This window comes from Camelus ferus, chromosome 15, assembly GCF_009834535.1.
Source record: "Camelus ferus isolate YT-003-E chromosome 15, BCGSAC_Cfer_1.0, whole genome shotgun sequence".
Classification (NCBI taxonomy): domain Eukaryota; kingdom Metazoa; phylum Chordata; class Mammalia; order Artiodactyla; family Camelidae; genus Camelus; species Camelus ferus.
This window is the reverse complement of record NC_045710.1, coordinates 54238427-54303457: the sequence shown is the minus strand read 5'-3', so window position 1 is coordinate 54303457 and position 65031 is coordinate 54238427. Positions and strand designations below refer to the sequence as shown.

At 41.0% G+C, this 65031-nt stretch overlaps 2 protein-coding genes, 1 non-coding gene and 3 pseudogenes across 3 annotated transcripts; 2 read left to right on the top strand and 4 right to left on the bottom strand.

Annotated features, from left to right (window-relative positions):
• The first annotated feature begins 5604 nt into the window (after positions 1 to 5604).
• On the top strand, positions 5605 to 6416 carry LOC116669040 (putative N-acetyltransferase 8B). Its single transcript, XM_032497869.1, is given in 3 exon segments — positions 5605 to 5949; positions 5951 to 6096; positions 6098 to 6416. Coding segments are annotated over 3 exon segments (702 nt in total). The 5' UTR covers positions 5605 to 5670; the 3' UTR covers positions 6375 to 6416.
• Positions 6417 to 13683: 7267 nt separating this feature from the next.
• Positions 13684 to 16237, bottom strand: LOC102518254. The gene is made up of 5 exons (XR_004326027.1): positions 16219 to 16237; positions 15212 to 15426; positions 14907 to 15125; positions 14525 to 14748; positions 13684 to 14130 (listed from the first exon to the last, which is right to left on the bottom strand). It is a non-coding gene; the product is annotated as an uncharacterized protein C2orf81 homolog (transcript).
• An 8273-nt stretch (positions 16238 to 24510) lies between these two features.
• LOC102518497 lies at positions 24511 to 25273 on the bottom strand (annotated as a pseudogene).
• Positions 25274 to 27257: 1984 nt separating this feature from the next.
• Positions 27258 to 28272, top strand: LOC102518738 (annotated as a pseudogene).
• A 10416-nt stretch (positions 28273 to 38688) lies between these two features.
• Positions 38689 to 40794, bottom strand: LOC102519225 (elongation factor 1-alpha 1-like). The gene is given in 4 exon segments (XM_032496912.1): positions 38689 to 39721; positions 39724 to 39783; positions 39786 to 40124; positions 40785 to 40794. Coding segments are annotated over 4 exon segments (1398 nt in total). The 3' UTR covers positions 38689 to 38732.
• An 18148-nt stretch (positions 40795 to 58942) lies between these two features.
• LOC116668829 lies at positions 58943 to 60526 on the bottom strand (annotated as a pseudogene).
• Between the last annotated feature and the right edge of the window lie 4505 nt (positions 60527 to 65031).

Here is a 65031-nt window from a genome sequence, read left to right as displayed (position 1 = left end):
ATAAATGGGACCTAATTAAACTTAAGATTTGCACAGCAAAGGAAACCATAAAAACAGACAGACAACCTATGGAATGGGAAAAAATATTTACAAATGATGCAACTGACAAGGGCTTAATTTCCAGAATATACAAACAATTCATACAACTTAAAAAAACAAACAACCCAATCAAAAAATGGGCAGGAGACCTAAACAAGCAATTCTCCCATGAAGACATATAAATGGCCAACGGGCACATGAAAAAACGTTCAATATAACTAATTAACAGAGAAATGCAAATCAAAACTACGATGAGGTATCACCTCACACCAGTCAGAATGGCCATTGCTAAAAGTCCACAAACGATAAATGCTGGAGAGGATGTGGAGAAAAGGGAGCCCTCCTGCACTGCTGGGAAGGTAGGTGGTGCAGCTGTTATGGAAAACAGTAAACAATCTTATGGTTCCCAGGGAAGGAGGGTGGGAAGGGATAAATTTGGGAGTTTCAGGTTTACAAATGTTAGCCGCTATATATAAAAATAGGTTTTAAAAAATGTTTTCTGCTGTATAGCACAGGGAACTATGTTCAGTATCTTCTAATAAACTTTAATGAGAAAAAATGAAAAACAAATGTGTGTGTAAATTCATGACTGGGACATTGTGCTGTACACCAGGAATTGACACATGTAAGTGACAGTACTTCAATTAAAAAAAAAGTATGAGATTCCTCAACAGACTAAAAAGAGACTTACCATATGACCCAGCAATCCCATTCCTGGGCATGTATCCTGAGGGAACTCCAGTATGAAAAGATAGGTCCCCTAGGCTGGCTTTGGCCCTGGACCTGCCAGGACAGTCTGCGCTGCTCAACACCTGGGTCAGGTTCCTGTCACCTCTCCCATCTCGCTTCAGCCCTCTGAGCAATAATGTGCCTGGTTCCCCTCTACCCACCCACACCTTCATAATTAGTCCCTTTAATGAGCTATATCTATAAAATCAGCTCGAGTTACCCTAATTTGAGAGTTGGGACCCAATACCTGTCTCCCTTTCTCAGAGAATGTGTTAAAAGGTTCAGTTGGACTAGAAAGATTTCTGTAGAGCTGGAATCATTGTCCTAGGATTTCTGAACATCTTGCCAAGGATGACCTGTCAGTCCGCTTTCCTTCCCCTTGAAAGTAATTTTCTTATTTCCCCTCACTCATCTCCTTTAAGTTATGAGTTCTCCGTGGAAGCCCAGGGCGCTGACCTGAGGCTGGCTATAGGGAGCCCTGATGAGAGGTCAGGGGAGATGTTCTGTCCAGGACATTTTCCTCCTCTTTCTGAGATTTCCAAACCACAGTGCCACCTGACTGCGTTCCATCTCACTGGCCCCTCTCTGGGCTGGGCTGGTCCACCAGACAAGTTCTTCATATACCGAAGCCTGGGGTTTCACTGACATGCTGCTCTCAAGTCCACAACTCTGGGAATAGCAGTGATGCCAACAGTGTAATTACCTATTACAACAGGTTCCTATGGGCAACAGAAAAATAAATCTGCCAGGGTGCTTGTAACTGTTGGTGTCTAATCTAATTAACTTTAATAAGTTAGCTGATAATTATGATATGTTGGCAAGCAAGTAACTAATAGCAATATAAGTGCTTAATGAGAAGTGCAAAGGCTTCAAAAGAGGGAACAGATACAAGATCCATCTGGTTGGGAGGGGTCAGAGATCTTGATGGAGAAGGTAGCATTCAGTTGGATCTTGAAGAAAGAACAGAGCCTTAGGCACATATTGGAATTTGGCCAACTTCTGATCACTGACCACCAACGACAGGGGCGTGATGAGGCTTGGAGGTGAATCTTGCCTCCCACCAGGGAAAGCTGGTTCTCCTGGCATCCAGTGCTTTACACGGATCCATAACTCACCACACTTGTCAGACACCTGCTTGTCGGGGTCAGCGTGTGGCACGGAAAAAGCAAAATGTTGAAGCCTTGGAGTCAGAGCTGCCAAGGCTTCGGTCACCCTGCCATGTGCTATAGGGCCTTGGGTGGGCTAGCTCAGGTCTGTGGGCCTCAGTAAAACAGAAACATCAGTATCAACCTTAGTGCTTAGCTTGTTATAAACATCAAATAGCACAGCATAGGAAAAGCCCTTTCTCACAGTGTCAGGCATCTAACTTCTCGGTGACTAACAGCTGTCTCTTCTTCCATGTGCACCAGGCATAGCGCTCAGGTCACACCCGTATCTGCTGAGGCAGATAATAAAACAAGACTCACTGCTGGTGCGAAAGTACAGTTTGGCAGTTCCTCAGACTGTTAGAGTGACCACGTGATCCAGCAATTCCACTCCTAGGTCTATGCTGAAAGAACTGAAAACAGGTATTGAAACACTTGTACAGAATGTTCATAGCAGCACTATTCACAACAGCCGAAAGGTGGAAACAACTCAAACGTCCAGTGAATGAACGGATAAACAAATGTGGTCTATCCATACAATAGAATATTATGCAGCCATAAAAAGCAATGAAATACTTGGCCAACAAGCACACGAAAAGATGCTCAACATCACTAATTGTTAGAGAAATGCAAATCAAAACTACAGTGAGGTGTCACCTCACACCAGTCAGAATGGCCATCATTCAAAAGTCCACAGATAAATGCTGGAGAGGGTGTGGAGTGATGGAAATGTTAGCTGTCTTGATTGTGGTGGTGGCTTCATGGGTGTACACATCTATCAAACTTCATCAAACTGTACCTCTGAAATACGTGTGGTTTACTGTGCAGGAATCATACCACAATAAAGGTGTTACAGGAACGCAGTACTGACACATGGCAGAACATGGGTGAACCTTGAAAATGGAAGTGAATGAAGCTGAAAGTAAAAGCTCCCATGCTGCATGGCTCCATTTAAACGAAACAACCAGAACAAGGCAGTGCACAGAGACAGAAGGCAGGCTGCCCGGGGCTCAGGGGAGGGGGAAATAGGGACTGCCTGCCTGCTGCCTAAGGGGCGATGAAAATGCTTTATATAGATAGAAGTGGTGGTTACACAACATTGTGAATGTACTAAATGCCACTGAATTGTACACATGCAAATAGTTAATTAAAAATAAAATAATAGAATAAAATGACACACCTGCCTTAGCTGTAGGAGCGCCCAATCTTACTGGGGTCTCTTTAGACTCAAGAGCTGGCTGAGGCAGAGGCAGGTAGACCCCCAAGCCTCAGGTTCATCATCTGAAAGCAGCGCCACGAGCCTGGGCTGAGACTCCCAGACTTCACCTCTTACACAGAATCGCCCACAGATCCTCCATCCGGAGAGACCGCTGCTGACGTCTGGTCTAACCATTCAGACCTTCTCTCTGCATACTGCTGGGTATAAATTACTTTTGTTATGTTTTTCCAAAAAATGAATGAAAACATACTATTTCATAACATTTCACAGCTTGGTGCTCTCTTTTGACAATTGTTTTTCCATGTCAGTAAATCCTTGTCATCCACTGTTCAAGGCTATGAGCAAAGCTGAAAGGCCTGAAGGTAAACCCAGGCCATGGGTGTTGAGGGAGCCACAGAAGCCGGGTGAGAATACAGGAAAGAGAGGGCAGGGACAGATCACAGACCTCTGGCCCCTTGGTTTGACCATTTGGTTTCTGACTGGTTAATATTAGAGACTCATTAAGAATACTCGACTGCATTTTGGAGTCCTAGTTTTGCTTATCATTGAAATATTTAAAGAAAATGTTAAAAGTGTACTGAAAAGGATGTAACACACCCATGGCTTAGCACCCGGGCTGGTAAGCCTTTGTGGCCTTGCTGGGTGCCAAAGATCTGGAGCTTCAGCAGCCTTCAGCCACCAGCCCTGGATTCCAGCTGCCAGGATGACACCTCTGGGGCCGTCATGATCTTTCTCTCCTAGCCTGGTCTCTCCCCAGTGTCCTCCTAGACGCTCCTGCCAGAAACCTGGCTGCCATTGCTGACCCGTCCTCCATCCTTGGAGCGTCACTAACTCCTGCCATTTCCGCCCCTAAAATGTACCTCCAAGCAGGCCAGGTCACACCCAAGCCACTGACTTCTCTCCTAACTCCTGCTGGCCTACATGGCTCTTTGTGAACACAGAACAAGGCAACCCTCCTTCACACAGACACAACCTATCGGACGCACAGTTCAGGGGGCAGCAATGCCTTTGAGCAAGTAAGAAAAAGGTGACTTTTTCTTTGGCCAGACTCAGCTCTGTGCCAGAGCTCGTGGTCTGGTGAGCAGAGCAGGCTTGATTCTAGTCCCCACTTGCCCTCCTTGCCAAGGTGTTCTTGCGCAGTGAGCAACCTGCGTATCTGTACCTAGAGGCCCTTCTTTTGCCTGGATTGCTGCACTAGCCTCTGGGGGGCGGGGGCTATATGCTTCCATTTCCGCCTCCTCCAAACCAGTCTCCATGTGCAGGGAGAGTAACACACATGAACCACACACATGCACCCCCGTCTCTGGTTACGGTTCTCCTCAGCTAAAAGCACAGCAGTGGCCTCCTGCTGCTCCTGGAAAAGACTCCAAACTCCTTAACCTGATGATAGGCCCTGCACGGGCAGGCCCCTGCCGTCCCCGCCCTGCTGTGAAGGACCTTGTGTGCTGAGCCAGCGGACTTGGACTCCGGCCTGTGATGATAGAGCACAGGGGGAGAGGAGCATTCCCTAGGTCCACAGCAGCGGTGTGGAGGGGCCGAGGTGGACAGCAGAGCGCACCAAGGTGCCAGGTGAGCTGCCATGGCGGGGGAGTGTCGGCCGTCCACAAGCGTGAGGACCCATGAGCGGTCCCAGACCCTGCGGCCCTCACTCCAGGCTAATCCCCCAGTGATCAGAGAATGGAGAACTGGCTGCCTGGGCTATCACAGCCTGGCTCCTTCATCCTGGGGTTTACGATTAACGAACGTGCAGAGTCAGCCAGTGGGGTGGCCCTCCAGGCCCTGATCCCCAGAAGTGGAGCGGGCTCTGCACACTCTCTCTTGGATGCCAGTCAGAGGCTGAGGACAGAGGTGAGGCTGAGGCTGCCCTGGACACTCAAGGCTCTTGTGCAGGTGAGAGGACGCGGGTGGAAGGACAGTGCTCTGAGTGCGGCCTGGAGCTCCAGACCCTCCTCTGGCTCTCAAGGCTGGGCCATGTTTGGTGTTTGGCTCTTATGCCACCTCAACAGCCTAAAAATTTGCCATCAAGGGGGAAGGAGCCTTTGCTGAAACTTGTGTTTGGAAACACAGGAGTCTTGCAGTGTGCGGTCCCTGGGAGAGGGACCAAAGGGTGGGGGACAGGCTTGGCTGCAGCATGCTGCCACCCCCATGTGTGGAGAAGCTGAGAGGAGAGCGAGCAAAAAGGGAGAGAGGGGAGGGGAGGAGGCCTTACAGCCAGAGCTTATACATGTCATTTTATTAAATCCTCACAAGTTCAGAAGGTGGGTCTCGGAGGGATTATGTAACACACCCAAGGTTGCGCACGGAGCCGGCATCAAACGCAGGTCTCTCTGACCCGACGCCTTCTGCCAGTGGCTGTGGCCACATTCTCTTGGGTAGAAGCAGAAAGACACATCCTTGAGCAGAGCTGCCCGCTCCTGGGAGGTAGGAGGATGGGGCCACTCACCTGGCCTCCTCTCTCTCCCCCAAGGCTGCTGGGAAGGTGTACAGGGAAGCCTGGCTCTCCTCCTGAACTTTGAGATTCAGACACAGAAGCCTCCCATGGCTCCTTACCACATCCGCAAATACAGGGAAAGTGACCGCAAACGGGTCGTGGCCGTGTTCTCCGAAGGGATGACTGAGCACACCCCCCCTGCCTTCCGCCACATCCTGAAGCTCCCCCAAACCCTTGTGCTCTTGCTTGGAGGGCCCTTCGCCCTATTCGTGGTCTCTGGCTCCTGGGTCCTGGCCCTCGTGGCCAGCCTCGGCCTCCTAGCTGCCCTGACGTTCCTTGCCAAATACCCTTGGATCCAGTGTAAAGTCATGTCTTTGCACACAGACAGTGTCTGACATCAGCAAATCCTACTTCAGTGAGAGTGGCTCCTGCTTCTGGGTGGCGGAGTCCGAGGGGCAGGTGGTGGGCATGGTGGGAGCACTGCCTGTCAAGAAGCACGCCGTGCGAAAGGAGCAGTTGGAGCTGTTTCACCTGTGGGGCCTCGGAGCACCGCGGTCAGGGGATCGCGAAAGCACTGGTCAGGGCGGTCCTGCAGTTCGCACAGGACCAGGGCTACCGTGAAGTGGTCCTCAGCACCAGTGCGCTGCAGTACTCCGCCCTGGCCCTCTACCAGCGCGTGGGCTTCCAGAAGACGGGCCAGTTCTTCTTCTCCATGATCTACAGGCTAGTCGCTCTCCCTTGCATCCAGTTTACCTACCGCCTCCCCTCTGCTCAGGTCTCTGAGGCACTGGGGCAGGCAGGGGGCCTGTGATCTGCTTCCTGTGGATCAGTCAGGAAGGACTGGCTCCGCTGCAGTAACGTGCAAACCCGGAAGTCTCACGGTGACAGCACAGAAAAACCTAATCGCTTTGGGAACCGGACGGCGTTGGTGGATGTAATGGCTCTGCTCTATTCAGTCTTTTTCGGGGTTGCTACTGTTTCATTTATCTAGTGCCACGAGAATGTTGCATAAAAAACAACCAAAAATTAATAATAAACTCTTTTTAGCTCATGAGTCTGTGGGTCAGCAGCTTAGGCTGAGCTGGGCTGGGCAGCCCCTTTGGTCTCAGCCTTTCCACATGTTGTCCGGTTGGCTAAGTGACAGGGTGTCCAAGCTTTCTCATTTTCCATCAGGCTAGCTCAGGCATATGCATGCGCCACTAAAGTTCAAAAAGCACTGACCTACACTACACCCTTCCAAACCTTTAGTTTCGATGCTGGAACTCCATTTCCCAAACCGTTTCATATGTTAAACGGAAACAGTGCCCAAGATTTTCCATTCATATCTGGGAAACTCTCCATACTGTTTACTTCCAGTGGGAAGTTCAAGGTAAATATCATCAGCATATTGAAAACTGAAACATTCTACAGCAGAGAAAACCCTAACCATGAAGTTTCTAAACATATTTGAGCACAAAACGCCTTTTGAAAACAGTTACCGTTAACTACTATCTTTAACGTCCCGTGGCTTGGACTTTGGCACTGCGTCAGGTAAAGTGTCAATCTTCACCTCAGAGCTCCTCGACTCTCAGGACTTTAAGCACATGCATTCGTAACTCGTCAGTATGGGCGTGCTGCTCTGCTCACTGTAAAAATGAAGGCAAGTTTCCACGTGACCGCCTCTTTAACAACAGCGGAGTTCCTCGTCTGAGTGATTTCGTTGGGAGGACGCGCAAGACGACTTCCCAAGGGTCATCCTTCCAGGTAAGGCGGGCCCCAGGAGTGGGTGGGAAACAGACACACTAAACGCACATCCAGGCCCCCATGCTTGAATCCTCTATTTGGGCTGTTTTTTTGTTATGTTGTTTTGGGTTTGATTTTTTTTTTTTTCCCGTGTGACACAACTTCTCAACCATGTGCCCCACAGGAAACCTGTAGCTCGAAGTGGGCTCAGGGTGCCTCGGACGCTCCCAGGAATGGAGAGGAACCCTGGCAGTTTCGGAAGAACTGGGAGGCACAAGCACTCTGACCCCGGGAGAACACCGCCAGGCTAGGGCGCTCGGGCGGGTGGGACCGGCCCAGACGCAGGCGGGCGCCCACCCCCGCCGCGGCCCCCCATCCCCGCCGCCCGCGCCCCGCGCCCCCGGCTCCCGGCCGCGCCCCGGGCGCGCGCCGAGACCCCATTGCACCGCCGGGAGCCTCGCCGACACGGGATGGGGAGGAGACGGTTGCCAGCGTCGCCGCCTCCGTACCTGTCCTGCCAGGGGCTCCACGCCGGGCTCCGGCCCCACCGGCGACCGACGCCCAGGCCCGAGCGGGGGGCCCGCGCCGCCCGACACCCGCAGGCCCCGCCCCCCGGGCCCTCTCGCCGCTGAGGCCCAGAGGCGCGCTGGGTCCGGGGGACACGCTGCTCTTCCCCGAAGACCAGCCCGGGTTAAAAGCTGCCCCCCGGACGCGGCCGTGGAGACAGCGATCAGGCACAAAGCTGGACGCCTGGGGCGAAGCGCGCGCGTGCGCACTGCGCCTGGGAACCCGATTAGGGCCCAGAGGAGGGCGGCGCGCGGACGGCGCAGAGGCGCCGGGGAGCTCCCTTGCGTTGGGCCGGTGGGTCCCCCAGAGGGTCGCTGAGCTTTTCAGTGCCAAGCAGCTAATGAAAACAATAGTGATAAACCATATTTCGTCAGGTAGCTTAAGGAGAAGATTAAATTTTGCTGCTGCTCTGTATTATCCATCGTATGAAGATTCAGGCATTCTCACGCCCTTATGGTGGAAATGTAAAATAATGCAAATTTACATAATGACATTTTGGCATTCTTTAATTAAAAGAAAAGAAAACATAAAAGTGCAAGTTCCTTGACCGAGTGCACCCACTTCTAATGATGTAGCCAAAAGAGATGAAAAAAATAATAGAACAAGTGTTCGAAGATATTTGTACAAGGATGTTAGGAGAGCCAGGATTTGATAGACAATGGGTTGGAATTCCATTTAGTGGCTGCATGAGATCTTAAGTCGGTGACTTTACCTCTCACAGCCTCTGTTCTTTTGTAAAATGAGGATGTTAGTGATAGTCTACATGATTAGGTTTTTAGGAATATTAAGTGAATCCATGTAAAGAGAGAGAGCTATTGGAGGGTTACGTTTATCCCAGTTAACCTCAGATGGAAACACAACCTGAGAGATCCATGAAGTTGTTGGTGGGATGGAGGTGGGGAGTTAATGGTAGAAAGGGGGAACTGGGCAACCTGTCCACTACTGCCCCTTTTGTCCCCATTTCATCTTCTAAATATGTCTTGTTCTTATTCTTGATAGAAAATGCATCGGCGTGATTCAAAAATCAAAACAGCGTGAAGACTGCACTGAGAAACCTCTCCTCACCCCTCTTCCCATCCATTCCTTCTTCCTTGCACACCGCACGTAACCCTTGTTACTGGTTTCTTGCTTGGCAAACATGAATATATAGTCTTACTCCCCCATTTCTTTTTTTTTTTTTTTTAATTTTAAGTCTTTTTAATTTTAGTCATTCTTATGTCTGCAGTGGTTTCCCATTTTGGCTTCCAGAAGTTAATTTGTCGTTTGAGAGTATCTTCTACTGTGAGGTGCCTCTTCAAATCTTCTGCTCGTTAAAAAACTTGATTTTCTGTCATTTTCTTTGTGATTTGTACAAGTTCTTTATGTATTTTGGATAAGTCCTTCTGAAATGGAGCAAGACCCTATGGGACCTTCCCAGGACAGAACTCCCCCTCCATCCCCATGTCCTTGACCTGCCTTTTGTCTGTAGAAAAATTTTAGCTAAAGAAGAAATTTATTTTTAAGTTTATATAATTTATTTTTTGAAATGTGTATTTTTAAAAACCAGCTTGCAAAATTTCTGAAAATTTAACAACGTTCTCGTGAGCTGGTGCATGCTGACTCCAGGTCATCACTGTCTGTACCCCAGAAGTTCTTAAATACTCCTGCTTGGATTTTAATATTTATACAAAACCAAGAAAATTCTCTATGCTTTGGTGATGATTTTACTCAGCTATTGTTTGTCTGGGAAAGTTTTTATCTCTCCTTCATTACTGAGGTATAACTTTGCTGGGTAGAGTATTCTTGTATGATGTTTTTTTCTTTCAGTTCTTTGAATATATTTGTGTTCTTTTTTTTTTTAGATTCCACATATAAGCAATATCATATGTCATTTTTCTTTGTCTTTCTGACTTACTTGATTTAGAATGACAATCTCAAGGCCCATCCATGCTGCTGCAAACAGCATTATTTTACTCTTTTTTATGGCTGAGTAGTATTCCATTGTATATGTATATCACATCTTTATCCAATCATCTGCCGATGGACATTTGGGTTGTTTCCATGTCTTGGCTATTGTAAATAGTGCTGCTGTGGACATTGGGGTGCATATGTCTTTCTGAATTATATTTTTCTCTTGATATATGCCCAGGAGTGGGATTGCTGGGTCATATGGTAAGTCTATTTTTAGTTTTTGAAGGAACTTCCATATGGTTCTCCATAAGGCTGCACCAATTTATACTCCCACCAACAATGTAGGAGGGTTCCTTTTTCTTCCACACCCTCTCCAGCATTTATTGTTCATGGACTTTTTAATTATGGACATTCTGCCTGGTGTGATATGATATTGTAGTTTTGATTTGCATTTCTCTAACAATTAGTGATGTTGAGCAACTTTTCGTGTGCTTGTTGGCCATCTCTATGTTTTCTTTGGAGAAATGTCTATTTAGGTCATCTGCCCATTTTTTGATTGGGTTGCTTGTTGTTTTTTTTTTTTTTAAATATATTAAGGTGTATGAGCTGTTTGTATGTTTTGGAAATTAGTCCCTTGTCAGTCACATCATTTGCACAATATTTGCGAATATGTTCTCCCATACTGTAGGTTGTCTTTTCGTTTTGCTGATGGTATCCTTAGCTGTGCAAAAGCTTTTAATTTTAATTAAATCCCATTTGCGTATTTTGGCTTTTATTTCCATTACTCTAGGAGCTAGTTCAGAAAATACATTGCTGTGATTTATGTCCAAGAGTGTTCTGCCTATTACTCCTCCCATTTCTTATGCCAAAGGCAGCATACTGTGTACAGCTGTATCTTACATTCGTTCGCTTAACAATATATCCTGGAGCTCTTTCTAAATCAGTAAACAGAGATCTTCCTCATTCAATTTTTCGGCTGCGGGGTACTCTGCTGAATGGATACACACAATTAACTAGCCTTTTCAAGTGGGGTACTTTATTTCTAGTCTTTTGCTATTGCAAACAATGCTGCAATGTACATGAATGCTGCAGTGTACATTCAATGTACATAAAGTGAACTTCAAACAGAGAAAGGGCCCTGTAGAGGGAAACAGTAAGGATAAAAGCCTACCTCATCCTTAATTCTGGGTGTAGCGGGGGGAGAGGGGAATCCTCACTTACAATTCAAAATAATAAGTTTGTACTCACACAAATTTGGGGGCAGAATGTATACCATGTGAGTGGCCCCAAAATTCCAAGACAAAAATGTAAGTTAAGGTGGTCCAAGTCAGTATAGCACTCCTGGAAACCTGGCCAAAGTAAATGTAAACTCCTCTGGGGAATGTAGCTTAATCCTAGGAATCTAATCATTCTTAGAGCTAAACCTCCAAGCACCATGAGGGCACAAAGTCACTAAACACACAAAGAAACAAGCTGCCATAAACTATCCAAACCTGCGAAGATGACTGATATTGGAATGTTGTTACAGTACATAAAATGAATATGTTTCACTTATTTTTAAAAACAGAAAAGGGGATTTAAAGTATAGAAAAGGAACAAGAGAGCAGATTCCCCACAAAGCAACTGTTAGATTAGTATCTGATTTCTCAACAGAAACAATGAAAGCCAGAGACAAAAAGTACTATCTTCAACAGAATAAGAGACAATAACTGTCAACTTTAGCCAGTGAAGTGATTCTTAAAACATGAGGGTGAAATAAAGACATTTTCAAACAAAACTGAAGGAGTTTGCTATTACTAGATCCTGTATTTGTGACCTGTTTCTAGATAAAGAATGGCTACAAACTCAGTGGCTTAAAAGAAAACATGCACTGTCTCACGGTTTCTATGGGTCAGGAGTCTGGGTTCAAGTTAGCTGGGTCCTCTGCTCAGGATCTCACCAGGCTGAAATCCAGGTGTCGTTCAGGGCTGCAATCTCACCTGGGCTCCTAGTCCTCTTCCAGGCTCACTGGTTATTGACAAAATTCTTCTCCTTGCAACCGCAGAACTGAAGCCTCAACTACTAGACGCCACGTGGCTGCTCCACAACGGGGCAGTGTGCTTCTTCAAGGTGAACAGGAGACTCTGACTTGTGAGAAATCCTGAACACTTTTAAAGGGCTCACCTGATTAGGTCCGGTCCACCCGAAATACCCTTCGCTTTGATTAACTCAAAGCCAACTGGTTTCTTGAGTCTTTACCTGGTCAACCTATTTAAAATTTCAACCCCAGCCCCTCATCACGGCACTCCCTGTTTCCTTTCTAGCTTCTTTTGTGTCCATAGCACTCACGCCTATGGAATTTTATGACATATTTGTGTTCATTATGTCTCTCACTCTGCTAGAATGTACACCGTTGACTTCATGGATACTTGTCTATTTTATCCATCATTGTAGGACAGTAACATATAGAACAATGTCTTGATCAGCTGACACGCCACAAACACATACATTTATTTATTTATAAGAATTGATGGGTATTTTATTGTGGGTCAAGGGCACAGATTCATCTTCATTTTGTTACAACTACTGCTTTTTTTTTAAATTATTAAAGTATAGTCAATTACAGTGTGTCAATCTCTGGTGTACAGCATAATGTCCCAGTCATGCATATATATACATATATTTGTTTTCATATTCTTTTTCACGAATGGTTATTACAAGATATTGAATATAGTTCCCTGTGCTATACAGAAGAAATTTGTTTCTTACCCACTTTTATATATAGTGGTTATCATTTGCAAATCTCAAAACTCACAAATTTATCCCTTCCCACCCCCATCCCCCCACCTCTGTAACCCTAAGATTGTTTACTATATCTGCCAGTCTGTTTCTGTTATGTAGGTGAGTTAATTAGTGTCCTCTTTTTTTTTTTTTTATGACTCCACATATGAGTGATATTGTATGGTATTTTTCTTTCTCTTTCTGGCTTACTTCACTTAGAATGATGATCTCCAGGTCCATCCATGTTGCTGCAAATGGCTTATTTATTTAATGAATAAATTAGTGAATGACACAAACCTTGGAAAGCTTTGAGGAACTCAAACACAGAAAGATGTAACAGAAAGAGTTGAAGAAAACTATGGTAGACGAAAAAATATTGTTTATTCACACACACACACACACACACACACAGCCAAATAATTCTGGCTTTCATTACATCAGCAAACTCCTTTATCAGATATATAACATAATCGCAGGAGTGAACTGCCATCGTGTTCAGGAGTCTCAGCACACTCAGGAGGAGGAGATTATGGAGAATGTGCACACAAGGGGGTGGGGACTTTGGGAGCCACCTCAGAAGTCTGTCTACCACGAATCCTCATCAAAGGAACTTCTAAAGCATATGCTTCAAGATAGAAGGAAAATAATCCCAGACAGAAGATCTGAGACATAAAAAAGAAGAGCGAGCAGAGGAAATATGAAACACATGGGTAAGTTGACGCAAATATCAGCTATTGAGAATAACAAAATACCTGATTTGTGAAATTAATGAAGTAATAAAATTAAAATATCGGGTTACAAAAGTATACAGCTTCAAAGGGAATGATTAATGTTGAAGAATTCTAAGATCTGTGTATTGTTTAAAAGAAAAATAAAGATACTGATTAAAGATAATGTTAAATTAAACATACATACAATAAAGAACAGAAATAGACTGTATACTTTCAAAACAAGAGAGGGAGGTTTAAAATGGAAAAATTACTCCACTGAACCCTAAGATGCTCCTAACCAGCCTTCTCTCCTTCACTCAGGGTCAGACTTGTATGATAGTCCGGTGGATCTCCCGTCTTCCTGCTTCTTCCAGCTTCTTCCCTGTTTTCTCTCACATATAATTTCCGCATAAAGTTTCTTGGAGGGGAGAATCAGTATTTCGGGCTCTAAGTTCTTCGTTAGCTATGCCATCACCTAGGGTTCTGGGGCACTCGTTTGGATGGGAGGGGAAGAGGTGCTGTCCTCTTTGTCCTCCTGTTGACATTCATCACAGTGTGGGTTCCAGACACACGAGGAGGCAGCTTCATCTCTTCCAGCCACAACAAAGGCTTCCTCTTCACATGGAACGTGGGCTCACGAATTCGAGGCGCAGGGTGAGGCCGCTGGTGAGGATCCTGGATCTTCTGATCCCCGAGGCCCAGGCCCTGCGAGAGTATCCTGCGGCCCACCTCCAGCTCACGCAGGAACTTGGCCTTGGCCTCAAAGCCCATGGGACACTTGGCACCCAGCAATAGTTTGGATCTGGGGCTGCGGGCCACAGTGGGGACCCCCCGGCTGGAGGCTGGCAGTCCGGTCGGGGCCTCTGTCTTCTCGCCCCGCTGGCGCCTGCCGTAGGCTTCTGGGGGGCGCGCCGCGGCCTGTGGAACCAGAACCTCCGCAAGCTAGCGCACCCAGCGTCACGGGAGGCGCGCGGGGTCCAGGAGCGCCATCGCGGGCTTGCGGCCCATTCTGCGCGGCGGTGCACCGAGCCGCGGGTCCGCGCACCAGGGTTGCTGCGGCAGGAACCCGGCTAGGGGCTGAGCCCTGTGGCGCCATCTGCAGAGGGGCCTGACACCAACACACACGGGGCGATTCGGAGCACCTCCTCGTTCTTGGGCTCCGGCCAGTCTCCAGCCACATGAGGCTTGGGTGTGTAATAGTAGATCTGAGGGAGAACTGGGAGCTGAGGGGCTGTGCCCTCTCGACTGAGGCCTGGGGGCTGGCTCCCAGAGACAACTCCAGATAAGGGTGAGGACTGGTGGCAGGCGCCACCTCCTCGAGCTCAAGGATGCGATCGAGGATAGGTGGCCCCTCGCATGGCCGTCTAGTTCCTCTAAAGGACCCCGAGGCCCTGTCTCCTGAAACTGCTTCGGGGTGGGTGGGGTTCCCAGGGTGACTCTCAGCTCCTGAGAATGCTCCCAAGATTCCATCCGCTCCTCAGAGTCTGTATCCATCTAAGATCTTCCTAAAGGGAGCTGGTCCATGCTCCCTTGGTCCTGGGGAAATACACTGGGGTGGAGGTGGGAGGTGAGAAGTATGACGTCGGGAAGGAGACAGAGGAACTAAAGTTGGAGCAGCCCAGAGAGGCTCTGAAGAGAAAAGGACATGGCGGGGGCAGGGGTGGGAGGTGGGAAGGAGCTGGGGCCAGGCTTACTTTGCCTTGGCTCTTCTTCAGTCCCACCGAGCAGAGCGCATGAAGCACAGGCACGGCTCCCCGAGCCCAGGTGTCAATCGGGCAAGGTGAGGGTTCCTTGTCCTCCGCCCACGTGGGGTCCTCTGCTAGGTGGGGTTCTCCCTCATCCCGGAGCATGAATCCCATCTGGCCCATCCGCAACATGGTCTCCCGTGCCCTGTTCACTGCGTACGGAATGCACTGCGGAGGCGAGAGAGGGTCTCAGTCCAGCAGGCAGGGGTCAGGGAGAGAGGAGATGGGTCTGGAGGACGCGGATCCAGCCCCACCTGCCGTTCCAGGTAGGATTTGCAGGCGGCATCCATCACTCGGTCCACCAGTACCTCCGCGATGTCGCCCACCACCTCCTCACCAGCCCTCAGCTTCGGCGCCTCCACCTCAGTCAGCTCTCCAGGCATGATGTCCCCCTGCGGCACCGGAACCTTAGGCGACGTGGCCTTTTCCGCCTTGGTTCGGGTCACTCTGGGGTCTCCGGCCTGCTTCTCTGTGGGAAAGGAACAGACAAATCAGGGCGAGAAACCCAGGAGTGGAGAAGGAGGAAGCTTCCTCAAGTTGTCTAATAGGAAGGAAAAACCTTCTGAAAGGGACAATTTACTAAGAGCCTACTACGGGACAGACGCTTTTCGGGTGAGTGACCTAGCTAATTCAATTTTCCTAACAGCTCACTAAGCCCATTTTACAGACAAAGAAACTGAAACTTGACAGAAGTTAACCTGCATTTGCTTGAGGTTACACCCTGAACCCAGGCTATTATAGCTCTAACCGCATTCTGGTGATGATTTGTGCTTATATCAAGCCTTGGAACTTTAAATCTCTTTTTGTGTACTTCCTGTATTTATTCATTTCTACTTTGTCTTTTGATATAATTCACAATCATCTCACTCAATGTTACATTAATATTAATGAAAGGTATTGATAAACTCAATTCCTCTGCAGATAGAAGTTTTCTATGTCTTTTGTTTTATTGGTATTATTATTTTAATCATTCTGTTTCTCATTAGTATTGTTTTAATTCTAGCTGACGTCCCATTCTCTATTTTTTGCCCTTAATTGATAGGATTTCTCTAAAAAATGGACCATTTTAAGATTTAGTCATCCTGTCTAAAACAAGAAACATATACAAATCTTACACAAATAATGCACGGAACAAGTGTGGTCTCCCAAGGGAGCCATGAATTTTGGGATATGTAGGATGCCGCAGCCATTGATATTTTGGCCCTATGCCTCTCTTCTCATTGTAGAGATACTGTTCTGGTTCCTGCTGTTGTGACTGTACCTTGGAATGCCAGCAGCATTGTAACAGAGAAGAACCAACCTTACTCCATACTGGATCTATTTCTTTAAACTCTATCCTTTGTGCTCTGTAGCTAATTGCTCTCTGCCCAGCCTTGCTAACTCCGCATGTAGGCGCACTCAACTGGAAGGAATGTGGCCTGTAGCTTGAAGTACACATAATATCCCCTTTCCAGAAACTCTGTCTCCCATGCTTAACTTTTAAAACTAAAATACTTTTGCTTAGCTTGTCAATACACTAATTACCAGAAAGATCCTTTTCCCTTCCTCGGTGACCACTCATCCACAGAAATAAGAAGTTATGGAGCTGATAATAAACAACATCTGTCTTGTTGAAGATACACAGGAGCATCCTGGCCAGGTCATCATTGAACAACTGCAAGAACAAAGGATTACCAAGTTGCCTCCGAGGTCTGGTCAGCACCAGGGGATCTGCAACAACCCAGCACCTCTTGACCTCTCTCCTTCTTTGTAGCATAAAAGAAGCCTGTATTCAAACCTGAACAAGGTGGTTCTTTAGGACATTAGCCTGCCATCTTCTCAGTTTTCTGGCTTTCTGAACAAAGTCACTATTTCTTGCCCCAAGGACTTATTGTCCTATTGTGTGGTGACTTATTGGCTTGTCACGTAGCAAGCGGTACAAGCACAGACTTGGTAACAGCATGAGATTAACAGAATCTATGATGAGTTGTCAAAGAGAACCTGGGTCATGATTTCAATCCTGGGGATATAGAAGGAGAAAAAAGCCTTCTAAACATTTTCTTTTGGATGATACTATGATCATAATGGGTTTACTAAAAGAAATACACACTGCTCTTATGGATTAAAATAAATCTTCCCAAAGCCTTTTCCCCCCTTCTCTTCAAAATACAGATGCTAAGAATAAAATATGAAGATATTTTTATATAAAAAAATTCAAACTTTTCAGTAAGATTAATTAGTCATAAAAAGGACATATACATTAAAGAAATGGGTTGATAAGGAAAATATATAAATTTATTTCACCTCCAGAAAATACACCAAGCTGAACTAATTTATATATAATATACCATCATATTTAAGGAACTTAGCACTCCATAAAATACATGTAATCTGATTAGAAAAACATCATTCTTCCTTTAACCAATACTCTATTTATGACGTTAATTTTTCATTGGAACCAGAGTGCTACTTTTAGAAGAATACATCTACTATGGACTATTTGGTTAACATCCCTGCTACTAAAATATATATTTATTACATTTCAAAAATCTTTTATTGTACTTTAGAATTGTTTCTTATACAGTTTTTTACTATTTGCAGACTTTAATTATGCTTTGTCAATAGATACAACATGGGCTTCTGATATTTATCTTGCATATTAGTGTCAGTTCTACTGGAAATGTAACTCAAGTATAATTGTAATCGAGCGAGACTTTATAGACACCTGCCTCATGTCCTCTGCCTGCCTCTTGTTTGTAGAAAAGCTTTAGTCTCCAGGCCTCCCCTGAGTCACAAAAGATTTTCAAGTATATAATACAATATAATTAACTGTAATCATCCAGCTGTACATTAGATTCCCAAGAACTTATTCATCTTATTACTGGAATTTTGTATCCTTTGACCAACATCTCCTCATTTCCCCTACTACCCAGCCCCCAGGAATCACCACTCTGTTCTGTAAATGTAATTTACATTTGCCTTTTTTTAGATTCCACATACAAGCGACATTATGCAATACTTGCTTTCTTCTGTCTGACATTTCATTTAGCATCTCTAAGTCCATCCATGGTGTACAATGGTAGGATTTCATACTTTCTCGCAGCTGAATAATACCCCATTATATATCTATATATATACACACACACACATATATGTGTATCTCACATCTTCTTTATCCATTCATCCATTGATGCATACTTAAGTTGTTTTCATATCTTGGATATTGTGAACAATGCTGCAATAAACATGGAGTGCGCACATCTCTTTTAGATCTTGCTTTTATTTTTTCTGGCTATTACCCAGGAATAGGATTGCTGGATCCCATGATAATTCTATGTTTAATTATTTGAAGAAAATCCACTGTGTTTTTCACAGTGGCTGAACCACTTTACATTCCTACCGACAGTGCACACGGGTTCCTTTTTCACCTCCTCCTCACCAACATTTGTTTTCTCTCCTCTTTTTGATGCTAGCCACTCTAACAGGTGTGAGGTGAGAGCCCACTGTGGCTTTGATTTACGTTGCCCTGATGGTGTGTGATGTTGAGCAGCTTTCGTCTACACCTTTTGGTCATTTTTATGTCTTTTTTGGGAAAATGTCTTCAGATCTTTTGGGTTATTGCTATTGAGTTGCATGTGTTCTTTGTACATTTTGCATATTAACTCCTTATCAGATACATGATTTGCAACTATTTTCTCCCATTCTGTAGGTTGCCTTTTCATTTTGTTGATTGTTTCTTTCGCTGTACAGAAGCATTTGGATTTTATGTAGTCCCATTTATTATTCTTATTTTTGTCTTTGTTGCTTGCGCTTTTTTATGTCATCCAAAAATTTGATGCCATGATTAATTTTAAAGAGTTTTTTCCTTTTATTTTCTTCTAGGAGCTTTATGGTTTCTATTCTTACGTTTAGTCTTTAGTTCATTTTGAGTTAATTTTGTGAGTGGCATAGGACTGTGGTCCAATTTTATTCTTCTGTCTATGGTTATTCAGTTTTCCAAACACGATTTATTAAAGAGACTATCCTTTCCTCACTGAATAAAAAAAATATTGGTTGAACACATATGTGTGGGTTTATTTCTGGACTCCTGATTCTGTTCCATTGGTCTACATGTCTATATTTATGTTAGTACCATACTCTCTTATTATTATAGGTTTTAATATTGTTTGAAGTCAAGAACCTTCATGGCTCCAGATTTGTTCTTTCTCAAGATTTCTTTGAATGCTCAGGGTCTTTGGTGGTTTCATACAAATTTTAAGATTAATTTTTTTATTTCTGCAAAAAATGAAATTGGAATTTTGATAGGGATCATAGTTGTACTGGCTCTATAGTTGTCTTTGGATAGTATGGGCATTTAAAAATCTTAACTCGTCTAATCCATGAACATGGAATATTTTTCCATTTGTGTCTTTTTTTTAATCAGTATCTTTTAATTTTCAGTGTTCAATTCTCTCTTTCGCGGTTAATTTTATTCCTGAGTATTTTATTGCTTTTGATGTTGCCTTCAAAGCGGTTGTTTTCTTTATTTCTTTTTCATATGTTTCTATACATTGATTTTGTATCACGCAACTTTATTGAATTTATTGATTAGTTCTAATTTATTGACAGACTTTTTAGAATTTTCTATATTTAAGATTATACAATTGTAAACAAAGACAGTTTTACCTCTTCATTTCCTACTTAGATTTTTTGTGATTGCTCAGGCTACTAATACCAGTAATATGGCAATAAAAATGGTAAGAGTGGGCACCCTGTCTTGTTCCTTATTTTAGAGAATGACATTTCAACCATTCACTATAGAATATGTTTTTACCTCTGGCCTTTACATATATGACCTTTATTATGTTGAGATATATGCCTTCTATACCCAACTTCTGATGAGTTATAATAATGAAATGATGTTGAATAATGTCAAATTTTGTTTCTGCAGCTATTGAGATTATCATATTATTTTATACTTCATGTTAATGTGATGAATCACATTAATTGATTTGCATATGATGAACCATCCACGCATTGCATGAATAACTCCCACTTGATCATGGAATATGAGGCTTTCGTTGTGCTGTTGAATTCAGTTTGCTAGTATTTTGTTGAGGATTTGGGTATCAAGAATACTCATCTGTAGTTTTCTTTTGGTACCCTTACCTGACTTTGTTATCAGAGTAATGCTAGCTTCATAAAATGAATTTTGAATGTTCCCACCCCCATATTTTTTGGTTGAGTTGAAGAAGGTTTGGCACTAGTTCTTGAATGTTTTGTAAAATTCACCAGTGAAGCCATTTGGTCCTTGGCTTTTCTTTGTTGAGAGAATTTTGACTATTAATTCAATCTTCTTACTTCTTATTGGTTTGTTCAGATTTTCTTTCTTCTTGAAACAGTCTTAGTCGGATTTACATTTCTAGAATTTTTTCATTTCTTCTAGGTTATCAAATTTATTGGCATACAATTGCTGATAGTAGTCTCTTATGACCCTTGTAATTTACTTAGTATCAGTTGTAATGTCTCTTCTTTCATTTTTTATTTTATTTGAGTAGTCTCTCTTTTCTTAATTTAGCTGAAATTTGTCAATTTTGTTTACTTTTTAAAACTTACCCATAGCTTCATTCATCTTTATTATTGTTTTAAATTTCTCTATTTCATTTATTTCTACTCTAGTCATTGTTTCCTTTCTTCTGCTAACTTTGGGCTTAGTTTGTCTTTGTTATTTATTTCCTTGAAGTGTAAAGTTAACATGCTTATTTGGAATGTTTCTTGTTTCTTAATATAGGTGTTTATCGCTATAAGCTTCCTTCATGGAACTACTTTTGCAATGTCCCATATGTTTTGATATGCAGTGATTGCATTTCTGTTTATTCCAAAATATTTCTTCCTTTCCATTTTGATATTTTCTTTGACTCATTGGTTATTTTTCCAGCTCTCTTACTGTTATTGATTTTTAGTTTCATACAATTGTGATTAGAAAAAAATACTTAGCATGCTTTCAGTCTTCTTAAATTTGCGAATATTTGTCTGGTGACCTATAGATGATCTATCCTGGAGGATTTTCCTTGTGGACTTGAGATGAATGTGTGTTCTGCTGTTGTTTGAGGAAATGTTTGTATATTTCTGTTAGGCATATTTGGTCTAAAGAATTATTCAAGTCTAACTTTTACCTGTTGATTTTCTATCTGGATGATCTATCTATTGTAGAAAGTGGGATATGAAGTCACCTACTGATATTGCATTGTTGTCTACGTTAACCTTCAGATCTGCTGGTGTTTACTTACTATATTTAGGTGCTCCAAACTTGAGTGCATATATATTTATAACTGTTATATCTTCCTGTTAAGTAGGCCTCTTTAAGATTATATTATGACCTTATTTATCTCTCTTTTATGTTTTCAGCTTAAAGTATATATATATATATTTTGATATAAGTATAGCTATCCTTACTCTCTTTTTGCTTCCACTTTCATGGAATATCTTTCTCCTTTCTTTCAATTTGAGCTTATGTGTGTCCATAATACTAAAGTGAGTCTCTGGTAGGCAACGTATAGTTGTGTCTCATTATTTAATCCATCCAGCCACTCTATATCTTCTTTTTTCCTTTTTTATTTTTTATTGAAGAACAATTGACCTACAACATTATACTAGTTCCAATTGTATAAAATAATGATTTGACTTTTTTAATACATTTTGAATTGGTTATTATGAGGTCTAGTAAACATCTGTCACTATACAAAGTTTCTATAATATTATTGCCTATATTCTCTATGTTATACATTACATTGCTGTGACTTATTTGTTTTATAACTGAAAGTTTGTACCTCTTAATCCCTTTCATCTATTTTGCCCAAACCTACAAACCACTCCCTTCTGGAGATCACCAGTTTGTTTTCTGTATCTATGAGGCTGTTGCTGTTTTGTTTTATTTGTCTTGTATTTTAGAATCCACATATGAGTAAAATCATATGGCATTTGTCTTTCCCTGTTTAACTTATTTCACTTAGCATAATACCCTCTAGGTTCATTCATGGTATCATAAATGGCATTACTTCATTCTTTTTTATGGCTGAGTAATATTTCATTGTACAGATATATATACCGCTTCTTCATATTCATTCATGTATCAAGGGACACTTAAGGTGATTCCATATCTTGGCTACAGTAAATAATGATGCAATGAACATAAGGGTGTATATATCTTTTTGTATTAGTGTCTTTATTTCTTTGGCTAAATGTCTAGAAGTGGAAATGTAGGATCGTGTGGTAGTTTTACTTTTTTTATTTTTTTTTTGAGGAACCCCTATACTGTTTCCATAGTGGCTGCACCAGTTTACACTCCTACCAACAGTGCATGAGAGTTCCCTTTTCTCCACATACTCCTAACATTTGTTTCCTTTTGTCTTTTTGATAATAGCTGTCCTAACAGGCATGAGGTGATATTTCCCTGTGCTTTTTGATTTGCATATTCCTGATAATTAGTGATGTTTATCATCTTTTTATGTGTTTGTTGCCCATCTGTTTCTTCCTTGGGGGAAAAAAAAGTCTGTTCAGGGCCTGAGCCTAATTATTTATTTATTATTTATTTATTTATATTTTTATATCAAGTGTGTGAATTATTTATATATTTTGTACATTAACTCCTTATCAGATATACTGTTTGCAGCTATCTTCTCCTACTCATTAGGCCGCCTTTTCCTTTTGTTCATAATCTCCTTCACTGTCAAAGGCTTTTTGGTTTGATGTAGTCCTGTTTGTCCATTTTTGTTTTTGTTACCACTTCCTGAGGAGATAGATCCAAAAAACTGATAAGACCAATGACTTAGAGCATTCTACCTAGGTTTCCTTTTAACCGTTTTATGGTTTCTGGTCTTACATGTAGGCCTTTAATTCATTTTGAGTTTAATTTCATATACGATGTGGGAAAGCAGTCCCATTTCATTCTTTTGAATGTAGCTTTTCAGTTTTTCAAATACCCTTTATTGTTGAGACTGTCTTTTCCATAGTGTGTATTCTTAGCTCCTTTGTCATAAATTGGCCACATAAGCATAGGTTTCTTTCTGGGTTTTCTATCCTGTCTCGTTGATTTATGTGTATGTTTTTATGCCGGTAACATACAGTTTTGATTACTATAGCTTTATAGAGTAGATTAAAATCAGGAATCATGATTCCTCTAGCTTTCCTCTTTCTTATGATGGCTCTTCAGGGTCTTTTGTGCTTTCATACAAATGTTAGTAATATTTGTTTTAGTTCAGTAAAAAATGCAATTGGGACTTTGATGGATACTGCTTTGAACCTGTAGACTGCTAGTATGAACGCCATTAACAATATTAATTCTTTCAGTCCATCAGTATTAAATATCTTTCCACTTATTTGTGTCATCTTCAATTTATTTCATCAATGTATTATAATATGCAGAGTACAGGTATTTCTCCTTTTGATTAAATTTATCATAAACTATTTTGTTCTTTTTGATTGAATTGTAAATGGGATTGCTTTCTTATTTTCTCTTTCTGAGAGTTATTTATTAGTGACTAGAAATGCAACAGATTACTGTATATTTACTTTGTATACTGCAGTTTTACTGAATCCATTGTGTTAGTTCTAATAGCTTTTTGGTGCAGTCTCTAGGGTTTTCTATTTATAGTATCATGTCATCTGCAAATAGTGACAATTTTACTTCTTCCTTTCCAATATGTTTGCCTTTTATCTCTTTTTCTCATCTGATTACTGTGTCTAGGACTTAAAATTCCATGTTGAATAAAAGTAGCAAGAATGAGCATCTTGTCTTGTTTCTGATCTTGGAAAGAAAGATTTCAGCATTTTACCATTGAGTATGATGTTAACTATGGGTTTGTCAGATATAACTTTTATTATTTTGAAATATGTTCCCTCTATACACACTTTGTGGAAAGTTTTTTTTTTAATCACAAATGGATATTAAATTTAGTCAAAACCTTTTTTATATCTATTAAGATAATCATATAAATTTTATTCTTTGTTTTGTTAACATGGTGGATCATGTTGATTGATTTATGGATGTCGAGTCATTCTTGCATCCCTGGAATGAATTTTAATTGATCATGGTTTATAACCCTTTTAATATATTGGTTTTTTTTTTTCTTTATGTGGGGACTAGGTATAAATCTCATTTTATGCTGTATTTTATATCTTAGTTGTGTTTGAAGACATTTTGATTTTTGGAGACACACCAAAATAAATAATGGCATTTGGTGTATGCAGTGTGACCTCTGGTGTTGTCCAGCCAGTTGGAACCTGGCCAGGGCTCTCCTCAGGGCCGCAGTGAGCCAGGTGTTCCCTCTAGGCTTCACCGAAGACCACATGCAGACAGAACTCTTCCCTCGGGGTCGCTGCCGCTTCCTGGGTGTGGGGGTGAGACACTGACATCCGTGGGACAGACCCCCAGCCCTGCTTTGGGGGGCGGCAAGCCAGGAGTGGACGTAGCAGATCTGGGGACACCCCCCCCCCCGCACTTCTGAGGACGCGTGGCAGGCGGCTTGAAGAACACGGGAGACACCCGGAGGATTCTCAGAAGGCTCGCGGATGTGTTTTCTCCAGCAACCTTTTATTAACCCGACTGTTTGAAAGAGCTGAAGCGCTTAGGTTTGCGGTGAGGACTCTTGAACTTCTTTTTCAATGAGCTGGACTGCTTCTTCCCGCGCTTGAGGACCAGTTCCCGGTCCACTTCCCCCTCTGCTCTGTCTCCAAGGCCCTTCTCTCTCAGGCACCTTGGCGTCTCATCCTCATTATGCGTCTGAAAGTCATTGGTGCTGTCTCCGTGCTCAGTCCCTGCCAGGTCCTTTTTGGTAAACAGCTCGGGTGGGTACAGGTCTGTCATGCTGTCGTCAGTGTCACTTGGGGCTGCGCCATCATCACTGGACGCGGGTTCCCAGAAGGCTTCTCTAGGGCGAGGCGGCCCGCCCCCATCCCGCTGGTCCTCCCTCCTCCTCCTTTTGTGCAGGAGGCAGGCGGGCACGTACTCCACACCCTGCTTCTGACACTCGTATTTCTGCAGAGCCCCCTGGTACCGCCGGCCCTGGGTGTGCCCCAGCACGTGCTCCGGGACTTGCGGATGTGCCGCAGGGTGAGTTTGCACAACAGCTGGTGCGGGTTCTTCGTGCTGGGCACTATGTGCGGCTCGAACTCCGCGTAGTCGAAGGCTGGGGAGGCGCGGGCCAGCCGCCGGTACTTCTTGCCGCGGGTGTAGACCTGGAGCTCGGGCAGGCGGCAGGGCAGCTCGGGGCCCGTCGCAGAGCACCTGCGCGGGGCTCCGGGCGCAGGCTCCGGTGCTCGCGCGGGAAGGCCCGCACGTCCCGCGGCGGCTCGCCCATGGCTCCTCGGGCGCGGGGCTGGAAGCCGAGCCCCCTTTTAATATATTGTTGAATTCAGCTTGCTAAAATTTTGCTGAGGATTTTTGAATCTATGTCCATAAGGGGTGTTGACCTGTAATTTTCTCTTGTTATGATGTCCTTGTCTGGTTTTGGTATCAGGTTGATAGTGCTTTCATAGAATGAGTTGGAAGCTTTTCTTGCACTTCAGTTTTTTGGAGTATTTTCAGAAAGATAGTTATTCTTTTTAAAATGTTTGATAGAATTCACCTGTGAAGATGTTTGAACTTGGATCTTATTTGTTGGGAGTTTTTTGTTTAGATTTAATTTCATTACTAGTGATTCATCTCTTCAGATTTTCTATTATTTTCTGATTCTGTCATGGGAGATTGTATGTTTGTAGGAATTTATCCACTTCTAGGATGTTTAATTTGTTGGCATATAATTTTTTGTAGTGATCTTTTATAGATCCTTGATTTTTATGGTGTCAGTTGTAACTTATGTTGTTCAAAAATGTATTGAGGAATAACTTATTTAATGTAAAATCTATTCATTTTAAGGATCCATTTCAAAGACTTTTAGTAAATTTATCAAGATGTGCAACTACTGTCCTAATCTCATTCCAGACATTTCCGGCACTTATATGGTTAATTCTCATACCCACCCCCGCCAACCACTGATCTACTTTCCATCTGTGGACGTTTCACAGAAAAGGAATCATACAGTGTGTAGTTTTCTGTGTCTGTTTCTTTCACCTGCAAAATACTGTGAGGTTCCTCCAACATCGCAGTGCCAGTCAGTACTTCAGTCCTTTCTATGGCTGAGCAACGTTCCAAGTACAGCTGTCCCAAGGTATCCACAAAGAGACACCAAAATCCATGGACACGCAAGTCCCTTGTACAAAATGGTGTGGTACCGTTGGTCCTGTGCATCTGCAGGTCATGCCCTGATGGACACTGTGGTGGTATCCACCTTATGAATAACGCTGCTGTGAACGCCCATGTACCAGTCTTTGTGTGGAAAAATGATTTCAGTTCTCTTAGGTAGATGCCCAAGTGGAACAGGGGTCACATAGCTGCTGTATTTTGCTTCTTGAAGGACTGCCATGCTGACCTGCACAGACACACTATTTTACGTTCCACCAACAGGGAGGGTTCCCACCTGCCTACACCCTGCCAGCTCTTCCATCTGCCTGTCTTTCATGGCCATCCTGGAGGGTGTGAAGTAGGATCTTGTGGTTTTGACATGCATTTTCCTAATGACTAATAACACTGAGCATCTTCTCATGTCCTTTGTGGCTATTTGTATTTCTTCTTTGGAAAAATGTCTATTCAAATCCCTTGCCCACTTTTAAATTGGGTTCTTTGCAAATTCTGGACTCTAGGCCCTTACGAGATGCATAATTCCCAAATATTTTCTTCCATTCTGTAGGCTGTCTTTTCATCCCCTCAACAGTGTCCCTTGACACACGAAAGATTTCAATTTTCAGGAGGTGCGATTTGCTGTTTCACTTGCTGCTTGCGGTTTAAGAAGCCACTGACAAATCCAAGGCCACGGAGACCCTCTCCCTTGTTTCCTTCTAAGACCTTTACAGTTTTAGCTCCAAAACTCAGGCCTCTTCACCACTTTGAGTTGACCTCTGCATACAGACTAAGGTCCAGTTTCCGTCTTTGCTTGTGGAGATCACTGTCCAAGCACCTTTGGTCGAATAGCCTGTTCTTTCCCATCAAGTGGTCCTTATACTCTTGACAGAAACAACTGACCAAAGACGTACAGACTCATATTTGGCCTCTCAGTTTTATCCTGGGGGTCTATGTCTACCCCGTGCCTGTTCTGGTTACTGGAGTTTCACAGGAAGCTCTGAACAAAGGAAGTGTGAGTCTTTCAACTCTGCTCTTTAACGAGATGGTGTTGGCGCTTTGGTCCCCTGGCAGGTCCATGTGAGTTTCAAGATCAGCTTTCCCATCTCTAGCTTTAGTAATACACAGACGGCTTCTTTTCCGAGAGAACACCAAATGGCGGATGAGCCTGTGCTGCGGGAGGGCCCGGAGGCCCCGAAGGCCCCGGGGGCCCTGGGATGGGAGGCCGCGGTGGTTTCCGCAGAGGCTTCGGCGGCGGCATCCGGGGCCGGGGCCGGGGCCGCGGTCAGGGCCGCAGAGCTCACGGAGGCAAGGCAGAGGACAAGGAGTGGCTCCCTGTCACCAAGCTGGGCCGCTTGGCGAAGGACATGAAGATCAAGTCCCTGGAGGAGATCTGTCTCTTCTCCTGCCCATCAAGGAATCTGAGATCGTTGACTTTTTCTTGGGGGCATCCCTGAAGGACGAGGTTTTGATGATTATGCCTGTGCAAAAGCAGACCCGTGCTGGCCAGCGGACCCGGTTCAAGGCACCTGTCGCCACTGGGGATGACAAGGGACATGTTGGTTGGGTGTTAAGTGCTCCAGGGAGGTGGCCACAGCCACCCGGGTGGCCGTCACCCTGGCCAGGCTCTCCATCGTCCCTGTGCAGAGGCTATCGGGGGAACAAGATTGGCAAGCCCCACACGTCCCTTGCAAGGTGACTGGCCGCCGTTGTTCTGTGCTGGCGCGCCTCATCCCTGCACCCAGGGGCACTGGCATTGTTTCAGCCCTGGTGCCCAAGAAGCTACTGACGATGGCTGGTATTGATGACTGCTACACTTCTGCCAGGGGCTGCACTGCCATGCTGGGCAACTCCACCAAGGCCACCTTCCGTGCCATCTCCAAGGCCTACAGCTATCTCACCCCTGATCTTTGGAAAGAGACTGTGTTCACCAAGTCTCCCTGTCAGGAATTCACTGACCATCTCGTAAAGACCCACACCAGAGTTTCTGTGCAGAGGACCCAGGCTCCAGCTGTGGCCACCACGTAGTTTTATATGCAAAAAATAAAGTGAATGAAGCCTGCTAAATAATAATAATAATAATAATAATAATAATAATAATAATAATAATAATAATAATAATAATAATAATAATAATACAAACGTTCTGCTCCTACACATCTCCTTCCAGCTTTATGTTGGCGCTGTCTCAGGTTACATCTTTTTACATCATGTGCCTAACACAGACTTGTAATTATGGTTTTATGCACTTGTCCTGTGAAGCCTGGAGTGAGGACCAACAGCTTCCTTGCCAGGGCGTCCCTGCTGAGGCTCTCATCCAACTTGAGTGGACGCAAGTGGACCTTGAAAACAGAGGACCTGCCTTTGATGTCAGGGGGGCTGACATAAATCTGGTGGTCAAACTGGCCAGGTCACGTCAGGGCCGGGTCGAGAACATTGGGCCGGTTGGTGCCGGCCAGCACCACAACATTGGTGGTTGAGTTGAACCCGTCCATCTCCACCAGCATCTGGTTCAGGGTTTTCTCCTGCTCGCTCTGGCCTCAAAGGGCCTGTGGCCTCGTTTCCTGCCACTTGTATCAATCTCATCAATGAATAAGATACAATGAATAAGGTACGGTTTTTTCGGGCCATCGCATACATGTCACAAACCCGAGCTGGCCCGACGCACAGGAACATTTCCAGGAACTGTGACCCGTTCACAGTGATGAAAGGCACGCTGGCCTCCCCCAGTCACCTTGGCAAGAAGAGTTTTGCCAGCACCAGAAGGACCTGTGAGCATGGCTCCCTTTGGAATTTTGGCTCCAAGGTCCTGATACTGCTTGGGATTCTTCAGGGACTTCACTAACTCCATGGTCTCCAACTTGGCCTCTTAGCAACCGGCCACGTCTGCAAACCACACACAGATGTTGTTCCTGACAACCCTGGCTGTGGTCTCACCAACACTGAAGAGGCTCCCTCCACGCCCGGCCCCCATCAGCCCCTCCTCAGGGTACAGAGGAGGATGCCCACCAGGAGAATGGTGGGCACCAGGCTTCGCAAGAAAGAGCTTGGATGATGTCCCAGGGGCAAACTGGTCACTACTTCCAGCCGGTCCACCAGACCTCTCGCCAGGTGATACTGCACCAAGTGCTTTCAGCTGACTTCTTTCCCAGCATCTCAAAAATAGAAGTAGAAAAATTCCATGGCAACACCTGCCCCTAAAACGGCCAGACTGCGGAAATCCTTGTCATCCCAGGGCACCTCTCCTGGGGCTTTAAAAATTGACACAGAAATCTCCATGTTTTTACAAATTAAAACCACTGCTTGGAGTCTCTGAATCAGTTGCTCCAAAACAGCAGAAAAGCTGCACAAAGTCTGAACTTGGGGTGACTGCTTCCTCGGGAGGATGACAGGCCGCTGGGACTGGTTCTCAAGACACACACACCCTCTGCATCCATTTCCACCAGGCAAAGTCACCCCATTTCCCTCCTCTCCTGCCTCCATTTGCTCCAGGCCCAGCATCCTTCAGTTCTCTGGCTCCTGCCGGGAGGTTCCGAGAGCCCTCAAGCCTGGCCTGGCCGTCCTGCTGCCTCGTGGGCCACCGCCGCATCACCACATCACGGCGAGTGGCCCGGCCACCGCCCTGCAGCCTTGCCACACTGCCGCCCGCCGCTGCTGCCAGCCACAGGCGACATCCCCACCCCTGACCTCGCGCTGCTCGGGCCAATTGTAACTTTTAAATGTTTAATTCTGATATTATTTATTTGGCCTCTGTTTCTCTCTCTCTCTCTTTTTCCTTTGATGCATCTGGCTGAAAGTTTATAAATTTTATCTACATTTTCAAGGAACAAGCTCTTAGTTTCATTGATCTTCCCTATGGTTTTCTAGTATATATTTCATTTAATTCCACTCTGATTTTTATTACTATTTTTCTTCTACTAACTTTGGGCTTTGTTTTTCCTTTTCTTCTATGTCTTTAAGTTTAGATGGCTTATTCAAGATTTTTCTTGCTTCCTGGAGTAAACCTGTATCACTGTAAACTTCCCTTTTCAAACTGCTTTGTTGTGTCCCATAGCTTTTCAGATGTTTTCGTTCCATTTTCATTTTTCTCAAGGTATTGTTTTATTTCCTCTTTGCTTCATTCATTGGCCCATTGGTAGTTTAGAAGCATGTGTTCTCCACTTGTTTGTGTTTCTTCCAGTTTTCCACTCATTAATGATTTCTAATTTCACACTGTTATTGTTGGAAAAGACGCCTGGTGTGATATCAGTCTTCTTAAATTTATTGAGACTTGTTTTATGACTGAACATGTGACTTACCTGATAGAATGGTCCATGTGCACTTGAAAAATGGTATATTCTGCTGTTTTGATTAAATCTTCTGTATATATCAAGTGCATCTGATCTCACTTATCATTTAAGGTGTTTCCTTATTGACTTATTTCTAAATGATCCATTCATTGATGTAGGTAGGGTATTGTTATTGTATTGCTGTTTGTCCCTTTATTTCTGTTAATGTTTGCTTATATATTTAAGTGATTCTGTGTTTGGTGCGTTAAGTGTTCACAAGTATTATATCCTCTTGTTGACTGACCCCTTTATTATTATGTAATGCCCTTCTCTGTCTCTCATTACTATCTTTGTTTTAAAGTCTATTTTGTCTGATACAAGTATTGCTATGCTATTCTTTTCATTTCCATTTGTACAGAATATATTTTTTCAACCCTGTCACTTTTGGTCTGTATGTTTCCTTAGATCTAAAGTGAATCTTTTATAAGGTGCATACATATGGGTCTTATTTCCTTATCTATTCAGCCGCTGTATGCCTTTTGATTGGAGCACTCAGTCCATTTACACTACAGAAGTTATTGATAGCATGCACTTAATTGTCATTTTGTTAATTGATTCCTGGTTGTTTTTTCAGTTCTTCTCTGTTCCTTTATTCTTTTGTTCTCTTCTCCTGTGATTTGATGACTTTCTTTAGTATTGTATTTGTCTTTCTCTTTGTGTGTGTGTGTATGTGTGTGTGTGTGTGTGTGTGTGCATGTGTGTGGGTATCTGCTACAGGTTTTTGGATCCAAAAAAACAGTGCTACAATTTATGTCAAATAGTGTATTGCTTATGTTCTCTTCTATGAGCACTGTGGTTTCAGGTCTTATATTCAGGTATTTAATCCATTTGGGGTTTATTTTTATGTGTGGTGTGAGGAAATGTCATTTCACTCTGTTACATGTAACTGTCAGTCTTCTCAGCACCACTTATTGAAGATTCTGTCTTTTCTTTTGTGTGTTCTCTCCGGGCCTTCAAGGTCTCTTCTGATTAATCTGTTCATAGCCTTATGGGGATTCCTTTGTATGAGAGATTGTTTTTTTTTCTCTTACTGCTTTTAAAACTCTCTATCTATCTTTGAATTTTGACAGTTACATTATACTGTAGCTTGGCAAAGAAAATTTTGGATTGAAAATTTTGAGTGGCCTATTAGTTTCATAAATTTAGATATCAAATCCCACCCCCCCACCACTAGGTTTAGAAAATTCTCAGCCATTATTCCTTTATATAAGCTTTCAACCCTTTTCTCTTTCTCTTCTCTTTCTTGGAATTCTGTGATAGGCTCACTATTTTTCTTACTGGTTCCCTGTAAGTCCCATAGAATTTCTTTATTCTTTTTCCTTTTTTTTTTTTAAATTTTGCTCCACTGACTGTACAATTTCAGTTGATCTTTCTTCCAGGTCACCGACCCTTCCTTTTGCTTGGTAGTTTGCTATTGTAGTGCTCTAACAAATTCTTAAGTACTGTTACTATTTCTTTAGCTTCAAAATTTCTGCTTTGTGTGTTGTTTTTGTTGTTGTTGTTTTCCTTCTCTTTGTTGAACTTTTAATTTTGTTCTTGTATCACTTTCCTGATATTGTTACGTTGTTTTTCTGTGTTCTCTTGTAGCTCTCTGAGCATCTTTAGAACACTTATTTTGAATTCTTTGTCAAGCAATTCCATTTTTCTGAGGCCAGTTACTGGATATTTACTGTATTCCTTTGTGATGTTTCCCTTTTCTTCATGATCCTATAAACTTGTGTAGGTGACTGTGCATTTGAAGCAGCAGTCAAATGTTTCAAGCTTTATAGATTGACTTTGATCTGCAGGTAGGAATACAATGAATCATGCTGTTATCATGGGTCTAGTGGAGCAGGCCGTCAAGTGTCGGGGTCCAGGCTGCACAACTGCAAGGCCTTGGCTGGCTGCTGTTGTGGCTCCTGCTTCCAGCAGGGCTTGGGCGGAGGGAGCAGGGAGGGACGCAGGTGGCTAGTGCCTGCAAATGCAAATACTTTTGTGGGGCAAAAGCTGGTGAAATCATGGTGGCTGAGCTGGCTGTTAGCTTCTTCAGAGGTGAAGTCTGCTGTACTTGTGTCACTGTACTTAGGTCACTGTTAAGTGTGATCACCCCCACTGCATGGCTGTTATTGATAGTCCGTCATTTTCCTCTTTGTTCCTAGTTATCTCTATGTCTCAGCTTTGCCAGTCTCGGTTGGGTGACACAAAAGTGTGACTTTCTTGCAGTGCCTCAGTTGGGGAGTGGGATAGTGCAGGTAAAATGAAATTGTCTTCCTTCTCTTCTTGTACTGTTATTTTTTTGTTGTCGTTGTTATTGTACCACTGAGTTGTTAAAGTTTGTTAAGTGAACACTGGACCTTCCACAGAGCTGTTGTAGTTTGTGGATCGCTGTCCAGTTGTTGACCTTTGTGGCAGAGTGGAGGTTGATTTCCCCTATGTCAACATCTTGAAATATCACCTTGATGAGTGCTGTTGATAATGGAAGCTATGAATGTGCGGGTGCAGGGGGTATATGTGAAATCTCTGTGTATTCTCAATTTTTTTAGTAACCCTAACCCTGCTATGAAAATACAAAGTTTTCAAAAATATGGGAAAATACTGATGAGAACAATTAAAGAGGATCTAGGTAACGATATATTACTTATTCGTGCATTGGAAAACTCAATATAGTTAAGACATAAACTCTTCTTAAACTGATCTTTATATTCAATAGAATCGTATTCAAAATTGCATTCAGTATTTTTGTAAAAATAGGCAACTTTATTTTTAATTGTGTATTAGAAAGAAAGGACCAGAATAGATCACCTTTAAATATATCCCATTCCACTAATTAAAAAATAATTTGGAAAGGAGGGAGAAATAGAAAGAGGGAAGAAAGAAGAAAGGGAGGAAAGAAGAAAAAGAGGGGGAGAAGAGATGGAGAGAGAAAGAAACCCACCATGCATTTACGAGACATTTTTTAAGGTTGAACATGTACTACAAGTAATTTGTGAATAAATACATAGGATTTAAAAATCCTTAACCGACATAACTTGGGATAATAGATGAGAACTATGATTTTAATATAGAGGAGACATTTGAATGACCTGAGGAAAATCAATCCCAACTCCTTCTTTGCCTTTGAAACTTTCATAGATTTTAGAGGCTACTCCATAGCAGGATCATAAAACAGCTCACAGTTGCAGATGATTTCAGTGAAAGTATTCAGCTGAGGTTACTGACCCTTTTTACAGTTCTTAGTAGTTGGAAAGTGAACAAGTACAGATAGATTGAATTATAAGTTGTTCTGTCAGGTGTGGACTAAGAACAATTGATGTAACTTCAAGCTAAATGTTACCAATCCTGGTGGGTGAGGTTGTAGCAGAAAAAAAAAGTTTCCTATAAGTTTGTAAACACTATTAAGGATCTTAATGCTCTCTGATTCAGTTTCCTTCAATAAGCTATTATCAGTAAGTCTGTTTGGAAAGGAACAACCTATGACCATTTTCTGTAGGAATTATAAGAAATTAATGATATTTTCTCCAGAGATAGTCACAATTAAGTGTATAATCCTGGTTTAATTATTAGAACCAAGCTTGAGTAAAAGACTGAAAGAAAACACAAGAAGAAGATGAGAAAAGAACCAGTGCCTCTTGTAGGAGACACAGAATTTTGATTAGTGATAAGCCAAACTAAAACATGGTTTAATAAACACTTAAAGACTACTTGTGAGGAAAAAGAATAAACATTTTTCCCCTGAGTGTTATCCTCTGATTCTGAGACTCTTGCATTTTAATTTTGGCCACATTGTGAGGGGGATAATTCTAAGATATATACTGGACCCAAAGTGTAACCTAAGATAGCAGCAGAATCGAAATAAAACATAAAGTGTATTGCAGCTGCAATTAACAAAAAACATTGCTAATATGGACAACCTACCTGGAAACCATTTGAAACTGCTAGTCTCTATATTTAGTGTACACAAAATCCTTGCCTTTGAAAGCTGATATTTAAAAGACTGATAGTGAGTGATCCCTTGATCACTTGATCTTCTGTGAACAAGATTATTCCACTGAAAACAGAAAAGTTACAGTGTCGCACAGGTGTAGTGGAAGAAATACTTCTCAGTGTGTGAATTTCTCAGTATAAGTGATTCACATCTAGGTAAGTGCTCTGAGACTTGTCCGCTGTGTGAAATATTCAGGTTATGTGGGATAAAATTGTTCGTTTTCTCACCCCCAGGGAGTTGAGAGTTTCACCTGCTACACGCTGGTCACACTGACCATTTCATTTAGCTTTCTGTGTCTCCAAATCGTCAATATAATCAGCATGTAGAATTACTTGCACGTGTCTAATACTCAACCAAGAGTAATTATCTTTTTTTGAGGGAGAACACTGATATCTTCTTTGAAATAAGTAAAGGAACTAAATAGTTTCATATTTCTTCTCAATATGTAGCCAAACTAAACTACTCTAAAGGGAAAGAACTGGTTACTGGTTTTGCCACCACTAAAACTTGCATTTACCATAATAGGTATAAGTTTTAATTTTATAGTTAATGTGATTTCATGAGCTGCAATATCTCATGGAGATATTGTGTTGTTTGCATTAATGAGTCTTCATGTGAAATTTGGAACAGTCTGTTAAGTTAAAAAAATAGCTAACTGATTGAAAATAACTAGTCATCTAATAATATAAAAGGTGAGGGTAATGTTTTCCTTTAAAATTCAAGACAAAATGGAATAGCATGCTCACCAGTATAATGTGTGTGTAATAGAAAAACTCACTGAAAAAGCTGCCTTCCCATGCTTGGGCCCACAGGGACATCCTCTGTGAAATGACTGTTTAGGGAAATCACACTTTCAAAAAACCAAAAATATTCTTTCAAGGGAAATGTTGTAATGGAGACTGGACCCCTAAGGGTTTAAGAAATTAATGGCCAGAAGTTGGAACAAATTTCTATTTGAGAGTTGCCAGCAATGTTTAAACATTTATCTTTAGAGAGAGACTGTTCTTTACTTTGAGGAAAGGGTTTAAGTGATCTCTTGCTTATTTAAAAATACAGTATCATATTCTAAAATTGAAAGAATGAGTTACACATTTCTGCTGAAACCAGGGCAGAGAAATAGCTGTCCCCACTATATAAAATATAAAATGTGTGTGTGTGTGTGTGTGTGTGTGTGTGTGTGTGTGTAATTATCTATCTTCCTGAGTGTTATAGGATCACAAGTTGAGAAAAATAATGCTTACTGCCATGTAGATACTGTGCTGTTTGCTAGGCTCAATTACCGTCTCAGTTCTGAATGCAAGTCTCCTCTTTCAGTTCATTAAATTAATGCCCCAGTATTAGGACTTATTAATATGCCTTCTAGAGCTTTTAGAGTTGAACGTAAGCAGATGAAATCACAACGCTAAATCTGTTACTGTGAGATGTCCACTCTGTTACATGAACGTGCCGTTGAGATTGTCCATTTCATCCAAAAAACTGCATTTAAACTCTCATGATCAATGATTTATATAAGCAGACTGTCCTTAACATATGGGGTTTCTGATTCTTTACAGGAGTGGTTCTGAATCTTGACTGCACATTGCAATTATCTGGGGAATTTTAAACAATTCTGAAGATCTTGCCTCATCCCCAGATGAATTGTATCAGAGTATCTCAAGGAATGGTCTAAGGAGTATGTTTACTCTCCCCAGGTGATTCTTATGTACAGTTATGTAGAAAAACACTATCCTAGAATATTAAGGATACCTCCTACAGAAAAAGGAGAAAAGTTGCTACTATCACAGTGGTTCAGCATTCATTTATTAATCTCTTAACAAATCAGTTATAATGGTTTAGACTAATAATATTTAATATAATTGAAATTTGACTCTTTGCTAAGTTCTATGATACAAAATTTGCGTATATTATATTCTATAACCTTCATGTCGGGCCAATAAGCTAGATGTTATTATGTTATTCTTTTTACTAATGGAGGAACCAAGGCACATAGAAAAAGTTACTTGTTCAAAACTTCTTAATTAGGAGTTCGGGAGATACGGGATTAGATTTCACTGTTACATAAAACACTGCATTATGTTTAACATTCTTAAAACAGGACAAAATTATTCTCCATAGGTTTGATATCCCAAGAATATTTCTCCAAGATTATTTATTGTTTAGGGTTACATAATCTAAGATTGATATCCCAAGCCTGTTAAATCATTTAGCCCTTGACCAAATAAATAAGCTCAGGGCATTATATTACTGTAAACAGCAGAGAAAAGAAAACAATTATATTGTAGGCTCAACCAATTTTTAATTTAATAAATTAAGTAGTAATAAATATGTGACAATTTGCTTGTATTTGGGCTTACCTGAAAATACCCAGATAAGCTCCACCCACATTGAAGAACCTTTCAGACCATTCAAAACTAATTAGAATTTCAGTACTTTATTTTTTAAAACTTTTTTATTGAATGAAAGATTCTTTAAATTGTATAGTGCTTTACAATTTTCAAAAGTTTCACATACATGATATTTCAAGACAGTTAATGTCAGTTGAAGTATCAAAACCCCACTAACTTCAGTTAAGCAAAATGAACAAAACAATGGGCACACGAGAAGATGTAATATTGCATTCTGTACATACCTAAGACTTTTGTTGTTCTCTCCAAAACTCTTTCGTCAGGGTCCACCAGAACAGTTAGAGATTTTAACTTACATGCATTTAATAGAATTCCCTAAGGGGGAAAAAAAAAAGCCTAAATAAAGCTAAAAAGGAAAGTCAATAGATACTCCAGTTACTTTTCAATTACTAACAAAAAGCAAGGTTAGAAAATTCATTAAAAATCAAAATGCTGCACCTTTGTCTAAGAGAAATAGACAGGGTCAGAGAAATTATTTAAAGAAATAATAACAGAAAACTACCCAGATCTGGGGAAGGAAATGACCATCCAAATCCATTGTGCCCAAAGAACCCCAAATAGACTGTACATCAAAAATTTTTCAGATACATCACATGTCAAAAGTTAAAGACAAAGAAAATTAAAGACGGAGAATTTTGCGCAACAAGAGAAAAGCAACTTGTCACATAAAAGGGTATATCCATAAAAGGGTATATTAAGACTAATAAATGAATTTCTCATCCCAAACCTTGCATATCAGAAGATAATGGGATGATATACTCAAAGTGTTAAAAGAGAAAAAAAAAACTTACTAACAAGGACTACTTTACCCAACAAAGCTCGTCATCTAAGATTAGGAACAGGACAAAGATCCTTACTCCTGACATTTCTATTCAAAATAGTACCAGAAGTCCCAGCCAGAGAAATTTAGGCAATTTTTTAAAAGGCATACAAATTATAATGTAAGAAGTAAAATTGTCTCTGTTTGCAGATGACTGATTATATATGTTGAATTCCCTAAAAAAAATCTACTATTAAGCTATTAGAACTGATCAACAAATTCAGTAATGTTGAAGAATACTAACTATATCAATATATAAAATTCAGTTGTTTTTCTGTGCACTAACAATAAACCATTATAAAAAGAAATCTCATTTACAGTAACATCAGAAACAATAAAACAGAAATAAATTCAATCAAGAAGGTAAACAATCTGTACACTGAAAACTATAAGACATTGATGAGAGAAACTGAAGAATTTACAAGAAAATAGAAATATATTCATGATGATGAATTGGACAAATTATTATTGTGAAAATGTCTATACTACCCAAAGCCATCTACAGATTTAATGCACCCTTATCAAAATTCTAATGGCATTTTTCATAGAAATCGGAAAAAAAATCCTAAATTTTAAATGAAATCACAAGTGACTCTAAATAGCCAATGCAATCTTAAGAAAGAAGACAAAAGCTGGAGATAGCAAACTTCCTTACTTCAAATAATATTACATGGTAATAATTATAGTAATCAAAACAGCTTAGTACTGGTATAAACACACACACATAGACCAAAGGAAAAAAATAGTCAAGAAAAAAATCTCACACAGATATGGTCAACTAATCTTTATTTTTTCTCATTAAACTTTATTTTAATGGATCTCAAAATTCTGTGATAGATTTTTGGTCAAGTTGTTTCCATTAAAAAGTACTGATTTAAAAAACTAATAACTTAAAACTGCCGCACACACAGAAGAAACAAGTGGTCCCCAAAACATTCTCCTTTCCTTCTGAAGGTTTTACGATGCACTGTTATCATTAACCAGTCTTTAACTATTAAACTTAAATGGCCAATTGAGACAAACAGTTCTGAGACCGTTCTCCCACCACTGATTAAGACTGGAGTGGCAGGTATTGGGGATAATACTCATTTAGCCTTCTGAGCTTTCTGGGTGGACTTGGTGACCTTGCCAGCTCCAGCTGCCTTCTTGTCCACTGCCTTGGTGACACCCACAGCAACCGTCTGTCTCATGTCACGGACAGCAAAACGGCCCAGAGGAGGATAGTCAGAGAAGCTCTCAACACACATGGGCTTGCCAGGAACCATGTCAACAATGGCAGCCTCACCAGATCTCAAGAACTTGGGGCCACCTTCCAGCTTTTTCCCAGAATGACAGTCAATCTTCTCCTTCAGTTCAGCAAACTTGCAAGCAATGTGAGGTGTGTGACAATCCAGCACAGGTGCATATCCAGCACTGATCTGGCCTGGATGGTTCAAGATAATCACCTGAGCTGTGAAGCCAGCTGCTTCCATCGGTGGATCATTTTTGCTGTCACCAGCCACGTTGCCACGACGAACATCCTTGACAGACACGTTCTTGATGTTGAAGCCCACGTTGTCCCCAGGGAGGGCTTCACTCACAGCTTCATGGTGCATCTCAACGGACTTGACTTCAGTTGTAACACTGACTGGAGCAAAGGTGACCACCATGCCAGGTTTGAGACCACCAGTCTCCACTCGACCCACAGGGACAGTACCAACACCACCACTCTTGTAGACGTCTTGGAGGGGCAGACGTGAGGGCTTGTCAGTTGGCCGAGTTGGTGGCAGGATGCAATCCAGAGCCTCAAGCAGCATGGTTCTACTGGCATTGCCATCTTTACAGGTGACTTTCCATCCCTTGAACCAAGGCATGTTAGCACTTGGCTCCAGCATGTTGTCACCATTCCAACCAGAAATTGGCACAAATGCTATGGTGTCAGGGTTGTAGCCAATTTTCTTAATGTAGGTGCTGACTTCCTTAACAATTTCCTCATCTCTCTTCTGGCTGTAGGGTGGCTCAGTGGAATCCGTTTTGTTAACACCAACGATTGGCTGTTTCACACCCAGAGTGTGAGCCAGAAGGGCATGCTCGGGGGCTGCCCATTCTTGGAGATCCCTGCTTCAAAGTCACCAACACCAGCAGCCACAATCAGGCAGCACAGTCAGCCTGAGATGTGCCTGCAATCATGTTTTTGATAAAGTCTCTGTGTCCTGGGGCATCACTGATGGTCATGTAGTACTTGCTGGTCTCGAATTTCCACAGGGAGGTATCAATGGTGATACCGCGCTCACATTCTGCCTTCAGTTTGTCCAAGACCCAGGCATACTTGAAGGAGCCCTTTCCCACCTCGGCAGCCTCCTTCTTGAACTTTTCGATGGTTCTCTTGTTGATGCCACCACATTTGTAGATCAGATGGCCAGTGGTGGTAGACTTGCCCGAGTCTACATGTCCGATGACCACGATATTGATGTGAGTCCTCTCCTTTCCCAGTTTGGCTTAGATTTAGTGGTGGTTTTCATGACACCTGTGTCCTGGTGGCAAACCTGTTGCAAAAAAGTTTGGTCAGCGAATCTTTAACAAGTGCACCAAGGGTGCATAATAGAGAAAAGATCATCTCTTCAAAAAATGGTCCTTGGGAAAACTGGTATCCACATGCAAAAATTTTTTTTAGAAGTCTTTGAACTCTTGCCTTATCTTACACCATACACAAAAATCAACTCAGAATGATTAAAGACTTCAGTGTTTAATGACTGAAACCATAAAACTCCTAGAAAAAATATAGCAAAAAATTTCCTTGACTTTGGTCTTTGCAATGAGTTTTTTGGATGTGACATCAAAAGAACAGGCAATAAAGTAAAAATAACCAAGTGGGGCTACATCAAACTAAAATCTTCTGAACAGTCAAGGAAATATTTTAAAAATGAAAAGATAATCTATGGAATGCAAGAAATATTTGTATATTAAATACCTGAAGGTGTTAATATCTAAAATATATGAGAAATTTGTAAAACTCAACAATAACCACCACCAAATACTGATTTTAAAATGGGCGACCTGAATAGATATTTCACAAAAGAAGATAGGCGTAGGGCCAAAAGGTTTATTAAAAATTGCTCAACAGCACTAATCATCAAGGAAATGCAAATCAAAATTACAGTTCGACATTATCTCACACCTATTAGAATGGCTATTGTTTACAAAAACCTCCACAAAATATAACAAACGCTGGTAAGGATTTAGAGAAAAGGAAACACTTACATACTTTTGGTGGAACTATAAATTGGTGCATCCATTTTGTAAAACAGTATAGAATTTTCTCAAAAATTAAAAAAAAAAAAACCCTACTTTATGACCCAGGATTCCCATTCCTGGCTATTTTTCCAAAGGAATTGAAATCAATATCTCAAAGAGATACCTGTATTCTTATGTTTATTGTATCACTTTTCACATTAGGTATGGGAACAAGCTCAATGTCCACTGACAGGTGAATGAATAAAGAAAACATGGTATATACATGCATACCACTATATATAGTATATACATATAGTAGTGGACTACTATACAGCCTTAAAAAGGAAGAAAATTCTGCTTTCACAACAGCGTATATGGACCTGAGAGACATAGTGAAATAAGTCAGAGAAAAACAAATACTGTGTATATGCACTTATAAGTGGAGTCTAAAACTGTGAAACTCGTAGACGTAGAAAGCAGAATGATTATTACCAGGGGCTGGGGGGAGAAATAGATGGGGAGATTTTGGTTAAGGGGTTTTCAGTTACAGAAGAGGAATAAGTCTGGAGAGTTAATGTACAGCATGGTGACTATAGATAATAATACTCTGCTATATAATTGAAATTTGCCAAAAGGGTAGATTCTAAGTATTCTCACCACAGACACAGAAAGATAACTATGTGAGGTGAGAAATATGTTAATTAGCTTGATCGTTTCACAATATTTGTATATTAAATCCTCAAGTTGTACATCTTAGCTCTACACAGGTAAAAAAATCTTGAAATATTTATGCTGAAGTCTATCTGTTTGGTTTAAAGAATCACTGACTCATTAGCAAAACTAATAATGGAATTTATAGCAAAAATGACATTGGACCAGATAATTTTATAAAGTTCTATTAAATTAGTAAAAGCTAAAACCAAATTCCTTCTGTATAGCACAGGGAACTATATTCAATATTTTGTAATAGCCTTTAATGATGAAAAGAATATGGAAATGAATATATGTGTGTGTATAATATATATTATATATATATATTATATATACGGGACATTCACCAAATGGATGCATCTACTATATCATATATGGACCAGATATTATATAGCTATAAATTGCTCTGACAGGGAACATTTATGAATCCTGTATGACAGACATATGAAATGAATGATATGATTATATATATACTGATATATACATTGGGACATTTGTACACCGAAATATGAGCAAACTGACTATACTTAGTAAAATACATGAGCAAACTGAATAAAGCAAAATGTATCTGCATTAATAGAATTTCCTTTATAAGGTATATGTAAAGTTTGTGGGAATCAATAAAACAGATGTACATTTTGATTATTCTGTCTTCTGATCAACACTTCTCATATCATTTAGGAAATGAGAAAAGAGGTACAAAGATAAGTGAAATCTGTTCAGATGGGCACAGGGTATATACCTAGTTATTATAACAGTTATTTCTTACCTCATTTCAGAATAAATTTAACAGGAGAGACCAATTATGTAAGTAAAAGTAATATGCATATTTTCTTTTCACCAGAGAATATGCTATAGTTGCATGACCAAAACATTTGATAAATCTATAAATGTTGTATTTGCTTTTGTGCACGTTAGCAAAGTAGACTGATGGGTTGAACAATTCAAAGTTCATTTGGACTGTGTAGACGAACAGTGTTGAAAAATCAGACAACCAAGTGTTAATTTCTTCCATAAGAAAGGTTTTTATTTATCTTTTTGGTCCAAATTACCTATATTATTACTTAAATTACCTATATTATTACTTCAGCCCTCTCCTTTTCTTTGCCTGTGAAGGCATAGTTTTAATATATTTTATATCAAATCACAGCTATGGTTTTTAAAGACTCACTGTCAGATTTAATATGTTTAGTTTACTGTGCTTAGATTCCATAAATTTTATCTGCCATAAAATGGAAGCTTTTACGTCCTTTACATCTCTTCTATATCAGCCATGCGTCAGGAAAAATAACATGCCATAAAAGAGCAGAAGGCACAGTTAAGATAGAATCATTATGCAGGTAGGTTATGGCCTGCTTTGTATGAGAACAGCTTCCCTAAAGAGACCTAATGGGATGACTGACCTATAAAGCATTTAATTTGTTGTTAGCATTTCATTTGATTGTCTTGTAGTTCCTCCAGGAATAAAACTTTTGATTGTAAAAACTTCTAAATGACACAATGGTTAATTCCTTTTCCTGTAACTAACAGGTTCCCTCAATGGAGAACACAAAATTGTATACTATCATTTCATAGCTGTTTCTCTGGTATAGTTTCTAAACTCTGAGATAATGCAAAGATCAAGAGTAGTTAAATAGATCATTCCTTAACTTGTAAGAGCTTGTTTTAAGAAACAATTGCCCTTATGGTAGCTCACAGAGAAAAAAATGTGACAATGAGTGTTTGTATGTCCACGTATGACTGAAAAATTGTGATGAACACTGGAATTTGACACAACATTGTAAAATGATTATAAATCAATAAAAAATGTTAAAAAAAAAAAGGAAGAAGTGGGGAGAAAAAAAAAGAAACAATTGCCTTATTGGTACCCACACAATTCTGATTACAAAAGAGAAAAATAAGAATGTAGAGAGGACATAATTTTTCATTAAGAATATAATGAATTTTCCACTTTGGAACAGAAAGCCTTCTGTAGTATGGAATAGATAGTCTAACATTTGATAATAAATAAGATGATAAATGTATTGGAGGCTAATCATGTTAAGATATTTCTGGCTGTTAATACAATTTTTATAAGAGTATTAGCCTGTTTTCCACAGAGTTTTTCTATACATATTTGGAACTATATAAATTGTCCTAAAAAGTAAAAAAAAAAAAAAAAAATTTTTTTTTAGAATGTAACTCAGTGGTTTTCAAACTTACTTGCACACTAGAGTCGTCTGCGGACCTTCAAAAAATATTGATCTCTCTGCTACACTCCAAGAGAATGAGATATATTTCATCTAAGTTTGTCCTGGTCTGAAATTTTTGAAAGATAGCCATGTGATTCAATTGTGCAGACAAGATTGGGGAAAAAAGACTGATGTAAACTAAAAGTAATTACTGAAACCCAGGTTCATTGTTAGGTTCAAAATTAGAAAACTAAGCAGTAGCTAAGTAATTGCTGATTAAGCTCACCGAGCGCACCTAGCTGCTAGTTTTTTGAATGCTAATGAAATACACACACACATATACACAAAGTCTGAAAAGTATTTTGACAACAGAGAAACAAAGTCCTTAATTTGCTTAAACACATGAATATAGTAGAATACCTAGGGCAGTGACACAAGTAAATAACTCATAATCATTTGCTGCTTTCAGAGCTAAATGAGACTTCATTCATTTTATCTATAAAATAAATGATTCAATAAATATTCACATTAAGAAGTGCTGGGTTATAAGCAAGAATAATTTAAAGCTATAAAATACAAACTAAAGGAGTGTTTTTGTTTTTCTCCTATTGTCCATAGACATAAACATACTGCCAACAGTTGATGTGTTTTGCAGTCCTTAATGAAACAACCACCCTGGGCAGATTCAGAAGACAGCAGTGGCCGACAATAGATTCTTAAAAATATGTTATCAGTGATAAGTCTCTAGCTCTTTTCTCTGCAAATGTACTTAAAACTTTTGCCTGGATTAGGTGAGCTTAAATGAGGTAGACAGTGTGGCGGAGTTGTTGTCATGGGCCATGGGATAATTATATAAAAATATTTTATGATTAAAAAAAAGTCTAGCAACCCTTAATGTGTAAAGACTTACAAGTGCCAAAAGATCATACATGAAAATCATGAATACATTCAAGTTTGGGGATGAAAAGCCCGCAGGGGCCTAGCTACCTCAGATATCACTTAGTCACATTTAAGGTGAACAATTAAAACGGGTTACTTGAGGCTTAAAGAGTTTACCAGGAGGAAGAATTCTCAGTGTTAAAACTGAAACAGTCTTGTGAAAAGAGGGCCAGTTAGTCGATCCAACACATTTCATCTTCTGCCTTATTGTTTCAAGGTACATATTTTAAAGTACATTTTTAATTTTAAAATTGTTTAGGTACACATAAAAGTTGAGAGAGTAGTACAGATAGCTCCCCACCCCCTCTTCCCCACTGTTAACACCTTGCATTAGTATAATATCTTTGTTACAACTAATTGATCAGTATCTGTGCATGACTACTAACTAAAGTTCATACTTTATTCGATTTCCTTAGTGCTTATTTTGAGTGTTTTTTTCCTGTTCTAGGATCCCATCTAGCATATCATCACGGTACTTTCAGTCTTTCTGTCTCTTTAAGCTCTGTCCCAGAAGCTTGAATGTGGAGAACGTTTCCAAATGTATTTTATGAGCTAGCACCACCCTACACCAAACGTGAACAAGACACTAGGAGAAAAGGAAGCTGAACATCAGTATGCCTTGTGAATACTGATACAAGAAAATCCTCAACAAAGTACTAGCAAACATAATCTAACAGCATATTAGAAGAATTACATACTATGCTCAAGTGGGATAAAAATGAATCAATGTCTTCAACAAATGGTGCTGGAACAATTGTACATCCACATGCAGTAAAATTAATCTAGGCACACACCTTATACCCTTTTCAAAAATTAACTCAGCATAGATCACAGACCGAAATGTAAAATGCAAAATTACAAAACTCCTAGAAGATAACATGAGGAAAAAAACGTAGATGGCCTCAGGTATGATGATGACCTTTCAGATCCAATACCAAAGTAATGATTCATGAAAGAAATCATTGGTAAGGTGGATTCATTAAAATTAAAAACTTCTGTTCTACAAAAGACAACGTCAGGAGAACAAGAAGACAGGCTATAGATTTGGAGGAAATATTTGCAAAAGACACATCTGATAAAGTACTCTTATACAAAACATACAGTGAACTCTGAAAACTCACCAATAGAATACAAACAACCCAATTTAAAATGGGCCAAAGACCTTAATAGAAATCTTACCAAAGATACAGTGATGGCATAAGCATGTGAAATATGCATATGAAAATGTGCTGCACATCTTATGTCACCAGGGAAATGGAAATTAAAGCAACAATGAGATACTACTTCATAACTATTAAAATGACTAAAATTTAGAACACGGAAAACATCAAATGCTGGCAAGGATATGTGACAACAGGAACGTTCTTTCGTGGCTGGTGGGAATGCAAAATGGTACAGCCACTTTGGGTGACAGTTTGATGCCTTCTTACAAAGCTAAATATACTCTCAACATATGATCCAGTATTTATGCTCTTTGGCATTTATCCAAAAGATTTGAAAATTATGTGCACACAAAAGTTTGCACATGGATGTTTATGTAGTTTTATATATAAGTGTTAAAACCGCAAAGCAATCAAGATGTCTTGCAGTAGGTGAGTGGATAAATAAATTGTGTTACATCCATATAATGAAATATTATTCAGCACTAAAAACACTGAGCTATCAAGCTGTGAAAGGACATGGAATAATCTTTTTTTTCCTTTTAGAAGTGAGAATTTATTTTTTTTAATATTTTTTATTGATTTATAATCATTTTACAATGTTGTGTCAAATTCCAGTGTAGAGCATAATTTTTCAGTTATACATGAACATATATATATTCATTGTCACATTTTTTTCTCTGTGAGCTACCATAAGATCTTGTATATATTTCCCTGTGCTCTACAGTATAATCTTGTTTATCTATTCTACATTTTGAAATCCCAGTCTATCTCTTCCCTCCCCCTGCCCCCTTGGCAACCACAAGTTTGTATTCTATGTCTGTGAGTCTATTTCTGTTTTGTATTTATGCTTTGTTTGTTTTTTGTTGTTGTTTTGTTTGTTTGTTTTTAGATTCCACATATGAGCGATCTCATATGGTATTTTTCTTTCTCTTTCTGGCTTACTTCACTTAGAATGACATTCTCCAGGAACATCCATGTTGCTGCAAATGGCGTTATGTTGTCAGCTTTTATGGCTGAGTAGTATTCCATTGTATAAATATACCACATCTTCTTTATCCAGTCACCTGTTGATGGACATTTAGGCTGTTTCCATGTCTTGGCTATTGTAAATAGTGCTGCTATGAACACTGGGGTGCATGAAGACATGGAATAATCTTAACTGCATATTACTAACTGAAAGGAGCCCATCTGAAAAGGCTACATACTGTATGATTTCAACTATATGACATTCTGGAAAGAGCAAAACTTGAAGACAGCAACAAGTTCAGTGGTTGCCAGGGGTTGGTAGGGCTTGGGGGGAAGAGACAAACAGGCAGAGCATGAAGGATTTTTAGGGCAGTGAAAATACTCCATATGACACCATAATGAAGGGTACATACTGTTATAGATTTGCTTAAACCAACAGAATGAACAGCACCAAGAGTGAACCGAAATGTAAACTATGGATTTTGGGTGATTATGACATGTCAGTGTAGGTTCATCGGCCATAACAAGTGTGCCACTCTGGTGAGGGATGTTGATAACGGAAGAGTATGTGTAAGGGCAGAGACTACCTAGGAAATCTCTGTGTTTTCCCCTCAATTTTGCTGTGAACCCAAAACTATTCTAAAAAAAAAAATCTTAAAAAATAGAGTTTTTTAAAAAATCAATCAACAATCAACATATATATCACATTAACAAACTAAAGAAAAAATAGAAAGCATGATCATCTCCACTGATGTAGAAAAAGCATTTGATAAAATTCAACAAACTTTCATGATTAAAAAAAAAAAACTCTCAAGAAATTGTCCACATAAGCATAGCACCTGACCATCACAAAGGCCACAGAGCGAAAGCACACACACACTGTCATATACACAACAGGGTGAGAAAGGAAGTTTTTCTTCTAGGTTTAGGAACAAGATACGGATACCTGCGTTTGCCCCATTTATTTAACACTGTATTAGAAATTCCAGCCAGAACAGTTAGACAGAAAAAGGAATAAAGATACACAAGTTGGAAAGGAAGAAGTAAAACTGTCTCTGGTTACAGGTGACAAGTAGAATATCCTAAAGATTCACAAGAAGAGTGGTTAAAACTAACAGACAGATTCAGCAAAGCTGTAGGATATAAAATCAACACACAAGAGTCAGTGGCATTCCTATCAACTATACAAAGTGAAAAGTCTGAAAAGGAAACTGAGGAAACAATTTAATTTGCAATAACTTTTAAAAAAGAATAAAATACTTAGGAACAAACAACGAATGGGGTGAAAAACTTGTACACTGGAAATTATAAAACATTGCTGGAGGAAATTAAGACACACAAAAAATGGAAATAAACCCCAAGTTCATGGTTGAAAGACGGTATTTTTAGGATGTCAATAATACCCAATGCAATCTATCGCTTCAGTGCAGTCCCTGTCACAGTTCAAATGACAATTTTTCAGAAATAGAAAAATACATCCTTAAATTCATATAGAATATCAAGGGATCTTGAGATGCCACATAATATCTTGAAAAAGAACAAAGTTAGACGTCTCACACTTTCTGACTTCAAATCTTACTACAAAAGCTACACTAATCAAAACGGTGTGGTACTAAAACAAAGACATTAAGACCGATAGAGTAGACGAGAGAACCAAGAAACAAACCTTCAGATATAGAGTCAAATGATTCTGAACAAGGGCGCCAAAACCTTTCAATGGATAAAGGACAGTGTTTGAATAAATGGTGCTAGGAAAGTTGGATATTCGTACACAAAAGCATGAATTTAGACCCTTACCTTACACCATATACTAAAATTAACTCACAATGAATGAAAGACCTAAATGTGAAAGCTGAAACTGTAAAACACTTAGGAGAAAACATAGGATAAAGCTGCATTATGTTGGATTTGAAAATGATTATATCAAATGCATGAGTAATTTTTTAAAATGGATTAATTTGTTTTGACAAAATTTTAAAAAATCCTTTTGTACATCAAAGGACATCATTAAGAGGATGAAAAAGAACTCAAGGAATAGGAGAAAATATCTGCAAAGTAACTGTCTTATAAGGGATCAATATCCAAAAAAATTAAGTACTACTACAACTCAACCCAAAAAAAAAAAAAAAAAAAAAGCAATCAAACCCAAACAACCCAATTAACCATGGGCAACATACTTTCATGGATGTTTCTCCAAAGAAGGCAGACAGATGACCAACAAGCACATGAAAATATTATCACTATCATTAATTATTAGGGAAATGCGAATCAATACCACAATGAGATAACACTTCACATGAATTAGGATGTGTTTTATTAAAATAAACAGAAAATAACAAATGTTGACAAGGATATGGAGAAATTAGAACTCTTGTACATTGTTGGTGGGAATGTAAAATGGTGCAGCCACTGTGGAAAACTGTTTGACCAGTCCTCAAAAAGTTAACCAGAATTAACCATATAATCCATCAACTTCACTCCTAGGTATATATTCAAAATGTTGGAAGCAGAAATTTGAACAGCTATGTGTACATCCATGTTCATGGTAGCATTTTCCACAGCAGTCAAAAAGTAGAAAAATCCAAGTGCCCACTGATAAACAAAATGTGGAATATACATGTAATGGAATATTATTCATTCTTAAAAAGTAATAAAATTTTGATACATGCTACAGCATGGATGAACATTATAGATCTCATGCTAAATGAAATAAGCATACACAATGGGACAAATACTGAATGATTCCTCTTATATGAGGTACCTAGTTTAGTCAAATTCATTGAGACAGAGAATAGAATTGTGCTTGTGCAGAGCTGATCGGTTTGTGAAAATGAAGATTTCTGGAGATGGATGGTATTGATATTTGGCTAACAATGTGAATGTACTTAATTCCACTGAAAACTTTAGTACAACTAAAAAATGGTTAAAATGATAAATTTCTCTTCTGTATATTTTACTATAATAAAAACTACTTTAGTAAATTTCTAATGAAAATTTTGTATCTGTCTTACGATAGAGACATAGAAAACACATACATTGTCATTGTTTACTTTTACTTGTCCACAATTTCCTTAAAACACAATTTCTGTTATTAATTTTAATTATTCATCAGTTTGGATTATTTAAGCAACATGTCTGTGGTCAGCAGCTTTACTAATTCCTTGCTTTACTGAGAATAGTTTTTATTACTTTGAAAACAATTAATGCTTTGACTGAATAGGGAGTAAATTATTATTCAGTAAAAACATATTTTTTTATCCTAAATATTATTCTCCATTCTGTTTATTGAGTATGAATGTGTGTGTGTGTGTGTGTGTGTGTGTGTGTGGTAGAAAAGGAATAGAGTGGTAAGAATTTTGAAAGAATTAATAGCATCATTTTATTTATACATACCTTTTCTACATTTCATAGACACTCACATATTCAGATATATGTAAACACATGCATAAAAAGAAACTGGAAGCTGCTAAGCTACAAAGCAAAGATAAATAAGATATTTCATTTTCAATGAAGTTTTCATCTCTTTTAGCCTACCAGTCCCATCCTTGGTAAATTATAAACTTCTCAGATGTAGAAATTATATTATTTTTGCTACATATCACATGATTCTCATATATTAAAATAGTCTATGCATACATCCACACATATGTAAACATACATAAAGATATGTATTTTATAGTGCAATGTTTATGTGGAAAAAGTGACACACCTGGAAAACAAGAGATGAATGTCCTCAGTATATAAAATGATTTGGGAAATAGTTAAACATCTGTGCCAAATGGAGCATGAGACAAGGAGCTAGAGAACTGGATCCTACTTCTGGCAGGAGTTTTTATAAAGTTCATTTTCTTTATTTTTTTTTAAATCTCCACAGTGTAGATAACCATCATCATCTCAGGATTATAATGATCAAATAAAATAATGGATGTGACAATACACTGAATATAATGAAGAGGAGTTCAAATATTTTATTGAACTTTAGTACTTGCAGAAACAAAACTTGCAAATTAGGAAGAACTTTGTTTCACCTTCTGTCCCCAAATGCTCATTTTTGAAAAGATAATGTCTTAACAGGAACTTTTATTTCAGTATTATGTATTTTTAAATGAATTATAATGCTCCATCTAGTCTCTACTGCAGTGATATATTTTATCAAAAGTAAGATATTCTTTCATAAACAGTAATATATATCTCTGCAAGGCCATGATCAAAATCTTCTGTTAGCACCTCAGAATCAAAAATACAACATTTAACACTATTCCTGCGCCACATGTTAAAATTGGTAGCATTGCTTTGTAATTGTCATGATTTAAGCTTTATTTTCTTAGGAAACTACAACTTAACTACACATTACATTACTGTGTTGTGAAAGGCCTAAATTCTTTATAGAGCATGAAAATGAGTGTACATAAAAAGGACAGATTAATAGATAAAAAGTGAGAAATTCTTATAGCGAAAACAAGAAAGTGCAAACCAAAAGAAGCCAAATACATGGGATACAGAACATGGAATCTTTGTTCCACTCATGAGAAACGTAAAGTAGAAATTAGGGTATGAAACCATTTTTAGAGAGTTATGAATTCATTTTCTATACCGTCATCTCAATGGCCACCATGAGAATTTCAGTCCAATTTCCATATGATAGGAATATAGTCTTTACCCAACATTACCATCCAGGTATAGATGGTTCTTGTTTAATAATACAAAACCGCTGAGAATAAAATTAAAAATAACAGTGAGAACACAGATTTGGACCCCAGTTATGTGATATGAGCTAAGGAGAAGTGATTCTGGACCTCCAGAGATATCTCAGAATATATCAGAATCTTGAACAACAAGGCAAGACATCAACTCCGGAAATTCCTTCGTAAAATGCAGATATTGCTTAAGGAAATGTCACATCAATGCATTATTAGATTGGATTAATATTAATTAGTCATTTCCCTACCTAGCAGAGAATACTGCCTTGGCAACTAACCTTTCAAGGTAGTCTGAATTTGATTCATTTAGTCTGAGGAGCAATTTTTGCTTGAATAACACAGAGCAATCAGTGGAGCTGAACAGCTGGGTGCGGTCAGGGAAAGCAGCGCTCAGAGACTCCTGCCCAAGTCACTGTCATTCCAAGGTGACTGTGGGCTGACACAGGTTTGTACCCCCTGAGGAGAGGGTCAGAGACTTGACACTGTGCTATGGGGACATGTGTGGTAAACAGACTGTCAGGCGCTCAGCTGAGCCAGAGAGACTAAGCACAGTGAACTGCCAGGTGTCAGGAGCTGGTGAAAGCAACGAACCCGAAGTGAAAGTAACAATCAAGCCTTTCATCACCTACTTTATATACAAGGAAGAAGCTAAAGCCAAAGAATGTGCCAACTTCACCATTTAGTTCCCCCCCGTGGAATGGCATACTGGTAGAGGGCCAGGGGCATCAGCACAGGTGGGGGGCGCTTCACTGTTGAGGGAGCCCCAAAACAAATGGCTCCTGCAGTTTTGTGGACCCTGGGGGTGGGGAGGAAAATGGTTCGAGTGGAAAAGTTATGAGTACAGAGTCGGAGTCGAGAAAAGTCTCTTCAAGTTTTTACCCTCTTCTCAGTAACGAAGCCTCAGCTGAGGCATCTGAAGATCTCAGCAGAAGGTTCCAGATAAAGAGACCTAGGAGTAAAGGAGCTTAGCTGGGAATGCAAATATGTGTAAAAGCACGGCCAGCCAGAGGGGGCCTGAGTCTTTGACTGTGATTCCCTTCAGATACTGAAATGCATTGCTGGGGTCTGATGCGCTAAGAATAGCTTCCCCTACCCAACCCTCCAAGTAAAAACCGTGCAACTGCCTATGGCCCAGAGTGAAAACCCACATAGGTTTTAACCAGGAGATTTTTGCAAGTTTGGCTTTTTCAGATTCCAGATACAAATAATTGACACTTGGACAAGGTGGGGGTTAGCTGGCTCTGACCTCCATGCAGTCAAAAATCTGTATATAACGTTATAGTTGGCCCTCCATGTCTGCAGTTTTGAGTTTGTAGATTCAATCAACCATGGATCATGTAGCGCACTATTGAAACACATTTTCGTAGAAGTGGACCCGCACTTCACATTCGTGTTAGTCAGGGGTCAGCTGTACTTGTCTTTTTCTGTCCGACTTCTCTCACTTAACATTATGTGCCCAAGGTCCATCCTTGTTGTCACAAAGAGCAGGGTGTCCTTTTTGTCTTGTGGCAGGGTGATACTCCATTGTATATACAGTTGAAACTTGAAGAATGAGGGGTTTACGGGAGTGAACTCCTGTCCATTTGAAAACCAATCAGAGTATAACCTTACAGTCAGCCCTCGTGACCACAGTTCTGTATCCAGGAATTCAACCAACCTCAGACTGGGGAATGCTGTGTATGCATTTACTGAAAAAAAAATGCACATGTAAGTGGACTCATGCAATTCAAAGCGATGTTGTTGCATGCTGCTGAAGTGTCAATTCTTTATACCACATCTTCTTTATCCATTCATTGGTTGAAGGGCACTTAGGTTATTTTCATATCTTTGTTATTATGAATAAAGCTGCAATAAACATATAAATGTATATATCTCTTTGATATCTTGTTTTCAGATAATTTTAAAGACAACCAGCAGTAGAATTGCTGGGTCATATGGTAAATCAATTTTTAATTTTTGAGGAAATACATATTATTTTCCAGAGTGGTTGTAAGTTTACATTCCCACCAACAGTACACAAGTTTTCCCTTTTCTCCATATTTCACCAATCTGTGTTATCTCTTGTTGTTCTTGAGAATATTATTCTCACAAGCATGAGATGATATCTCATTGTGGTATTGACTCATTTCCCTGATGGTTTTTGATGTATGTTTTCATATACCTGTTGGCCATTTGAATGTCTTCTCTGGAAAAATGTCTGTTTAGTTGTTCTGACCATTTTTAAATCAGTTTGCTTGTTACTGACTTGAATGAGTTCTTTATATATCTTGGATATTAACCCTTAATTGATATATGTTTGCAAAAAAATTTAACCCATTCTGTAGGTTGACTTTTCATTTTATTAATTGTTTCTTTTGCTGTGCAGAAGCTTTTAAGTATCATGTTGTCTCATTACTATTTTATGTATCTTACTGCCATTTTTGGTTTAGTCTGTTATGTCTGATAGAAGAATATCTACTCCCACTTTCCTTTGGTTTCCTCTTGCATGGAATATCTTCTTCCATCTCTTCACTTTGAGCCTGTGTGTATCTTTAGAGCTGAAAGTAATCTCCTATAGGCAACATATAATTTGTTCTTTTTTTTTTCTTATCCATTCAGTCCCTCTGCCTTTTGATTGCTGAGTTCAATCTATTTACATTTTTTTAACATTTTTTAAAATTGAGTTACAGTCATTTTACAATGTTGTGTCAATTTCCAGCGTAGAGCACAATTTTCCAGTTATACATGAACATACATATATTCATTGTCACATTCTTTTTTGCTGTGAGTACATTTAGATTATTCATATATAAGGTCTTACTACAGCCATCTTATCACCTGCCTTCCGGTTGTTTTGTAACTCCATTGTTTCTTTTTCCCTCTGCTTCTGCCTACTTTTATAATGTGTCGCTTCCCATGTCGATATGCTCAGTCTCACCTCTTTTTATGTTTCATAACTCTACTCTAGATTTTTGCTTTGTGATTACCGTGGGCCTTATATAAAAACAGCTCATAGATATAGCAGTTCATTTTATGCTGATAGCGACTTACCTTTATTTGCCTAAAAAGTCTCCGCTCTTATACTCATCCCCTTTTATATTTTTGATGTCACAATTTACCTATTTTTGGTATAAATTTATTAAATAATATAGTAGCAATAGTTATTTTAATGGTCTTTCCCTTTAAACTTCATACTATAATTAAGTGGTTAACACATCATTCTAATGTAGTACAGTTGATCCTTGAACAACATGGGTTTGAACTCTGTGGGTCCACTTACAGATTTTTTTTGATAAATATCACAGTAAAATGTGATTCATAGTTGGTTAAATCCATGATGCAGAAATATGGGTACCAAGGGTGGACTATGAAACTTGAGCATCCATGGATTTTGATAACTGTGGTCTGGAACCAATCCCCTACAGGTTCTGGGGGACTACTGCACAGGTTTCTAATGCTGACTGTTTATTTTTCACATTTACCAGAGTGTTGTGTACTTTTGTAAGTTTTTATGTTACTGATTAGCACCTTCTTATTTTAGACTGGAGAACTCCTTTCATCATTTTTTTGCAAAGCAGATCTAGTGGTGGTGAACTCCCTCACCTTTTATTTCTGGGAAAGCCTTTATTTTTCCTTCATATCTTAAGGATAACTTTGCCAAATAAAGTATTCTTTGCTGCTATTTTTTTCTTTCAATATTTTGAATATATCATTTCTACTCTATCCTGGCCAATAAAGTCTCTGCTGGAAAATTCACTGATAGCTTAATGGGGGTTCCTTTGTAGGTTCCTTTTTTCCCCTGGCAGCCTTTAAGATTCTTTCTTTATCATTAATTTTTGACAATTTGATTATAATATGTCTTGGAGAAGGTCTATTTGCATTGAGATAATAGGATCCTTGATTAACTTCTTGGATTTGTACATCCAGTACCCTCTCTGGTTGGGAAATTCTCAGCTATTATTTTAAAAAATAATCTCTCTGCGCCCTTCCTGTGTCTTCTCCTTTTGGGACAACAATTATTCTTATATTTGCTGTTCTGATAGTTTCCTGTAGGTCTTGTAGGGTTTCGTCACATTTTAAGAATCTTAATTCTCTCTCCTAACTGGTGCATTTCTCATTTCTATCCTCCAAGTCACTTACTCTTTTTTTGATCTGATCTGCTTTGCTTCTGATGCTATTACATTCTTTATCTCATTAACTGAATTCTTCTGCTCTAAAATTTTTGCTTGGTACTCTTTTTATAATTTCAATATTTTTGGTAAAAAACTGCTTATGTTCATTAACTTTATTCTGAGTTTCCTTAATTGTCTTTTTGAGTTTTCTTGTAGCTTGTTGAATTTCCTCATAAACATCTAGTTTGAATGTTTTATCAGTTAGATCACATTATTTCATTCTTTTAAGTTCAGTTACTACAGAATTATCATTTTCTTTTTGTGAAACCATATTTTTTAAAAAGTTTTTCATGAAGTTCACTGATTTTGTCCTGTACTGTGTCCAGTCTACTAATGAGTTTGTTGAAGGAATTCTTCATTACTACTATGGAGTTTTTGATTTCTATTATTTCTTTTTTTATTCTTTCTTAGAATGTTCATCTCTCTGTTTACTCATTTGTTCTCGCATATTGTCTACTTTTAAAATTAGAGTTATTAACATATTAATCATATTTTTCAAAATTTCTGGTCTGATAATTTCAACATCTTAATGCTATATGGGTCCGGTTGTGACACTTGCTTTGTCTGTTCAAACTCTCCTGTTTTCCTCTCAATGTGCCTCATAATTTTTTTGTTGAAAACTAGACATCATTTTGTTGAACTCTAGTACATAGTGTTTTAGTGATGTGTTCCTAAGGTGTGTTGGGAGGGAAAGTGTTTTACAGTCCCATGATTAGGTTTCATTCTTTTGTGAGACTGTTCCCCTGGGCTGTGACCTTTATTAGTATATCTCAGAGACCCTCCCCTCTTTAGTGAAGGGGCCAAATAACTAGAGGGAACTAAAATTGAGTATTTCCCTTCCCCCCATGTGTAAGGCTAAAGAGGGCTGGAGCTGAATATTTTGTTCCCTCCAAGTCAGTTATGATCTGATTAACCTCAGTAGGTTAGTGTCTATGATTAAAAAAACTCTCAGCAAACTAAGAATAGAGGAAAGATTCCTCAATTTGATAAAGAACATCTTAAAAAAGACCTATAGCCAATAACATCCTTAATTGTTAGAAAGTAGATGCTTTTCCCCTAACATCAAGAACAATGCAAGGATGATCCAAGACAAGAAATAAACAAAGTATACAAATTAGGAAGAAAGAAATAATACTCTATTTGTTCAGAAAAGACATGATTGTTTACATAAGAAATCTTACAAAATTCGCAAAAAACAGTGCTGGAACTCATAAATGATTATAGAAAGGTCACTTGATAGAAAGTTATTATACAAAATTCCATTTTTTCTATATGTACCAGTAATGAACAATTCTAATTTGAAATTCAAAACATCATTATTTATAACTACCAAAATTTTTAATACTTTGGTATAATATTAACAAAATATGTACAGAATCTAGATATGGAAAGCTAAGAACTCGGGTGAAAGAAATCAAAAACAGTCTAAATACATGGAGAGGTAATTCATGTTTGTGAAAGACTCAATATTGTTAAGACATAAATTCTCCCCATCTTTACATATAGATTCAAGGCAATTCTAACCCAAACCCAGTAATTTGTGTTGGAGATATCAACAAATATTCTAAAATGTATGTGTATATTCTAAAGACCCAGAATATCCAATATGATACCAAAGAAGAACAAAGTTGGAGGACTGGCACGATCTGATTTGAATCCTTACTATAAAAGCTACAGCAATCCAGAGGGAGGATGTAGCTCAGTGGTAAAGTGCATGCCTAGCATGCAAAAGTCCTGAGTTCAATTCCCAGTACCTCCATTAAAATAAATAAATAAGTAAACCTAATTACTGCCCCCACCTGGAAAAATTAATAAATAAAAACTTAAACAAACAAACAAACAAACATAAAAAGCTACAGTAATCCAGAGACCATGGGACTAGTGAAAGAATAGACATATAGATCAATGGACTAGAATAGAGAGCCCAAAATAGGACACTGCAAGTACACTCATTAGTTCTTGATGGAGGAAAAAAAAAAAATCAGTGGAGGAAGGATAGTCTTTTCAACAAATGGTACAGGAATAATTGAACATCACTATGCAAAAAAAGTTAAACAGACACAGAATTTACCCATTTCACAATAATTAACTCAATAAAGATCAGAGGCATAAGTATAAAACACAATATGTAAACTTAGAGAAGAAAAAAAGGAAAAAAATCAATGTAACCTTGAGTGTGGCAATAAGGTTTTAAATACAATAGCAAAATCATGATTCATGAAAGTAAATTGGTAGATTGATAAATTAGACTTTATTAAACTAAAAATCTCCATGAAAGACATTGTTAAAAGAACAAATTGATAGTAATGGATTGGGAGAAAAAATATGCATAAAAGACATATGAAAAAGAATCTTTATCCAAAATATACAAGAAATAAATAAAAACACAACAGTAAGAAAGCAAATAACTCAAATAAAAATGGGCAAATTATTTGAGACACCTTCACCAATAAAGATATGTAGATGGAAAATAAGCATATAAAATTCATTTCATCATTTCTTTTCAGGGAATTTCAAATTAAAACAAGTACAAAATACTAATACAGACCTATTTAAAAGATTAAAATTCCAAAAACTTACAATGCCACATCCTGGCAAGGATGTAGAATAAGAACTCTTATTCATTGCTGGTGGGATTACAAAATGGTAGAACCATATTGGAAGACAGGTTGGCAGGCTCTTACAAAGTTAAACATAGTCTTGCCATATAATCCAGAAAATGCATTGTGTGATATTTTCTCAATTGCTTTGAAAAATTATGCTCACACAAAAACATGCATGCTAACGTTCATAGCAGTTTTATTCATAATCACCCAAAACGCGAAGCTACCAACATATGCTGTTCAAGAGCTGAATAGATAAACTGTAAATCCATGTAATGCAAGTTAGCAATTAAAGTAATTTAGTTATTAAAAAGCAGTAAGTTATCAAGCCATGAAAAGACATGAAGGAAACTTAAGTGTATACTGCTAAGTGAAAGAAGCCAGGAGAAAAAGGGTACAAATTCTGTAATTCCAATTATTTGACATTCTGGAAAAGACAAAGCTTTAAAGACACTGAAATGATTTGCAGTTTCCGGCTGTCTGGGGGTTTGAAGGAGAGATGAACTGGTGATGCATAGAGGACTTTTAAGGTAGTGAAAACATTCTGTATGTTACTGCAGCACTGGAAACAGGACTTGTGTTTCTCAAAACCCACAGAACTTAACAGAGTGAATCTTGATATGTGAAAATTTATATATATATATATATATATATATAAAGAGGTCAGGGGATCCCAGGAAAGAATGCAGACTGTGGCAAAAACAATCTAATTATATTACAAATGTACTAAACTATTGCACTGAAGTAAATGTGGGGGAAAATGCTGACCTATGTAACTTTGGAAACAAGTACAGTCTGTTAACAATAAAGGCAAAGAAACTGCACAGAAGGATGCCGCATAGTTCATGAGGTTGTTTCCCATGGAAGTAGGGTGAAAATCTGATACTGCTGAGCAAGTACAATGGGGTGGAACAAGTCTATAAATAGGTGACAAATAAAGGGAGCCAGGTTTTTCACTGCTGGAGTGGCCGTTTATAGCTAAGCAAAGGGAACAGATTAGATACAATGTACCCCTGTGGCTTATTTACGTTATTCATAGTAGCTTCTACCTCTTTTTTTTTTTTTTTTTTCTGTGAGGCTGAGTTGTTTATCCAGGGGATAGAGGGAGGGCAGGTAGGCATCCGGCCAGATGACGCTGGGGACAGCTGCACACCTCCGCCAGTCGGGGCCCTGACAGGTGGGGCCATGTGCGCCCGCCGCCCCAGGCCGGGGCGGGGCGCAGGCGCGCGCGGCGGGAGCCGGCGGAGGGCGGCGCGGGCGCGCGGGCGGCTCGGCCCGATCCCCGGGAGCCAGGCGCGCCGCGCCGACGGAGGAGGGAGGAAGCCGACGGAGGAGGGAGGAAGCCGACGAGCGGCGGGAGAGCTTTCCCGCGAGGCGGGCGCGAGCCGAGGGCCGCAGGCCGTAGTCGCGCTCGAGCTCCCGGCGCGAGATCGCGATGTTGCCCTGTACCAGAGGACCCAGCCCAGAGGCTCAGGAAGCCCGAGTAGACGAGCAGGTCGCCGAAGTCGCGGCCGCGCCCCTGCAGCTGCGCGAACACGCCGATCAGCAGCGCCGCGGCCAGAAGCAGCGCCATCGCGCAGCGGCCCAGGCCGGACGCCGGCACGGCCGCGCCCACCGCTGGGACGGTGCGCCGGGCGGGGGTCCCCTGCTCTTAATTCTCTATAAACATTGTCTATAAGTTAGCACTTGGGAAAGTTCTACTTTCTTAACTTGTTAATACCAGGAATAAAATATGAAAATTAAACAAAAAACAAATCACCCTGGCGGGGGGGCATCAATCTTTGAGACGTTGGAAACTCCCCAATACTGAAATGACTGGGCAGTCTTTGTCTCAGCTTCCCCACTGCATGTGAGCTGGTTTATGCCATTTCCCTTTGTTGTGCAGCCAAGGGAGGCTCTACCATGTCATTAGCAAGATGGGAACAGTGGGACGTACCATGCTTGTGGCTGACTGTGAAGGGCCAGCAAGCCAGGGAGCAAGGACCTGTGACGTCTGAAAAATTCTTCTCCACCTTTCAAATTCCTCAAAGTCTTTCAGTCATCTCATGACCCTCATATGTCTCTTTGTAAAGTCCTATTTAGCCATTTCAGGGGACAAAAAGCCACTTCTTTCTCCACTAAGCCACTCTCTGAAAACGGACAGGCTGGCCTCAGTGCTTACAAATCCAGGCTTCTGGCAGGGATGGGGAAGGAGAAAGCCGTCTTTCCTGGTCACTGTTCTGTGCCCTTCCTCACCGCACCCAGGCCTGACCGCAGCTCCATCGCCCTCCTGTGCGTTCGCATCTCTTCCTATGATAAAGGGCCGGTGTCGGTGGCACCTCCACTATTCTGTTTCTTGAAAAGTGCAGCCTCTTTGGCCAGTTCGGTGTGGCTTGAATGAAGGAAGTTCAAAGGGCTGCTCTAGGTTAGAGTCTAAGGAAGGGTTTATTTTCTTACAGCTCCATCCAGTTGCTGCATTTGAAGCAAAGCTTCGCTTGGTATTTGCCCCATATTTAATCTAAAGTAGAAACATTTTTAACCTGATCTGTGGAGCAGAGGCTGAAAGCACTTCACTCTTGTTCAATACCCAGTATCTTGTTCTTCCCTTACTGCCTGGGTGTCTCTCTGGCTCCTTTGCATAAATCCTTTTCCAATCCTTTCAAATCTTCAGTATAAATTTGTTCCATCACCATCACTTGTAAAGTTGGAGTCACCGCTTCAGCTATGTGACAGGCTTCCCAAAGGCGGCTTTGGCACCCACTGCCTCAGCGGGCCCGGGCCTCTGGGAGACGGTTCTGAGCAGGCCTGAGACTTGTCCCACTGAAGTGGGCGGAGCTGGGGTGCCGATACCCCGACTCCCTGTTGGTGCTGGCTGAGACCTGCGCCCAGAGGCAGCACCTCCCCGGGAGCAGGCCAGGGAAGACTTCGGGTGAGGGCAGGGGGGCACAGGACACCGTTGGCTTTTACGTGAAGAACGAATGATGAGGGGATATGGGCTGGGCCGTGTGCACAGACCCCCTTCCCTGTTCTCAGGCCTGGTTCTGTCGCCGAGGTCTCACTCCCCGTCAGTCCCTAGGGAGCCTTTCCTAACGGCCAGTTAGAAACAACACCGCCTCGTACTCTATGCCCCTCCCCTGCTGGTTTTGCTTTATAGCACTTACCACTCCCTCATGCATTATGTGTGTGGGTTTTTCTTGCCTGAATCATTTCAGTGCGGGAAGAGACAGCACACAAATGTTTAACGCATCAGGCAGTCGTGAGCGCAGGGGAGGAAGAGTTAGGAACGTCGTCCGGGGAGGGGCTGCTACTGTATGCGGCAGCTTGTGTGTGGCGGGGGGTCCTCTTCCACAAGATGTCACTGAGTGGACAGAAACCTTTAGGGAATGAGGGAGTGAGAAAGCTTCCCAGGCAAAGGAGACAGCAGGTACAAAGGTCCTGAGGTGGAAGCACGTTTGGCGTATCTGAGGCCAACGCTGCGGGAGCACAGGCTTGAAGGGGAGAGGAGGCAGGTGAGGTCAGGCAGGTGGCGGGGAATCTGACAGACGGTTTGGTCTCGGTAAGGACTTGGGATTTTACTCTGCGAATTAGTCAGGGTTAAAAAAACAAACAAACAAAAAACTAGCTGCCCTCCGGCCACGTGCCGCCTGTGCGGCCGGGCCCTCCCGCACACAAAGCCGGGGGAGCGCGCGCCTTCTCTGGTGACGGGCGCGCTCCGTCTGCTTCACTAACGGGTCATCTGAGGTAGAAAATGAGGACATCAGTTCTTCCCTCAGCACCTGTTGGGGTGTTGCATGGACTGAATGTTTGTGTCCCCCAGAACTCATCTGTTGAAATCTAATCCCCAGCGTGATGGTCTTTTTTTTTAACCAAGTGAAGTTTCGGGGCAGGGCGGGGGGCGGGCACTGAGGCCAGAAAGGCGGCGCCCTCGTGACGGGTGTCAGCGCCCCCGTAAGGGCCCAGAGGGCAGGCGGACGCTCTTTGGGCCCCGTGAGAATAGGAAGAAATCAGCCGTCTGCCACCGGACGCGCACTGTCTCCGGAAACGGGCCACGCCGGCACCCTGAGCTGCGAGAAGCCAGTTTCCGATGTTGGTAAGCGCCCCGGTCGGTGGCGTTTTGCTACAGCAGCCCAAGCTGGGGCAGGTGCTTACGCGCTGAGGAAGGAGATCCTTGTATTGAGTTTCAAGATACATTCTCTCTCCTTGACTTCCTTTTACCTCGTCCTGGCTTCGGGTCCACTTTTTGTGTCATTGCTCTTCCCCTCTGCAGCTCTCTTCTTGCAGGGTCACGGCAGGACATCTTCAAGGTAACGTTCTCCGTACAGACACTAAAAGGAGAGTCTCTACAATCGCTCGCAACGAAGTGCTGGGAAACCAGTGTTCTCAGCCCTCCTCTGCGCTGTGCTCTGTGTTCTCAGGATGATGACGTGATACACCTGAACTGCTGGCTCACTGAGAATGAAATGTAAGGTATATGCATGTAAAGCCTATATTGGTGCAGTGATTTAGAATATGGAAGCCAAGAGACAACTCTCTGTAGTACATTACCTTTTTCCTGAATCTTACCCAAGTACACATATTGTAAAACAAATCATTTATAAGACAGTCGGGGAAATTTGAACACTGGACATTCGATGCATTATTTTTTTAGGTGCAACAATGGTACTGTAGCTTTCTTAAGAGCGCTGCCTTTTAGGGATACTAAAATACTTTTGGATGAAATGACAAAACGATGCCTCGGATTTGTTTCAAAATAATCTAGGGGGAGAGGAGTGAAGAGACAAATAGATGAAACAAGATTGGTCACGAAACAATGAAAATGGGCACATGGAGATTCACTACTCTCTACGCCAAGATTTCCTACAATAAAAAGAAACAGAACACAGGGTGGGACACGTATCTACTCTGACACCGGTTACTCCAGCGAGATGAGTCCAGGTCTCACCCTCAAACTGCCCAGCCTTCTAGGGAGAAATGGAGGCCAGACACCGCAGGCCACCCTTCTGAGGACCTCGGCAATAGGGGCCCTGCCCCGGGGAGCAGCACTGTGCCGGCTGGCACGTGGCAGGGATGGAGGGAGGCTGGGCAAATAGATGCGCTTCTCAGTACACAGAGGAGGAGAGAGCTACACGGGGCATAGCGCCTGCAGGGAGGCAGGGGAGATCGCACACCCTCAGATCCCATGTTCTCCAGGTGTTCTGGGCCTACCTGGCAGGGCTCGAGGGGTTCAGTGCTATGAAGCTTGCCCAGGGGAGCACACGTGCTTCTGGCTCGCTGGCAGCCCCCAAGCTGAGCAGGGCGGAACTGGCTCTGGGGCCTTGCATGTTCCCTGGGATCAGCCAGCAAAGACTCGGGTCTCTGTATTGCCCCGACTCCTGCTTCCCACCGCGCGACAGCCCAGAAAACGGGAACCCAGCCGGTAAATTCAAACTGGGGTGAGGGGCCAGCGCCAGGAATGCGTGACTCCTCTCCAGCCTCGGCTGCTAAGAGTAGGAAGAAATAGCACCTGGCTGGAAGAAACCACCACGGCAGCCACCCACGGAAACAAGCCCAAACTGGGGTGCTGAGGGACGCCTGTCCTGGGAGACCCGAGTGATGATGATTTGTGTCCCAAGCGTTTGTCTTGGGAATGCGGCTGCTCGTATTTCATTTCCTTTTCGTTTGCTCAGTATCAGCCTCTCCCAAGCATCACTTTTTATTCAGTGCCTGAATCAAACATGCTGTCTCATTCCGTCTTTCTCTGAAGATGACCTGAGCGGAAAATACCGCCCGCAGAAGGTGCTGTTGGCCTCACGTCACAGACACAGAAGCTGAGGTTGATAAGTTAAACAGCCTCCCCAAGCTCACACAGCTTACCAGTGCAAGAGCTGAGATGTGAGCCTTATTCTTACTTCACAAAGCTGCCTCCACGTTGGGGAAGGTGATGTTGGCCCTGAGAATCTGCCCAAGAACCCCCAAGAGAGGGGAGGGGCTACCAGGAGACAGAACTGCCCTTGCAGCTGCCAGCCAGCTCTCATAGCACAACTGGCAGTGCTGGGTTTAGATGGACTGAGGAACCCATCCTTGATACAGAGTACCTCACGAGGCCTCTCTCCCCACCATCACATCCCATCTCAGCTTCCAGAAATCTCTTGGGCCCCATTAGCAGCTCCCATTATCATCTACAGGCCACGTCTGCTCCCCCTCCACCCCCCAGCACGGCCCGGCCAAGAAGCTCTCACCACTGAGCAGCGGGACCCAGTGGTACACGTGTGTTGCTCTCTCCATTCTCCACCATGACCCAGTCTCTGTTCCCTCTATTCCAACACAGGGAACTCTGGTCAGCTCACCAGGCATTTCAGAATCATGTCACTTTCTGAACTCAGCCCACTGGACCTCTGAGCTACACCAGGAGCTGCTGACCACCTCCCCCGAATCCCTCTTCCTTGGCCCTGTGACACCTCCTCAGGGGGCCTCTGCTCCAGTGGACGATCCCTGGGGCTCTGCTGCGGGTTCTTCAGCTCCGAGAACTGCCCAGAGCCCCGCCCTCCTCCTGCCCTGTGCTCTCTCCCCAGGGGACCTGCAGCCTCACCCGACCCCCTCGACCACGCCCTGCAGGCCAGTGCCCTTCTGTTCACCGCACCGCTTCAGGGCTTGGGTGACGTGCCACGCCGCAGGCCACGGGATCTGGCTTTTCTGGGGTGAAGCGATACAATCCGGGCAGGTGAAGGGAGCCAGAGCCCGACAGGGTGAACGCGCAGCAATGACGGACGGGGGCAGAACGGAGAGGAGGTGAACTCGCGCTCTGTCCC